Source organism: Callithrix jacchus, chromosome 2, assembly GCF_049354715.1.
Source record: "Callithrix jacchus isolate 240 chromosome 2, calJac240_pri, whole genome shotgun sequence".
Taxonomy (NCBI): domain Eukaryota; kingdom Metazoa; phylum Chordata; class Mammalia; order Primates; family Cebidae; genus Callithrix; species Callithrix jacchus.
Window position 1 is genome coordinate 64,996,233 of NC_133503.1, and position 70,975 is coordinate 65,067,207.

The 70,975-nt window shown below is 50.4% G+C and overlaps 1 protein-coding gene across 1 annotated transcript; it reads left to right on the forward strand.

Annotated features, from left to right (window-relative positions):
* Positions 1-6,029: 6,029 nt before the first annotated feature.
* On the forward strand, positions 6,030-48,506 carry NEURL1B (neuralized E3 ubiquitin protein ligase 1B). Its single transcript, XM_035290524.3, has 5 exons — positions 6,030-6,208; positions 27,498-28,043; positions 40,495-41,214; positions 43,190-43,315; positions 43,699-48,506. Exons 1-5 carry the CDS (start codon positions 6,178-6,180, stop codon positions 43,941-43,943), a joined length of 1,668 nt encoding a protein of 555 aa, XP_035146415.1. The 5' UTR covers positions 6,030-6,177; the 3' UTR covers positions 43,944-48,506.
* Positions 48,507-70,975: the final 22,469 nt, after the last annotated feature.

Here is a 70,975-nt window from a genome sequence, read left to right on the forward strand (position 1 = left end):
TGGGCTTCAGTTTCCCCATCTGTAAAATGGGCATGTTGACAGTACTACCTCCTAGGGTTGAGAGTACTACCTCCTAGGGTAATTATGAGGTTAATACATCTATTGTGAGGCTTAGAACATGCCTGGTACTCAATAAATGTTAGCTACTACGTGTAGTAATTATCATTGCAATCGCACAGTGAATGCTAGTTATTGGGATGATAGATTGATTTCAGTTCAATTCAGCCCTTGCTTCAGGCTTCTGTCTCATGCCCGTGACGTGCATTTCAGAGAATCTAGAGAATGAGAAACGTGAGTGTGGAGCACCCATGACCCCAGCCCCCAGCAGGGCTGCCTCCCGTGGATTTCAGGAAAATGTCAGCCCTTGGCCTTTTCAGATGTCTGGCATGGGACCATCCATCTAAATGTTGTTGATGTGTCTTTGGCCAAACTCAGGAAGAAGTTCTGTCTGCTCACTTCCTTCCTGTGTACCACAGACGAGTTCCCTGTGGAGCTGGTCCTGGGACCAAGCCTGTGTCTGCATGCACAGGACAAGGAAAACCAGGGGATGAACTTCTTTCTTTTTTCGCCTTGGCTGCCAGGTACGTGCTGCAAGACTCTACCACATAAAAGTAACTTGCTCACTGGGGATAGTGCAGTGGGACCACCAGATTTTTTTGTTTGCTTTTACATTTTTTTAAATTTAAGATTCAAGGGGTATGTGTGCAGGTTTGTTACATGGTTATATTGTCTAATGGTGAGGTTTGGGGTTCTAGGGTACCTATCACCCAAATTATGAACATTGTGCCCAATAGGTAATTTTCAGCTCTCACTCCTGTCTCACCCTCCCCACTTTGGGAGTCCCCACTGTCTGTTGCTTTCATCTTTATGTCCATGTATATCCATTGTTTAGCACCCACTTATAAAGTGAGAACATGTAGTATTTGATTTTCTGTTTGTTTGTTTTTGTTTGTATGTGTTTTTTTTTTGAGATGGAGTCTTGTTCGGTCTCCCAGCCTAGAGTGCAGCGGTACAGTCTCTGCTCCTGCAACCTCCGTTCCCTGGACTCAAGCAATTCTCCTGCCTCAGCCTCCTGAGTATCTGGGATTATAGGCGCCCGCCACCATGCCTGGCAATTTTTGTAGTTTTATTAGAGACAGGAATTCATCATGTTAGCCAGGTTGATCTCGAACTTTTGACCTCAAATGATCCACCCGCCTCGGCCTCCCAAAGTGCTGGGATTGTAGGCATGCGCCACTGTGCCTGGCCAGTATTTGATTTTCTGTTTCTGAGTTATTTCACTTAGAACAGTGGCCTCCAGCCCCAACCATGTTGCTGCAAAAGACATGCTTTCATTCTTTTTTATGGCTACATGGTATTCCATAGTGTATATGTATCGCACTTTCTCTATCAAATCAACTGCTGATGGACACTCAGTTTGGTTCAATGACTTTGCTATTGGAGTTCTGGTTTTGAAGCCTGAGGGATGTGGGCTCCTGGCTCCTCTGCTCACTGCTGTGCCATGTCAAGCAAGAGGACACATCACCTGAACCTGTTTCCCCTGTAGAGAGGACTGAGAACCCTGTGAGTCCTGCCTCCCTCTGTCTGTGTGACCTGGGCAGCTCCTTTCCATTTCTGAGCTTCAGCTTCCTCTCCTGCGAAATGGGAATTGACTTGTGTTCGTGACCATGCCACCAGGCTGTGACAAGGATCACTCAGAGGGTGCAGCATGAGGCCCGCTATGCGGTTGGCACTTTGTAACCAGCAACTGAAAAATGATACTTTTCTAGGTAAAGACCTGAATTTGGAAATCAAAGATTTCATCGTCAGAGCCTTCCTGCAGCCATTTTAGAAGGGAGCTTTGCAGTGTGACTCCAGACACTCAGCTCTTGAGTTGTGAGGAGGAGGCTGGGTAAACACCAGGAAGGGGTCGTTTGGCACAGGTGTCCACAGTAGGCATAGGGCCCAGCCCGGCCCCGAAGCTCAGTGTGCACCCTTTTTACAGCATGCACCTGACTGCCTGCTATTGCATGGGGCAGGGCCTGCCAAGACATGCCCCCAAGGAGCAATGCCAGGGAGCCCGGCCAAGGCACTCCCAATATCCACTGCCCTGGGAGGCTCTGCTGATGCTGCATAATCAAGAGAGACAGCCCCACCCAGAGGCCCCTACAACCCATGTGTGGGTACTGATGCCAAAGGAGGGTGGCACAGTCAGTGCAATTCTGGATGTGATTGGTGGAGATGTGTATGTGTGTGAAAGTCAAATCCAGGAGCTGCTGTGACTGGAGGCTGCTGCCTGGGCCTGAGGATGTCCCCACCCATGCTCTGTCCCACAGGCTCTGTGAAAGCCGTTAGTGTCTGCGGGTTCTGGTTCTGAGATCCCACCCATTCCTCTCCAACCCCAGTGTCCTGCTGCCCTGGCACCTGGGCAGAGCTGTCCTCTCTAACGTTAGGGCACACTGCTTAGATGATGAGGCTTGGTTATGGACACACCTAGGCTCACATTTCAATTCCTCTTACAGCTGCAGAGTCTTAGGCATGTAACTTTACCTCTCTGAGGCTTGGTGTCCTCGTTTGGAACATGGGGATGCTAGAACTTATCTTCTTTGATGTGGTATGACTGCAATATTTGGAGAAGGGAGAGATTCAGATTCCACCCCTGTGGTAATAAAGGCTCTCGTGCAGCAGGTGCTCAGAGTCCAACAGTCTCTTCCCTTCCCTTGTTGCTGTTAGATATGGTTCCTGGGTCCCAGGCCCCTAACACATGCAGATAGCAGTTTCACACTGTCCTGGTTGTCCCTGCTTGGAAGCTAGTGGGAAGGCATGAGGAAAGAGGCAACAAAAATGGGAGGACCACATCCCAGGAGATCAGCTTGGTACACAAGCTGCAAAGACAGGGAAGCGCCTTTGCAGGCTCAGTAGAGGCAGGACCAATCAAGCTCTTAAACCTCAAACCATAAATCCCTCCCATGGCCTCATGTGGGCTGTAGGACTCAATGGATCATTGCACCGGAAGGTATACTTTAGAAGACAGGACTCGGGAAGCCCCTCCTCAACTGCCTGACAGGGAATACATGGTTTCTATTTGCACACCTCCTGGGACAGGAATCTCTCTGTCTCCCAAAGCCACCTCTTCCACCTTCGTGGACTAGCTTTGTCTTCCTTCTCAAGTGTGGTGCTCAAGAAGAGCCAAAGCGACTTCTGGAATAGTCTAACCACCATGCACTAGAGCAGCAAGCCCCTCCTTTGTCCTAAAGACTATATTTCTATTAATGCATCCCTATTTTGCTCATTTGCTTATTTTCCCTGCACATATCACTATTCATCACTTGAGGGTCTAGGGCTACTAATGGCTAAAACTCATTCTCTCACAACTGTTTCTCTCCTCTTCCTTCTTCTCTCCCTCTCTTTTCTCTTTCTCCATTCCTTCTTTCTTCCCTCTCTCCTTCTTTCCTGTTTTTCTCTCAGCTCAGGGCAATGCATCTCTGCAGTCAATTTATGCAGATGTGTACTGAGCACCTGTACCTGCCAGCCCTGTTCTGGGCACTGGGGTTTCATAGATGACTACAGCCTGCTTCCTGCCTACAGGAGCCTCCTGTCTGGCAGTGGAGAGGTCAGAAAGGTAGCAGCTATAGCACCTGTCTTGAGGGTGTAACTGAGGGACAGAATAAAGTGCAGAGGGACCTCAAAGGGGTGAGCAACTACTGTACGTGCCCAAATATGAGGCGATCCAAATAAAGGTTAAGGGCACTTTATTGTTGAATAATGTAAATTATGGGGTGAAGATGAAATAGACATCTACTTGTAATATTTCATTTATTACTTTACTTAGACATACATATTTACTTTTTTTCATATAAAATACTAATTTTGGAAGGTTGCTTTTGTCAGTTTCAAATTTCAGGAAATGATTTGATTCTAATTCTTTTCCATGTGGCCTTGACACTAGTGTCACCATCGTGTTGGGGGGCAGCTTTTTACTAGAGCACATGCTACTCTCAGAGCTTCAGATGCTAACACATGGCCCTCTTGAATCCATGTGTCAGGCAACTGCTGGGTACTGTGTCTCCAGCACAGGTCCGATCAGCAGCACATTTTGACAGTGGGGATCCACCTGCTGCAGGTGAGCATTTGTGATCAGCACAACATGGCCGATGGTACTTACTGAGGTACTCTGAAAGTGGCCTTCAAAAGGCCTATTCACAACAACCCTTGCCATCATAAAGTCATGTTTGTTTGCATTGCCTTATCTGAGGAAAATTCCCTCCATTCCCTTTATGATATTGCTGACCCTCATATGCAACCCAATCTCACACAGAAGGAGGATTAGCCAGGCGTGATGGCTCACACCTGTAATCCCAGCACTCTGGGAGGCTGAGGTGGGTGGATCACTTGAGGTTAGGAGTTTGAGACCAGCCTGGCCAACATGGTGAAACCCCATCTCTACTAAAAGTACAAAAATTAGCTGGGCATGGTGGCAGACGCCTGTAATCCCAACTACTCAGCAGGCTGAGGCAGGAGAATGGCTTGAACTCAGGAGGCGGTGGTTGCAGTCAACCAAGATTGCAGCATTGCACTCCAGCCCGGGTGACAGAGTGAGACTCTATCTCTGACAAAAAAAAAAAAAAAGAGGATCACACTAACAGACCTTTCTCAAATAGAACTTTGGGGTTAAAATTGAGTCACTGAGAGAGCACCTGTAATATGAGAAACTAGTAAATCAAATACAAGGCAACCTTATGTTCAGACATATGACGTCAGGGCGGGGTGGGGAATCAAGGTTTCCGGGAAGTGGGAGCCTTAAAGGCCTGAGAACCTTCTGGGATGGGTCATGTACTATAAGAAAAGGCAGCGGAGATCCAGGAGGCTGTCTCCTGAATACCCCACTTTGATTCACATAGCTTCAGGCTAGCTTTGCCCTGCACTATTGGAAGATCTTGGGCACCTCTCTTCCATTCTCAGAGCCTCAATTTCCCTATCCATGAAATGGAAGTAATAATACATATTTCATAAGGTGTTCAAGGGATACAAGAGCATGGAAAATAAAACTGAAAAAAACAACTCATTTGGAATTGGGTCTTCTTGGGCAAGTAATTGCACTTCCTGGGCCTCAGTGTTCCAGTCTGTGAAATGGAGGCGGAGAAGGGCACCACGACTGCACGTCTCACTGAGTGTGGTCCAGGCGCCTGAATGAGGAATGCCTGCTACCACTCCTCATCTCTTCCATGTCCGATGCCTTCTAGTCCATCAGATGGAGCTACATGCCCCCACCCCAGATTCTCCCTCAGCCTCCAAACAATGTCATCCCATCACTCTGCTGGGATCTGTTTTATTTTCTTGCTGGCTTTGATTACTATATAATGTGATCTTAATTGCTTGTTATTTCTAGCTTCAGCATGCCATCTCCAGGGTAGTGGGGACCTTGTCTGTATCTGCCCACCCCAGCACAGTGCCTGGATGTGCTCAGTAAATATTTTAATGAACAAGCGAATAAATTAATGAATATGGTTTCCTCTTCCCCATCTTTGGACGCTAGGTGTCTTCTATTCCTCAGCACGTGGCCTAGGGGGTAGAAAAGACTCCACCCAAACCCAGAAACCCTGGTGTACTGTTTCCGAGCCCTTTACACGGTCACAGGAGCCCTTCCGCCTGCGTGTAAGGCCCCCCGAGGCCGAAGCACTCTCCAAAGAGATCTGCCGGGGCTAGGACTTGGCCGGCAGGGGCCCCACGCCTGGAAGAGGGCCTAGCACACAGTAGGCCTTCTCAGAGTGTTGGAACAAATGGGTGACAGGCCAGCAGACTGCCGATCCCGGCACCCGAGGGCACCCAGCTGCCCTGTGCGCCTTCCCGGCCCGGGCGCGGGAGCGGCGAGGGCGGGAGTCTTGGCTGTGCTTCTCCCGCCGCCTGGTGCAAACTTTCAAAAGATGCGGCGGCCGCGGCTCCGCCCCTGCACTGTTGGAGGCGGTGGGAGGCGGGGGCGGAGCCGGCGGGCCCGGGCCGGTGGCTCCTCCTCCTCCTCCTCCCGCAGGCGCCGCCGCCGCCTCCCTCCCGGCTCCCGCCCTAGCTGCTGTCCGCCGGCTCGCCCGTACAGCAGCGATGCCCCGGAGCGTCGACCCCGGTCCCGGTCCCTGACCCGCCGCATAATTAGCCTCCGCGCTCCCAGAGCGCGCCGCCGCTAACGCCGCGCCAGACGCAGCGATGGGCAACACGGTGCACCGGACCCTGCCAGGTAAGCCGGGGAGACCTGCCCGGGAGGCGGGCGCCGGGTTTCTCTTCTCCGGGAACCCGCTGGGTGACTCCTGGAGAGCCACCCCACGCCCCTAGAAGCCCTCGGCGTGCAGCGGGCTGGAGTCTCCGCTACCTCCCAGACCCCAGCTCGGCGCGCGCCCAGCGGCTGGGCTTTGCGATCCGGGAGGGCGGGTACCGCGTCCTGGTTACCCTGGGGACCCCAGTCCTCATTCTCCCGGCTTTGGCCAGTTGTGCAAAAAGGGCCGATTGGGCGATGCCGCGCGCCCCCTCGCCTTTGTTCCAGCCCGAGGGCGCTGATGAGCGAGCTCAAGGCGACCTGGGTGGGGGTGACAGGAGCCGGGCTCGCCCGGGCTTCCGACGGCCAGAAGCCACCCGTGGTGCCGAGACTGCAGATGCCGAGAGTGAGGGGTGCTCGCAGGGGCACCCCAGTTTCCCCCGCGGCGAATGCTTTGGCCACGTTCCCACGCGCACCCCGGGTGCGCCCCCCTCTGGTGTCCGCCCCACTGGGGACTCTTTCGCCCCCTCGGAGTCGCTGCTGTAGATTGCGTTAAAATCACCCCAGAATTTCTGGGACCGGAGTAGGCGATCCGGAGCGGGGTAACGGGATAGGAGAAGGCCTTATGGAAAATACCTGGTAATTGTGGGAACAGATTAGCTGTCCTGCGCCCGCGCGCGCCCGTGGAGGCTCAGCGCCCAACACTTTGCATACCCCAGCTCGGTGTGCAAAGAAGCTTCGCGATAAAGATGTGTATCCCAGTTTTACAAATAAAGAAATTGAGTGTCAGAAGAGGTGAAATGACTCACCCAAGGTCACACAGCCAGTTGTGGGAGAATCTGGAGTGGGACCTGTGTCTGTCTGCCTTCCCTCCCCTCATTCGCCCAGGTCTTTGGAAGTATTTTTGTCTTAAGGCTGGGCCTTTGTAGCATCCCTTGAGCAAAAGGTGAGAGGTGTGTGTGTGTGTGTGTGTGTGTTTAAAGCTAAAGACTCGGCTCAGTGGGAAAGCAAGTCAGCTGTGAGGTTAATTTAGTGTGAGGTTCTAGCAGAGACATCTCACCCCATCTCTGCTATAACACTCCCATATAGCTCTCCCTTCTAGGCATGACATGCAGTTAAAGAACAACTTCCCCTGGAGTGGGTTGAAATGGACAGTGCTGAGCCCAGGATTCCCAGGGTCAGCTTATGGAAGAGGAGCCAACTCCTACCTTTACAAGCCTCTGAGCAGCTGCACTCAAGCGTTCAAATTCTCAGAAAGGTGAAGTCACCAGTAGAGTCACCCGCTAGTCAGTGGCAGAGGTGGGATTAGAACGCAGGTCTGCTTACTAGAGGGTGGCCTCTGCCTCCTATGGACAGGGCTATTACTAGGTTTGGGGAGAACCCACCCTTGGGTCAGGAGATATTTGGGGATGTTGGCAAATAGGGCAGCAGATATTCTTGCCACAAAGACTCTGGGATGAGGCACCTCAGCTCAGGCCCCTTTGCTCAGTTTCTTAATTAAAAAAAAAAAATGTTTATACTATTCTAGTAAAAAGCTATTCTGCCACCTGTGGGTCAGCCTTGGGGTGCATAAAGGGACAGACACACCAGGCAGGCTAAATATAGCTGGAGATTTATGTATTCTCCATCCCTCTCAACCCTCTCTCTGTGGGCTGGGCCACCCTAGTCTGGGAGCCTGCAGTTAAGGTTGGTTACCCACTGCGGTGTTTAAGTATGGGGAATTCAGACTCTCCTCTGGTGCTTGAAGCTTGCATTGAGTTTGAGGAAGGGGTCAGAACTGAAATTCCTGAGTCACATCGGATGGCAGGTGCCAAGAATATGAAGGACCGTTTATTGTTTTCCAACCTACCAGTAGAGTTTCTTGCACACCCTATGCTATTTTTTATACCTCTGTGCTTGGCATGTGATGGTCCCCACGCCTGGACTGTCCTTTCTTGTCTAGTCTGTCTTTCCAAATTCAGTGTCGTCACTTCCTCCAGGAAGCCTTCCCTGACCACCCACAATCTCATCCTTTGCTCTGCTACCTGGATACCTTACGTCCCTGCCTGTTCATCGTTGAAATGCCTGCACTGTCATTGCCTGTCTCTGTGACTCTTTGGGGTTCCCTGAGGACAGAGCCCTTGTCTTGATCATCTTGTATCCCTGATTGCCCATCCCAGACACTGGTACCTGGCAAGGGTTCAAACACTGGTGGTGGAGCTCAAATGTTGCCTGAATCTTAGGCTGAAGGAACACTTGGCACAGTCTTGCCCTGTAGAATCTTTGTGCTTTCGTTCTCAGGAAAAGGACACATGCGTGGGGTTCTTTCTGCGGGACTTGAAATAGAGAGCTGGCATTTGCTGAGCACCTGGATTCCATGCCAGGCTTCCTGCATATGTGGCTTCATTTACACGCCAAGCATGCTTCTCCTCAAGGCTTCTGCACTTCCTGATCCCTCTCCCCAGCACATTCTCCTCCCCAGCTCCCGGTAGCTCCCACCAGGCTTCCTTGGGGTCTCTGCTTGAATGAGGGGCCTGCTGTTGCCCCAGCCCCGGCTCACTCCTTCCACCCTGCTTTAAGTTTCTCTTCAGCATGTATCACCATGTGACACGCTGTATGTGTAGTCAGCAGTTTCTTTTCTGTCTCCCCCAGGGAGATTTTGTCTGTTTTGTTCACAGCTATCCGTTCAGCACCTGGAGCAGTGGCTAGTAGATAGTAAATAAGTACAGTGAGTACATGTTGAATGCATGGAAGAACATCCCTGCGATGTAGGCACTCTCATCCCCAAATTACAGTGGAGAAACCAAGACTCAGAGAGGTAGAGTGGCTTGTCCCATCCCACACAGTTCACCCAGCCGGTAGACCTGGGATTGCCATCTAGGTTAATTTCTCTCCAAAGTCCTGCATTCTTATTCCGACATGCTGTGTTCTCCCAGCCCCTGATTTAGATAATATTTATTGGATTCCCCACCATGCACGTGGCAGGCTACACTGCACAATAAGGAAATGCCAAAGAAAGGGAAGGTTCTTTATGATGGATTGTGGAAGCCTTGCAGCAGCTCTTGCAGAGTGCATCAGCATATTCAGAGAAATGCCCTTTAAACAGAACTGTGCTGCACAGGCCTTCACATCTACTAAGCTCCTACTGTGTGCTCTATGTTCTCTTTCCAGCTGCAACTCACCCTTGCAAAGTAAGGTGCCACTTTCCTCCATTTTAAAGAGATTAAGACCCTTTGCCTACAGTTAGGCAGTGGCAAAGCTGGACATAGAAGACTGAGACCTGCCTGACTCCTAATGCCATGTATTCCTTCTCTCTCGACTTCCTTAGCCTTAATCTGGGTTTTTTGAAGAAGGAAAAAAAGTGTAAGCAGGTGGGGATAGAGAAGGGCAGCATTCCAGGATGAGGGTAAGCGGAGGTGGAGGGAGGGACTCAGCCCCTTCTCCTAATGGCACATTCCAATCCCTTCCCTCTCGCCTCTGGGGCTCACCCGCAGCTCTGGTTGGAGAACAGACTAAATTCAAACTACACATTGGGTTTAATCATTAAGTTGGCCCACGCTTGACCAAACCAACAGCTTTTTCATCTTAGCTCAATAACGGGGCCTCCCGAAGCTTTGGAGCGAGGAAAGTGTGTTCATCCCACTCTATACCAGGCCCTTTGTCAAGGGCTTTACCCACAGTACCTATATGAAATCCTCATAACAACCCTTTGGAGGGACTATATTTATCCCCATTTTACAGGGCAGCAAATGGAGGCTCAGGAAGGTCAAGCACACAGAGTAAGGGGAGAAGCAGTCTCCCCTCACCTATATGGACAGTCTGCAAGTGCTGCACCCAGACAAAGAAGCGCTCCCTACCCCAGACACTCTGACACCCTGCCTTGCAGAGCCCCTTTCTGTTTGGCGCAGATAAAGGGCCATGTGGATGCTGGGCCTACCCAGGACACATCTGCTGCTCCCTGGCTTCCTATCTGAGCCACGGGTAGTGAAGCTCCCGGGGCCTGGCAGCCACTGTTTTCCCTGGATCTGGACTTTCTCATCTCTTGGGAGGACAGTGACCCTTGTCACACTCCTTCCATCCATGGCAATACTGCATGGATGGCCCATGGAGTGATATTCCCTTTTCTCTTTCTCCCTCTCCTCCTCCTTTCTCAGTCACAGCTTCACGTTCAGTTGGGCTTTCCTTGCTTGTCTTGCTCCATCTTCCCCTCATCCCACCAGGTCCTTAAGAACCACCTGTATCAGTGATTTCATAGAATCAGAATCGCTTGCTACCCTCATAAGCTGGCCCTAGTGGAAGGGGCCAACATGCCCTAACAGAATGGGACACTTGGTTAGTTACATCACTAGAGAGCGCAAAGTACTGCTACCCTGTGACTCAGATGGAAGGTCAGCACCCAACACTGGCAAGGCCTGGCCACCAGACCATGTGGTCTCACCACTGTGGGCGGTGGCCAGCTGTAAAAATCACAGAGAATTTTAAAGTCTGGTGCATTTATATAGTAAGCGTATTTTTGATTCATAAACTTTTGCTTCAGTTGCACATGCAGGTGTGTTTGAGATGCATGTGTGTTGTGTGTGTCGCCATGTAAAATCCATTTCTTTTCCTCGGTGGCAGCGGGAGTCACTGAGAGTTGGAAGGGCCTGGCCTACAGCAGTGCAAGGTTGGTGTTAACGGTGTTAGATTCAGATCTTACAGTCAAGCTGCCTGGGTTCAAATTTCAGCTCAGCCAATTCCCAATGGCATGACCTCTCTGTGCCTGTTTCCTCCCCATGAAACAGGGAGACCAGAGGTAGCTCCTTCATGTGTGGTGGGGATGAGAATTACGTGGAATAGAGAAAGTGAGTGTTCAATGCATGCCCAGGATGGTAGCCATCATGGTTCTGGGAAGAGAGGCCTCAGGCCTGCTCCTGGGGTCCCTGCATGGGGCTGGCTGACAGATGCCCTTCACAGCTTGCCTTGAAAGCCCTGCGCCAGGGGACTGCAATCCTCCAACCAAGGGGCTGAAGATGAGGAGATGCCCCTTTCCTGTGCATTTACAGTTCTCCTGTGTTCACCAAACCTCCAGCCAGGGTCCATGTTGGGCAGGGGAACACAGCCTGGGTTTAGGGACTCAACTTCTAGCCGGAGAGACCCACAAGGATGCAGTAGTGAACAGTACAAGGTGGTAGGGGAGCTCAGGGAGTTGCGAGAGCCCAGAAGAAGATGCAGGGGAGGCTTCCTGGAGGAGGTGCTCTCTGTCTAGCTGAGACCAGAAAGAAGAGACATCATCTAGGAGAAGGGAGTGAGAAAGGCTGTCAGGGCACCATGTGCAAAGGCCTGAGGGAGGGAGAATAGCCAAGTGTGGGGAGCTGTGGAGTTCTGAGGACCTCAGTGCAAATGGGGATGGGATGTGAGGTCACAGCAGTGGGAAAGGCTGGAGAGGGGAAACTGGGGTAGGAGAAGGCTTCTTGCAGAGCAGGCTGCAGTCAGGAGGCTTCAATTTCTCAGCTGCCACACTCCCAACCGGGATAATTTGCTGTGTTTCCCAGCAGGGTATTGCATTTTCCCTGGGCTGGACCTCAAGGGCCACTCAGAACAGACTGTTTAATCTACCCCACGGAGAAGAGTCAGCTCTGCCCCTTTTTTGGACCAAAGGGCTTTCTGTACTTGTGGTGCTCTCTGAGGGCTTAAAATAGAAGCCCAGAAGCCAGGTGTGTGGTTAGAGCTTAAAGCAGAGGGAAGAGGGAGGGCACCAGGTCGCAACCTAGCAGTTAGCATGCGCTCACCTGGGCAGCATTGTGGGGTAGGTCCGAGCTTCTGCACACCTGCCCTGCGCCTGGCCCTTTATCTGTTCTGTCCCATTAAAACCATCATGAGAGCCTTACAAGGCAGTCTTCTCATGTCACAGAAGGGGAAACTGAGGCTCAGATGGGTAGTGAGACCTGCCTGGCTCACTTGGCCAGGAAGTAGCAGAGAGAATAGGATCCCAGGCACGCCGGGCTCCACAGCCCTTCCCCTCCATCCCATGGGCACTGCACCCTGGGGACTCCTGGGGCTCCTCTTGCCAACTTGCTGCTGCCCCTTGTCCTCATCCTGAGCACCTGAGCCCCACCCTTCTTGCAGATGCACCCCCTTTGCCCTCTGAAGATAAATTACTTCTGTCCATAGCATCCAAAATAAAGCCGCACCTGGAGAAGCCTCCTACCCCTGCCCACCTCACCCTAGGCCTGTAGACTCTGGAACTCAAAAGCTAGATGTTGCCTCTGGGAATCTTGCTCGAGAGGAGAAGGGGTGAGCTTGAGTTCTGTGCTCCTTTTTCCCACCCAACTAAGACTCAGGCCCCTGACTAGTCTGCCTGGTAAAAACTGGCCCATGCTGCCACCCCAAGACCCCTTGGCAAGCATCACAGTGCCCCCAACATCTTCCCTGGGCCCAGGGTGCTTGCAGATCCTTTCCCCATCCTGGACCTCCAGGCAGTCCCTACCAGTCAGTGAGTAAGGGCCCAAGCGAGGGCAAGAGCCCTGTCATCCAGGCCTGCAACTTTCCTGCAGGTGAGGAGCGTCCTGTCCCCATGCTGTGCCCCCAGCAGCAGAGTAACCGCACAGGCTGGGGTCCTTCCTTCTCAGGCCTGAGTCTGGGCCTCGCTCCTTGTTAGCCAGACAAGTGACCTAACCTCTCTAAGCCTTGGTTTCCTCTTCTGTGGAAAGGGGAGAGTGATGTTACCTCTCGGGAATGCCAAGTGTCTAGCAGATAGTAAGTGCTCATACGTAGCACCTGCTAGGATTATGTATTCACTGGGAGATGAGCCCCTGCTTCACACTGAGCTTAGGATTGGGTGCTCTCAAGGGAGACAGACACAAAAGCATAATAATAACCGCTAACTTGTATTACGTAGCCCGTCTGTGCCAGACAGCGTTCTCAGCAGGTGTGTGCCTGCCTATCAGGACAGGCCCTGTGAGAGGGCTCCTATTATTAGTGCCCCAACTCTTGGGAGACCATAGGCACAGAGGGGGAAGGTAACTTCCCCAAGGAACACAGCGCAAGCAGTCCAACTTGATTCTAACCAGAGGGAAGGAATGTCAGTGTGGAAGGGAATGGAGGGTCATGGGGACCCTCCACATTGGGGACATTTCCCTTTTGCACTGGAAGCCTTCATCATATTTAGCAGAAATCTGTAAGCGTTTAGAAATCTTGGCGGATTCATTTCTAATTGCTCACCTAGTTGTTTTAGTTTTGTTTGTCTCATTGCATCTCTAGGCATGGCAGGGTGGGGGCACTCTCCAGGCAGCTGTGGAGGATTCCCAGTCCCCAAGGTCTGGCATGTGGATCTCAACCCCCTGCCAAGGTAGGTCAGGGGAAAGCTGATGCCCTGAGGTCTTTCTGGGCAGCAAAACCAAGGCCATGCCATCCCCAGGGAAGCAGAGTCTCCAGCAACATAGCCTGGGGGACCGCGCTGGCCTGAGAGCTGCCTGCAGACCTGAAGGGGAAGGGGGGCACTGTGGACCCAATGCAGTCATGACCAGTGTGTAGACATCATAGGAGAGCAGATTCCAGTTCAGCCGAAGGAGGAACTTTCTAACTGTGGGAACTGTCTGGAACTGGAAAGCGGGGAGAGCGTGCCTGTCACTGGAGTGCACAGGTGTTTAGTCCAGCTGGGACTGACATGGTTCTTGCAGAGGCCCTGGAGCGTCCAATGCATCCCAGATGAATTATCCACGAAGACACCTTTTGATCCTGGGGTCTTCCAGGGAATGCTTCTCAGTGCCCATCTGCCGAATGCCTGCAGAGCCCTTCACATCTTTTTTTCTTTTTTTTTCATGTTTTTGAGACAGAGTCTTGCTCTGTTACCCAGGTTGGAGTGCAGCGGCACGATCTTAGCTCACTGCAACCTTCACCTCCTGGGTCCAAGTGATTCTTCTGCTTCAGCCTCCCGAGTAGCTGGGACTACAGGCGCCTGCTACCAGGCCCAGCTAACTTTTTGTATTTTTAGGAGAGACGGGGTTTCACCATGTTGGCCAGCCTGGCCTCGAACTCCTGACCTCAGGTGATCCACCTGCCTTGGCCTCCCAAAATGCTGGGATTACAGGCATGAGGCACCGTGCCCGGCGCCCTTCACATCTTTCACTTAGACAGTCCCCCTTCCAGTTCTGCATGGTGGAGGGTTTAGCCCCACTCTATCGATCAGAACATATAAGGCACAGAACAATGACGCCACCTGCCTCAGTCCAGGTCTCTTACCTCCCTGTGTCTGCCCAGCCTCAGAACTTTCAGACAGCAGCAGGTGTTTCTGACCAGAGTTTGGGACAGCCATCCCTGGACAGCAGGCCCAGCCCACTCATCCCTTCTTCTCCCTTCATCTTATTGCAAGAACCCAGGGCAGCCCAGAGCTGGCCTCTAGCCTCACCTCTGGGCAGGGGGTAAGTTCTTTAATGAGTAAGCTATTTGGGGAAATGGGTGGGGTGGAGGTGTCCTGGGCAGTATTGGCACTTGGCAGAATGCCCACAGCTATTAAACAGTGTATTTCGTTTACATCCTCAACATTACACATTGTTTATATCACAATTGCGTCCCTCAGGCACGTGTTTTCTTTCCTTTTGCCACAAGGATGATGGATTTATGAGATGGGTCAGCAGTATACTCAGTGTCTCCACGGCCAGGTCTGCTGGGTAACTTTCCAGTCTGAACAGTCAGATCTCCACACCTCAGAAAAGCTTCCCTTCCCTTAAGGTTTGGGACCATTCAAGGGCAGGATGTGGCAGAGTGGAATTTCCACATCTCTGCAGGAACTTCAGCCCTGCAGTTAGGTCACTCAGGGGTTTGTTCCCAGGACCAGTGGGTGCTCAGAATCCCCTGTCCCAGCTCCCATTTGGCAGATGGGGTTACTGAGGACCATAGCCTGGCACAAGGTCACAAGGTGATAACAAATGAGGTCTTTTGCTGGACTCTCAAGAGAGGTGGTGGAAAGAGGATTGGTTTGGAGGCAGTCCCAAGTGTGAATCTTAGTTCCACAGTATCTAAGCTGTATGATCCTGGGCAATTCTGTTCCTCCCTGAGCTGCCCTGTTCTCATCTTTAGGATGGGGATAATGACAGCCCCTCCCTCCCTCGTGGGGCTGCCATGAGGAATAAACAGGAGATGCTAGAAGTCCAAACCCAGCACAAGGTGGGAACTCTGTAAGTGGCCATTACAATTTTTCCTTGGAGGCAAGGAATCTGTGCTTCCAAAATTGATCTGTGGTAGGACCAAGTAGTCCTGCTCTAGACTATTGGAGTCTACCCCTCACGTCCCCGTGATAGGTGACTGGTTGTCTAGTGAACAGTTCTGCATGATGACCAACAGCATGCGTGGGCTTTGCATTCAGACCCGCGTCCGGTCCTCACCCTGCTGCTTATCTGCCTCATGAACTTGTGCCAGCCCCTTACCCTCTCTGGGCCTAATGTCCCCATTTGCGAAATGGGCTCATAGGGCTATAGAGAGGCCCAGTGAACCAAGGACTGTCTATCATCAGAACTTAGGATACATGAGATGGAGATTCTAATCAGGGCTCCAGAGTGTGCCTTTCCAAGAACGTAGCCCTTTACCTCTTGGGGAAGGGAGCAGAAGTCCGTGTGGGCTTCCTGTAGGCATCCTCAGTCCACACTCATCTGCTCTCATGGGCCCTTCAGGCATTTGGGGGAAGACCTGCGTGGTGGGTGAAGGGGAGAAAGAAGAGAAGGCTATATCTTTGGAGAAGGATGAGACATGAATCAGTGTTACTTCCTGGGGAGCCTCAGAGCCGAGCATGGCTGGGAAGGAGATGGCATTAGTTGACCTACCTTGTGTCAGGCACTGTGCTCTCCCCCTTCCCTGCAGGGATGACTTCCGCACTTTGCCAGCAGGAGTCACAGCATCTTCGTCCCAGCCTTGGGAGCCAGGCAGGTATGGGTCCAAACACCCACGCCACAATTCCTGGTTGTGAGCAGCTCTCCCAGCCTCTCTGAGCCACGCTGCTCCCTGGCAGGGGGTCTGGTAGCGGTCACCTCTTCCAGCACCATCAGGATTGTCTGCTGGGAGGTCTGCCTCTTCCATCAGGCCCTACCCCCAATTCTTTTGCAGGCCTCAGGGACACTCAGCCCTGGGGCTCCATCCCCCTGCTGTAATCAGTCACTTGCTTCCTTTTTTAGATCTTTTGCTTATTGTTCATCCCAAGTTCTGCCAAACTGTGGCCTTTGAGTAGCTCAAAACAAGCTGATTGATGACATCCACCACCACCCCTGCCCCACCCCCAGAGAAAACTTCCTTCCTCCGACCAAGCCAGGGTATTGCTCACCCTCTGTGCCAGAAGGTGGATTAAGCTACTTTTACATAGTCTAGCTTTTTTCTTGCGAGTTAGGACGTGAGAGACCCTGGGGCCAGCAAACATTTTGCCCAACTGTTGAGGTTGTGAAGAACATGTCCTCGGTCCAGGAGCAAGAACACCATTGCTCCAGGGGAGCTAGGGCCAGTGGGTCTGTTGCTCCAAAAATCCTGACTTTCGGGCCCTGCAGGTGCTCTCCTGGGGCTGAGGTTGGTCGCAGCCAGGCTTCTGGGCACCACCCAGGCTGGGGGTGTGGCTGTCCTCAAAGCAAAGAGAAGGAGAAACGGCAGGCCTGGCAACCTCAGCCAGCTTATCACTGGGCAGCTGCCAGAGGCTGCCAGGAGGAGAAGCAGGCGCCAAGGGGCAGGACTGTGTCAGCCGTTGGAAGAGACTTTCAAAACCTGGACTGTTTTGCTCACTCCTGCCACACTGGGTCACTTTGACTGGCAGGGAAGAAAGGAAGGCCCAGGGTTTAAATCTCATTCTTCAGAGAGGTGGATCCACAGGGGTTTCTTTCCTGCTCCAAACCCTTCAGTGGCCCTCAGAGCCTTCTGGAGGACTTTAACCTCCCCTGCATTGCCTTTAAGACCCTTTGTGATACCGCCCCGACTCCCACTACACCCTCCCCTATCCCTTCTGCCCCGTCCTCCTTGCAGTTCCCCAGTACTCTCAGCTCATTCTCATCTCCAGGCCTTTGCTGGTGCTGTTCCCTCTGCCTGAAACACACTTCCCCATCCTTACCATCCTCCCAGCCCTGCTTCCCTCAGTCTGCAGAGCAGCTCTCCTGAGAAGCAGTCACCACTGCCCTGGCCCTCCCTGGCCACCACCCTGTGCAGTCATGGGGTCTGCTTATATGTCCATCCTTGAGGCTGGTCTCTCAGCTCAAGGGGGCAGGAACAGTGTGTGACTCGTCAGTGCATGTACCCGGCAGCCAGTGCGGGCCCTGGCCGGGAGCAGATGCTTTGTAAATGTCAGATGAAGGAGGAAGTGATGTACTCGAGAAGGAATGAGGGCACATCCCCCCCACCTCTCAGTGCAGCAGGGCCCTAGCCCTCTCACTGGCCGGCGCCTCTGAAGTTGGAGTTTCCTGGATCCCTTTATCAAGAAGAGACCTCAGTCAAGGGGCCTGGCAGAGGGCTGGAGTCAGCTTGGGAATCCCAGCCCCAGCTGAGCATGCTTTGAGGGGGTGTCAGGATGACCTCACCCTCTGGGAACTCTCGCCTCAGAGCCCACTCAAGCTGAGAGGTCTGCCACTTAGGCCTGGATGGAGTGGGCTTTTCTCCCCACACGCAGCATCATGACCTCTGGCCTCTCTCTGGGATGTCCTTGCAGCTGTCGTCGGGATTGTGTTTGCAAAGCAAAGAGGGCAGGGTGGCAGTTTCCAGCGTGGGCTGGCGCCCTTCCCTTGGGGGTGCTGGCTGACCAAGGCCTCTGAAACAGGGAACAAAGTCCCAGTAAAGCTACTGTCTCCTGAGTGCCTGTCACTGCCCCATTTGGCAGAGGTGAGGAAAGGTTGGTTATTTTTTTTTTTCTTTTCTTTTTCCCCCTTTTTGAGATGGAAGTCTCTCTCTGTTGCCCAGGCTGGAGTGCAGTGGCACCATCTCAGCTCACTGGAACCTCCGCCTCCTCGGTTCAAGTGATTTTCCTACCTCAGGCTCTCGAGTAGCCGGGATTACAAGTGCCTCCCACTATGCCCAGCTAATGTTTATATTTTTTCACAGTTTCACCATATTGGCCAGGCTGGTCTCGAACTCCTGACCTCAGGTGATCTGTCAGCCTCCGCCTCCCAAAGTGCTGGGATTACAGGCATGAGCCACCATGCTCGGCCTGGTTATATATTTTTTTTAGCCCACTTTTTTTCTTGAGACCCTGTCTTAAGAAAGAGATGGAGGTGAGGGGCTTACCCAGTGGTTGGACTTGTTATTTCCCATGGGGAAGAGAAGGTAAGCATCAACCTCAAGATCACACAGTTAATAAATAAATAACCAATGGAAAATGGAACTCTGTTGGCAAAGGTGACCGATATCTTGGCCCCTCTGGATATGGCTGGAAGCCTTGCTAAATACCAGCCTTGCCTTTTCCTCTCTCTAAAGCACAGCCTGCTCCCCTCAGCCCACACATGAGCACCGTGTACCTTCTTACTGCCAACAGTGCTGGTTTGCGTTTTGCACTTGGGTAAATGTCGTTTGAACCAGACATTTCTCACTCAAGGTCTACAATCCAAAGATGCGTGTCGTAAAGGTCCAGGTCCAGGAAGCCCCTGAAGTTGAACATGAGATTGTGCATGGAGTTTGGGTATGTTTCTGGGGAGAAAGCATCTATAGCTTTTATTGCTTCTCAAGGTCCATGAACCATTCCCCACGCCCCACCAACCTAAAGGTTATGGCAGCTGCCCTGAAGAAGGGATGGGATGGAAGAAAGGGCATGAGCCTGGTCCTCTCAGACCCTCGGTTTCCTCATCTGGGAAATCAAGTTGGTAAAACCCACTCTGCAGGGTTTTCCTGAAGATTAAACTCAATAAACCAAGACATATACCCAGTACATAGCAGAGGCTCAATGAAACGCCAGTGTAATCCTCATGTTCAAAGGAAGAGGCAGAATAGACCATTCTCCCATTTGGCAATTCCCTTTCCTGGTGGAGAGGAATCTGCTGAAAACCTCAGCCAGCATGCCATCTGCGGAACGCCAGCAGGCTGGAAGCCGGCATCTCAGGGCCAGAGTATCAGGAGCTGTTGCTTCCTGCCATCCTCCTGACAGTGACTGCCATTTCCTTGGGCTCTTTTTAGATCAAAGGAAGGGCCGGGATGGGGAGATGAGTGAGGATCATTCAGGGGGTGGCACAAGGCGCATTTGGGACGCCTGCTGGGATGGCTTAAAAATAGGCCTCTGTCCTTGGACAGCAAGGGGAAGCAACCCCAGGGTTTTCAAGAGGCCTCTGCTGGCCAAGGTTATGAGCCCTCCACGGCAGAAATGTTTCAGAATGTGTTTTCCCAGCTGCCACAGGTAGGCATCTCTGACCCAGGAATAAACCTTTCCCAGTCAAAGGAACTAAATAAGGCGGTTAAAAGAGAAGATGAACTGTTCAATGAGCACCTACTACATGCCACACGCTGTGTGTCTGATGAGTTTTCTCTGTGTCATCCTCACAACAACATTGCAGGGTAGAGATGACACTTCCTACTTTTCTAGGTTGTTGGGGGTTGGGGGAAGGGGATAGAGAAGTTAAGTATCGACCTCAAGATCACACAGCTAATAAATAAGCAAAACCAGAATTTAAAGTCAGGTCTGACTCCAAGCCTGTGCTCTTTTTAACCACCTCTCAAACTGTGATGTAGACATAGGAAGCATGAAAGAGATGGAGGTGAGGGGCTTACCCAGTGGTTGGACTTGTTATTTCCCATGGGGAAGAGAAGGGAATAGCTATTTATTGAACATCTACTATGTGCTGGGACTTCTGCTTCGATTTTTCTGTGTTCTCACTGGCCCTGGCAGCAGCCTCAGACTGGGGTTTAAGGTCACATGCCATTTACAGATGACAAAACTGCAGCTCTGAGAGGTACGGTGACTTGCTCAAAGGCTCTGAGACAAATCAGTAGCAAAGCACAGGCTTTAGACAAGAGCGCATGATGTAAACCTCAGAGCCACCCAGGGAGCAGTTCTTATGTTTACCTGCCTTCCAGAAAGACTTGCCCAAGACTGGGCAGTGGTGACCCTGACAGCCAAAGCAGAGTTCCCTCCTCCCTAACCACCCACAGCCACTCATCGCCCACCCTCCAAATCTCTGCCCATGCCTTTGGAGTCCGGACACTGTTTCCTTGGCTAACTGCTGGAAAGACTCTCCGCTCTGGTCTTGGTGGGGCTGGAGCAGCCTGTGATTAATCATGGAGGTTAGGCCAGGTGTGGTGGCTCATGCCTGTAATCCCAGCACTTTGGGAAGCTTAGGTGGGTGGATTGCTTGAGCCCAGGCGTTCAGCACCAGCCCCAGCAACCCTGTCTCTACAAAAAAAATAAAAGAAATTAGCCAGGTGTGGAGGCACACACCTGTAGTCCTAGTTACTTGGGAGGCTGAGGCAGGAGAATCACTTGAGTTCAAGAGTTTGAGGGTGCAGTGAGCTGTGATCATGGAACTGTACTCAGCCTGGGAGACAGAGTGAGACCCTGTCTCAAGAAAAAATAAAAGAAGCCATGGGATCAGCCGGGCGCAGTGTTCACGCCTGCAATCCCAGCACTTTGGGAGGCTGAGGCAGGTGGATCACAAGGTCAGGAGTTCGAGACCAGCCTGGCCAACATGGTGAAACCCCGTCTCTACTAAAAATACAAAAATTAGCTGGGTATGATGGTGTGCGCCTATAGTCCCAGCTACTCCAGAGGCGGAGGCAGAAGAATCGCTTGAACCCAGGAGTTGAAGGTTGAAGTGAACCAAGATTGTGCCACTGCACTCCAGCCTGGCTGACAGTAAGACTCAGAGTCAAAAAAAAAAAAAAAGGCCACGGGATTTGGCCAGAGCTGTCCCTTCTCCCTTCTGTGAACCAGAAGGACAATTGCAGAGGTCTCCACTGAGTTCCCACCTCACAGAAACCACCACACCTCTCCCACTTCTTAGAGTCCCTGAGAAGTGGGGGGTGTGGCTCACTGGCTGGGGCCAGCATCCACCCAAAGCCATCAGGGCCTTGGTCTTTCATGGAAGGATGGGCCATGGAGTTTAGTCCCTGGTGTGGTTTGGGGACCTCCTCCTGACAGAAGAGGTTTTATTTGTTTATTATTATTATTAGTTTTACCACTGACAGGGTGTCTGTTTGAGTCTGGTCCTGGCGCCAGAAGCTAAGGATCTCTGCGCCCACAGAGTTGGCCACTGGGGGAATGGCTGTAGTGATTGCCAGGAGGTAAATGGTGGAGGACATTTGGCCCTTGATGGAATATTCTGCAGCTTTTAAACAAACACAGAGAAGGCTTGGGAACAATGCGGGGAAATGCTTTTGATATAATATTGAGTTAGAAAAAGCAGGATGCAAAATCGGCTGTACACTCTGATGGCAAGAAAGTTAGACTACTAATTATACTACTGAGTACTTCAACGGCACTTATGAAGAAAGTTAGGACGGGGGGCGGGGGGAAGCGCTGGCCTGGGCTCAGATAGGCTGGGGTCACACAGTTCAGCCCTTCCCCCGGCAGCTGCAGGGAAGCATCTTTGCTGCCCGGAGCCTTGTTTTCTCCTGGAAAAATGGAGACACCAATCCTGTAGCTGAAGATTTGTTTTAAGAAGTAGCTACAATCGTGTGTCAAAAAAATCCAGCACAGGCATGGTACATCATGAGGGCACAACCCACGGTTCTCATATGAGATCAGAACTGGGACAATGAAAAATGTCGAGACAGGGTGCAAAAGTGGGAAGATGAAGCAGGGGGTAGATTTTTCTCCTCTTTTCCAAACTTTCTGTAATACGGTGGTTGTGTTTGTTGCAGCAATTTAAGTCATAAAGTTTGGGTTTGCCCAAGACATCTCCAGACTAGGATGATCTGTAGGGCCCCTGGAGTCCAACCTCCACATTTTCCTGTTTTTTTATAGAAACCACTTTTCCTGAACCTAGCTAAAAGCAGATGCTGGTGTACGATTTGAGATTGCTTATTATTTTTCTTTTGTCTTAAGCATCTTCAATTTGTGTAAATAACACATCCTCTTAGGAACTTTTTAACTCTAATTTTCTTTATCTCACGTCAGCGCTCTGGTCTCGGGGGAAAAAAATAAGAGTGTTTATCTCTCATTCCCTGAAGGAAGTCAGATCATATAATCAAGATTAAACAAATCCGTAAACTTCGCTAGTTACTTGGCCGCATTTTATCCTAACATATAGTTGGTTTTGCAGGCAACTTCCCCTATGGTAACAAGGCAGTTCTTTTCTCCACCCCAGTGTTCATTTAAATCGCCAGGCCACTCTTAAAGAATATCTGCTTGGGATTCCCAAGCCCTTTTGTAATGTTTCCTGGAGGATCTGCCATCTAGAGGGGGCCTTGGCCTGCTGGGCGCTGGGGGAAGCTGCACCAGGAGCTGAGTGCGTTGCGCAAGGCCATAAAGAGCATAGAGAGCACAGGCCTCTGCTGTCCCTGAGCTGCCTCTGCCGATGGTCTATACCACATGCTGTTTCTTCGCTCATTTGGGATTTGTCCCTTCCTCTTATCCTCGTGGTTCCAGAGGTGGCCCACAGCCTGACTCTGTGTCCACCCTCCTTGCTGCCCTGGAGGCCCCTCCCTGACAGGCAGTGCGGACATGGCCGTGGTCCTGCTTTGCCGAAAGCCCTGTAGTAGCTCCCTCTTGCCTGTGCAGTGTGGTCTGAGCCTCTTGGGCTGGCTTTCAGGGCCTTCCCATCTGGTTCCTGTGATGTCTGCAGCACCCTCGCTCTGACATCTGCAAGGCAGTGACTGCAGAGGTGGCACACCCTCTGCTACACCTACCGTATCACTTTACTGTCCCCCCAAATTCCAGCCTCCCCTGCTTCTGCCCCTACCATTCCCCTCTGCTCCCTCTCCTCCCTCCAGACCTGGCTCTGTGGGCTTTCCACTATTCTAGCCTCCTCCGGGCCCCTCATCCACCCTAGTTCCATCACCTGAGATGGTCTTTATCATACCTGTTGCCATTGGTCATTCAGCTGTGTGTCTGCTTGACCTGGAGAGACTCAGATCTCCATGAGGGCAGGAAGTGTGTGATCTGCAGAAAGGATGACTGGATGAAGAAATGAATGAGCAGTGGAATGAACATTTTTGTCTGCTGTCTGTGCCAGTCCAGTGCTGGCAAGTCTGCCCAGGGGTAAAGGAAGTCAACAGACAGCCCCTTGCCTCCCTCTCTGACCTTAGGGGTTTATGGCCCAGCCCTTCTATCCATCTTGTGTTGGTTTCTAAAAGGCAGAGAAACTATGGTAAATGGTTAAAAAAAAAAAAAAAAAAGAGCAGAGCTAGGATCACACATACCTGGCTTCAATCCCTGGTTTCATCCCTACCCTTAACTAAACCAGCCGTGTGACTTTGGGCAAGTGACTCAAACTCTCTGAAACTCCATTTCTTCATCCATGCTGAGGATGGATAACAGTAATCCTGGCCAGGCATAATCCCAGCACTTTGGGAGTCCGAGACAGGTGGATCATGAAGTTAGGAGTTCAAGACCAGCCTGGCCAACATGGTGAAACCCCGTCTCTACTAAAAATACAAAAAATTAGTCAGTCACGGTGGCGCGTGCCTGTAATTCCAGCTCCTCTGGAGGCTGAGGCAGGAGAATCACTTGTGGTGAGCAGAGATCATGCCATTGCATTCTAGCCTGGGTGAGAGAGTAAGACTCCATCTCAAAAAAAAAAAAAAAAAAAACCAGTAATCCTTACCTCATAGAGACACTATGAGGATTAAATGATGAAATGCATGGCACATGACCAGCCCAGAGTAAGTGTGTGAATGTGTGGTGATTCTATCAGTCAGGACATTTTTGGTTGCTGGTATCAGAAACCCAGTTCAACCTGGCTTAGAAGCAAAAGAGGGTGCCCCAGCCAAAAAGTCTGCAGTCATCTGATTGGCCACCCCAGTCTCTAGAGTTGGAGTGAGGTCGACCCACTAGCTGGCAGAAAGCGGGATCTCCCAGGGAAAATTGGAGCATAGTAGCCAGAAAAAGAAGGATGGATACTGGGCAGGCAGAGCAGCAGGTGCCCCCATGACTAACTGTGGTGGGAGGTGTAGAAAGGCAGAGGCCTTCACCATGGCCCAACGCTGAGAGAGGTGGTGTTCAGCCACCTCCCCTGGGCCTTCCCCTTCTTGCATGAAAGTGATCTCCAGGGGGTGGGGGGTGGGGGAAGGAATAGCATTAGGAGAAATACCTAATGTAGATGACGGGTTGATGGATGCGGCAAACCAACATGGAACATGTATACCTGTATAACAAACCTTCACATTCTGCACATGTACCCCAGAACTTAAAGTATAATAAAAAATACAATTAAAGTTAAAAAATAGTAAGAAAAAAGAAAGTGACCTGCATATTCTGCCTCCATGCATCAGGGGTGGCCTGGCCAGAAGAGCCCAAGAAAGGGGTTTCTGCCCTGACTCTGACCTTGAACTTGGGCAGACCCCTCTCCCTCTGTTGCCTGTTTTCCCATCTGTAAAATGGGCTTGCTGGAGGAGATAATCCCTGAGTTCTGCTTAAGCTCTAACGATGACACAGGCAGCAACTGGTGTTTATCAAGTGCCTGGTGTGTGCTCTGACTTTGCTCAGGGAAACCAAAGATGGCACGGACAAGCCCCTGCCCTCCAGAATCTACTACCGGCATCTCCCTACCCCGTCCTTACCAACACTCTGCTTCCCATTCAAGTGTCTGTTATAGAACCAAAAGGCCAGCTGGGCATGGTGGCTCACGCCTGTAATCCCAACACTTTGGGAAGCTGAGGTGGGCAGATCACTTGAGGTCAGGATCAAGACCAGTCTGGCCAACATGGCGAAATCTTGTCTCTACTAAAAATACAACAAATTAGCTGGGTGCAATGGTGCACACCTGTAATCCCAGCTACTCAGAGGCTGAGGCAGAAGAAGTGCTTAAACCCGGGAGGTGGACGTTGCAGTGAGCTGAGATCATGGCATTGCACTCCAGCCTGGGCAACAGAGCAAGACTCCATCTCAAAAAAAAAAAAGAACCAAAAGGCCTTTTCAATTTGTTTTATATATTGAATATAGGTGAAATGTCCAAAACAAGTAGACCGAATGTTTCTATTTTCCTCTATAAAAATGAATGAAAACCTTCAAATTTCTACTACCTTCAAGACAGATCCAGAATCTGACCCCTTCCCACCACCTTTACTGGTACCCACCCCCAGCAGGAGCCATCATGATCTCTGCCCTGGAATAATCCGGCAGCTTTGCTGGCCCCAGCATCGTTGCCCACCCCCTCCCAGCAGTCCACTTTGCACACAGTGTCCTAAGCACTCCTACCATGTCTCTGCTCTAAACCTTCAATAAGGTGTCATCGAATTCAGAGTAAAATGGGTGAAGAAAAATCGAACAATAGGCTCTCCCTACTCCCCACCCCAGCTCTGATCTCATTTCTACCCACTTCCCTCCTTGCTCACACCATTCTAGCTACACTGGCCTCCTTGCCATTTCTCAGCCACACCTCAGGGCCTTTGCACTTGCTGTCCCTCCTACCTGGAATGATCTTCCCCCCAACCACCCTCCCAGCTCATTCCCTTACCTCCTTCAGGCCTCTGCTCCAAAGTCACTCATCAGGAAGGCCCTTCCTAAAAGTCCTGAGAAAACACCTCTCTCTGCCCCGCCTCGTCAGCTGAATGTTACTCTGTAATGCATCCCACCAGGAAGAGTATGTTTCTTACTGTCTGACTTTGCCCACCGGAATGTCAGCTCCATCACAGCAGCAACCTCGTCTGTCTTGGTGATTGCCGTATACCCAGGCCCTGGCATGGTGCCTGGCACATACTGGACATTCAATTCATATTTGTTAAGTGAATGAATGACTAAAGTCCCTGAAGTTCCTTTCTAATGAGGGACCTTGGCTTTTTTATTCCATATATTTTGGCTTCCGTGGGCCAGTGGCTTTTGTGTGAAGAGGGGCCTCCCAGCTTCCGGCCATGATTTTCTCCCCCGCCCCTGCCACCCGTGACTGGGCCTTCCTTCTCCCAGGGCCTGGGAAGGGGAGCCACAGCTTGTTTGCCCCACCATTGCCTCTCCACCTTCGTTTTCTCCAGCCCTAGCTCCCATCAAGCTCAGCATTCATTGAAACGCCCCTCACCTCCACCCTGTGGTGTGCCCAGAGCACAGTGTACCCCATGGCTGGCCGTGGGAGGAGTGGTCTTTCATTCCTGGGGTCACCATTCTTCTCATTGTGTGCCTTGGGTGGCCTGTGATTTGTGAGAATTTGCCATGAAAATTGTGCTCAGCTGCATTGTGAAGAGCAGCAGAGACTCATGTAGTAATCTCCCACCCTGCCACCTCCCAGTCTCCCAGAGCCTCCCAAGAATCACCACTAGGATGGGAGGAGGAAAGGTAAGGGGAGAGGAAGACTCCCATTTGATATTGAGCCACCTGGCTTTGTGACCACATCCTTTCAAAGACCACCCAAGGATTCCCCATGTCCTTCAGAGCAGAACGTCTTTAGAAATGAAGCCCAAAGGTGTGAGTTCCAGGAAAGCCAACGTTGCATCATGAGGAATGCTTTCATTTTCTGTGCTGAGGTAGGGGGAAGTCCCTGAATCCTGGCTTGGATGTGCTTTGGAACCTCAGTAATATATATCATCAGTAATAATATCATATTATTAATGACTTGTTACACACACACGTTGTGCCAGGTAGTACTCTAGGGAGTTCATCCACACTGTTTCAGCAGCTTTGTGAGAGGAGTCATGTCCCTGTTTTCCAGGCAAAAAGACAAGCTAGAGAAGTGACAGAAAATGCCAGAGCTGGGATTCAGGCTGCCTTGGCTGTTTCTATTGCCTGACCTGTCTTAGCTTTTGAATAAAAGCAGGGAAGGTATTTGGATACTTTGCACAGAGAAAAGCAGCCCATTACCTCCGCTACTAACCCCAAGAATACAGGGCTCTGTTGCCTTTGGAGGGACTCTGTAGCCCAGAGGTGGCCCTCGGAGGTCCTTGTAGATTTAGAGGGATTTGATGGGGATGGAGAAGTCATTTGACCCCTGGCTGGCTGTCGTGACAAGCTCTTGGTGTTGGTCCCTCTGACAGTGAAACAGCTCTAGTGCTTCAGGACACACACACACTAAACCTTGGTTTGCTTATCTGTGGAATGGGTATGGTGACTGCTGTGGCAAAGAGATTAGGGCCGGTCTCCTTTTGGTCTAGCCTGGAACCTTCTTAAGTTTATCAATAACCAGTCAAATTAAGACGGTATTTCAAATGAAAATGACTGTTAAATAAAGACCAGTGGGGGCCCGCAGGAGTTCGGAGGGGGCCTAACCGTGCTGCCTTTCTCTTTCCGCAGACCCGAGCCCACCGGCGCGCCTCCTGGCCACCCGGCCGTGCTGCGGCCCCGGCCCCGAGCGGCGCCCGGTCCTGGGCGAGGCGCCGCGCTTCCACGCGCAGGCCAAAGGCAAGAACGTGCGGCTGGACGGCCACTCGCGCCGGGCCACGCGGCGCAACAGCTTCTGCAACGGCGTCACGTTCACGCAGCGGCCCATCCGGCTGTACGAGCAGGTGCGGCTGCGCCTGGTGGCCGTGCGCCCCGGCTGGAGCGGCGCGCTGCGCTTCGGCTTCACTGCGCACGATCCGTCGCTCATGAGCGCCCAGGACATCCCCAAGTACGCCTGCCCCGACCTGGTCACGCGGCCCGGCTACTGGGCTAAGGCGCTGCCCGAAAACCTGGCGCTCCGCGACACGGTGCTGGCCTACTGGGCGGACCGCCACGGCCGCGTGTTCTACAGCGTGAACGACGGCGAGCCGGTGCTTTTCCACTGTGGCGTGGCGGTGGGCGGCCCACTCTGGGCTCTCATTGACGTCTACGGCATCACCGACGAGGTGCAGCTCCTGGGTAGGTCTCGGGGCGTGGCGCCCTCTGGGGACCCGGCAGCGGTGGATGTGTGTTTCTTTAGTAGCCACAGTCACTTATGGAGGGCTCCTTTTGCCAGGTGGGGCGCTAAGCGCTTCATGCATTTTATCTCATTTATTTCTCAAGACAGCCCACCCTCCCATTTTACAGATGCGAAAACTGAGGCATGGAGAGGTTAAATCACGTGTGCTACAAAGCCAGGATTGGAATTCACATGGCTTGAACCCATCCTCTGGCCCAGGTTCATTCACTCACTCATTTCTTCACTTGCTGGTTTATTTGCTCATTCATTCATTCACTCATTCTCACATGTATTCATTTGCTCACTACTTCACTCATTCATTCACACACTTCCATTTGCTCATTTAGTCGTTCATTCACCCACTCAGCAGTCAGACTTAGTCTCTGATCATAGCATCCCTGGTGTACCTCCATGGGACATGCAGAGAGGAATTAGGTGTGGCAAACCCCGGCTCACATTAAGGGGCTCGGGGTGCTGGGGAGGCTGACAGGTGTGAGCCTGATTCTCACATAGGAGGCAGCTGCAAATGCTGAAATCCCGATACCAATTCATGGGAGTAAAAAGTTTGCCGCCTGTATCTCAAGACCTTTTTAAAAGAAAAAAATGGGGTAAAATTCACATAATAGAAGAGCAACCATTTTAAAGTGTACAACTGAGTGGCATATAGTTGGCAACCATCACCTCTATCCAGCTCTAAAACATGCCATCACCCCAGAGGAAACCCTACCCATTAAGCAGCCACTCCCTATTCTCCCCTCGCTCCTGCCCAGGCAACCACTCATCTGCTTTCTGAGACCTTAGCTCTTGAACCTACAGATTGCACTGCAACCAGCCCCGCCTCGATCTCTAGGGGAGTAAAAAGACAATAGGTTTGTCAGGGAGTCTGGACACAGCTCTTGGTGTAGCTTACATGCACTGAAATGCATGGACCTAAAGGTTCATAGGTGTTGACAGATTGATACACCTGTCCATAACCCCGGAGTTGACCCTTCTGAGTCAAGCCTTCTCTTGAAGTAGCCACTGTTCTGATTTTTCACCATAAGTTAGTTTTGCCTGTTTTTGAGCTTCATGTGGAATTGCACAGTATTTATGCATTGGCATCTGGCTTCTTTATCTCAGCATCATATTTTTCAGATTCATCCACATCGTTGCTGTATCAGTAGTTTGTTCCTTTTTATTGCTAAGTAGTATCTCATGAGCTGGATTACCAGAGTTTGTATATCTGAAGGTTTGGGCTGTTTCTGTTTTTTCAGCCCTGCAACTTGTGGGAAACAGTAACCTGGGCTTCTTGCTCCTCTGCCCCATCCCCTTCATCACCCCACCATTGGACAAGTAGGAAAGATTCATGCATCCGAGCTATGCCCCAACCCACAGAAGGAGGGAGGCAGTGGAACTTCTCAGTGGTCAAGAGCAGGGGGCTGGATCACAGAGACCTCTGTTCTAGAACTGACTCTCCACATGCCAGCTGTGTGGCCTTGGCCAGGTGACTGAATCTTTCTGTGCCTCATTTTTTTTCATCTGCAAAATGGGCTCATGATAGCACCCACATCATGGGATTATTGGCAAGGTTACATGAGATGATGTGTGAAAGGGATGCAGCACAGTTCCTGGCACAGAGAAGGCACTCAAGAAATCACAGCTAAGAAATAAGAAGCTCTGTCCATTTGTAAGTGAGCCGGAGCACATGTCCAAATTCCAGGCTTAGACCAGATTGTGAAGAGCTACGCACCCTCCAAGCTGGAAACCTTACTTGGGCATTTTAATTGTGTCGCCTCATGCTCTTTTCCATGAAAGGCTTTGATGTTCACCTCCAGGAGATGCAGGTTTCTAAAACCTCCTAGATTTCCCATCATCTTTTTTGGAGCTCTTTGTTCCTATCCAGGGAAGCAATCTCACCTCATTCACCTGCTCATTTGCACCCCATGTCTCTAAGTAGCAGCCCAGAAATCACAGCCACTCCATAATCATCTCAAGTGGATTCAGATTTTTAAAAAATACAAATTGGAGGCAGCCTTTGATGACTTAATGAGACTGCATAAATCTGTGAGGACACATGAACTCTCCCCCAACTCCATTTACTTATTCAGCAAACCCTTATTGAACTCTGACAACATTCTAGGGAATGGTAGAGCCTGTTGGAACATCAGTGTGGCATGGCAAACATAAGCCTCAGCTTCCCTTATCTGCAGCTCGCCCCTGAGGTGTGCTCATTGATGGAAAGTACCTGGCACAGGTGCCACAAGACAGTGATCATAAAATTATTCTGTCCTTTTTTTTTTCTCTGCCTCATGATCTGCAGGAAACACAAACATATATAAAGGGGAAATGGCATTAGAAGGAATTTCATCCTTGCATGATGAGATCTTGGGTGAATTTTATTTCCTTATATCTCTGAGTCACCTTTTAAAAATGCATATATGTAAAGAGCTTGTATTGCTTTTACAGTCAGAAAGAGCAATAAGGATATTGTCCTCTGAAGGTTATATGAGATAATGGAGGGGAAGTTTCTGACACGTAATTGAGGCTCAATGAATGTTTACTTTTCTTCCCAGAGGAAAAGCAAGTTGTCATTGGCTACTCTGGGTAAAGGGATTATGAGTGACTTTTTTTCCTTTCCAAGATAACAGTGATTTAGAATCAGAAAAATGTTAAACTAAAAATAAGAAGCTAAGCAGTCATGATTTTGTATGGTTTAAGTACAGGCAACAAATACCCTGCTATTTTCAGGACAGGATGCGACACCACGAGAACATCAAAAATCCCACCCGAAATCTCCCAATACCTGGGAGAATTTGGCTTCCTGGAGGTGGTGTCCAAGGTACCCAATGGATACTTAAAGAGACAGCCAGTTTCTGTGCTATCCTGAACACTCTGAACAACTTTCCATCACGAGGAACAAGGGACTGACATGGTTCCTTTAGAGCTTCTCAGTTGTAAATTCTAGAATTGAAACCCCCTGAGACTCCTTCATTCCTCCCTCACCACAGTCAGGTCCCACTGAATAAAGCCTGAAAACCAGTGAACAAAAGAGGCACCTGGGATAGAGTTGTCCAATCAAGCAAATAAAAATATAGGACACCCAGTAACTTTTGAATTTCAGATAAACAAGGGAAAAAAATTTTTAACACAGGGTTTCACTCTTGTTGCTCAGGCTGGAGTGCAGTGGTGTGAACACAGCTCACTGAAGCCTCGACCTCGTGGGCCTAAGAAATCCTCCTGCCTCAGCTTCCTGAGTAGCCAGGACCACAAGCTCATGCCTGGCTAATTAGGAAAAATTTATAGTAGGAGCATGTCCCATGCAATATTTGGGACATACTTATGCAAAAAAAAAATGTGTTTATCAGAAATTCAAATGAGACCAGCACATTACACCTGTAATCCCAGCACTTTGGGAGGCTGAGGCAGGCAGATCACCTGAGGTCAGGAGTTCAAGACCAGCCTGGCCAACATGGTGAAACCCTGTATCAAATAAAAATACAAAAATTAGCCAGGTGCGGTGGTGGGCACCTACAATCTCCATTACTCGATAGGCTGAGGCAGGAGAATCAATTGAAACTGGGAGGCTGAGTTTGCAGTGAGCCGAGATCACACCATTATACTTCAGTCTGGGCAACAGAGCAAAACGTCCTCTCAACATAAATAAATAAAACAAAATAAAATAAAAACAGGTAACTGAGCATCCTGCATTTCATCTGGCAATCCTTGTCTAGGTAGCATCCATCCTCTCTTGTGGGGCTGGGGTGTGTTTTATTTGCCCTAGATCTTGAGCCAAAGTCTCAGAAATAAAAAAGGTTCATAGTTCTCACATATTTTTGCCTGGTGGAACTGTGGGCCCAGCCCAGTATCCTCCTGCACAGAGTCCAGCTGCAGCAGAGAGTGCTGCATCTGTGGTGCCAGACCCTGGGGTGCCCTTTCTGGATACAAAATTCAGGGTTCCGAGAAGGAGAGCGAATAGCCTAGAGCCACCAAGACTGTCAGTGGCAGAGCCAGGACTGGAAGACCGCTGCGGCAGTATTTAGTTCACATTGTGCTCACCTGGGGAGCTTCGACAGTCCCACTTCCCAGGCTGCACCCAGACCAATTAAATCAGAACCTTGGGGGGTGGCACCCAGGTTAGGCTTTCTTAAGGGCCCCCACATACTGCCAGGGTTGTGCTCATGATCCCCTTTGCATAGGTGTATACCATACTCGCCCTCTCTTCCTCCCTCCCTACTTGGGAACCTTGGGTGTCAAGTTCAGTTCTTCAGATTCTACTGTCGAGGGGATGGAATCATTGGACCATGCACACCCTGTGTCTTGCTCTTTTTCGCTTCATCCCCAATGCCCACTCCTTTTTATGCCTTCCCCTGCTCAGATAGACACTACTCTGATTAGTAATCCCATGAATGCATCTTTTAAAAATAGGTAGATTTGTTTTATATGTATATGTGGATGGTATTGTGCTAAGGATCTTACCCTGTTTTTCTTTTTCCGCTCACCCTTTTTTTGGATCTCTCTGAACTGCTGTATGCCTGTCTGGTTCTTTGCTCCTTCACGGCCCCTGCCCACTGATGGACACCTGGGTTACTACCAGTTCCCCAAGCTACACACACAGACAATATTGTAGGGTGCATTGTCTCAGAGAGCTGCTCTACGACTGCCTGTTGAATGGTCTCTGGGGTACAGATCAGGATGGGCTTGCTGGATCCTGGAGTGGGTCTATTCTGAGAGACTTGGATTTCTTGAGATGCTCCTCAGGGCTGAAGAGAAGGGACTGAGCCCAGGAAAATTACTTTCCACTAAATTTGGCAGTTCCTGGAGCCAGGAGAGGAAGCTTCTACCAGGCCATACACTTTTTCCCTCTCCTCGCCCTGGCTCCAGGAAGCATTTATTACAGGTGGAGTGTCCCCTATCAGAAATGCTTATGACCAGAAGCACTTCAGAGTTTAGACATTTTTGGATTTTGGAATATTTGTATTACACTTGCCATTTTGGCATCCCTAATATGATATCCAAAAATCACTGTTGGTGATTCTAGAGTTAGTGTTTTTTCATGTGTTGTGCTCAAAAAGCTTCAGAGCTTGTAGCATTTCACATTTCAGATTTTCAGATCGGGGATACTCAACTTATTATGTCTCTTTCCTGTGGAAGCTCTTTCTAGAGGTCCTTGAGCTCAGTACTTTGAGGAAGTCCTGCCCTTCTTCCCAGGCAGCTCCAGGGTGGTGTCAGCCCTGCCGTCCTTCCTTTGCCCAGTGATGGAAAGCTGGTCAGATTGAACAAGCAATGCTAGTCAAGGGCCATGGCATAGCAGACCATATTGTCAGAAATCTTTGGTTGCAAGGGATGGAAACTCAGTTCAATCTCACTTAAGGAAAAAAAAAAAGGAGGGATTAATGTCTCATGTGGCCAAAAATTCCTAGGAATGGTTGCCTTTAAGCCTGGCGTGATGAAAGGTCCCAAAGAACAGTACCTGGAATACCTGTCTGTTTTCATTTCTCATTTTGCCATCTTCTTTGGTGGCCTCATCCTCTGTTGGACTGTCCCTTTGGGGTGGAGGAAAGGCCACCAGCATTTCCAGTCTTGTGTCCACTTCACAAATCCAACAGAAGAGCTGCTTTCCCAGAAGGTCACCCAGCCTCTCTAGATGTAGCCTAATGGATCTGGCCTGGGTCACACGCTTGTCTCTGAACCCATCTCCATGGCCAGGGGGACGGGATGAAGTGACTGGCCAGGTTAAGGCCCTTCTCCCTACTCCTGAGGCAATGGGAGCTCTGGGTGGGGCAGTTCTCTCCAGAGAAAAGCTGGGTGCTGTTACCAGAGAAGGGGAGTGGATGCCAGGCAGCCAGAAACAACAGCCCTGCATGACCTTGGAAAGGAGTCCTTTGCCCAACTTGGAAGTGCTGAGATCCCTTGTTAATGATAGTTACTAGGCACCTACTCTGTGCCAGGCACAATGCTGAGAGTTTGACATGGGTCATGTCTTCTCTTCCTTACAAGAATCCTGTGAGGCAGGAAACTCATTTGCAGACTCCAGGTGGATGGAGAACTTGGTCAAGGTTACATACTGTTGGTGGTCCTAAAGTCAGAGTTGGTTCATTATTGTTCTAAACAAAGTGTTTGATAAAGACTTGAATTTATGGAGCTAAATGCAGGGTTCAGAGGTCTTAGCACACCATTCCAGGCTGCAGGAGAGGAAACTGAGGCTCAGAGAAGGGCAGGAACTTGCCCAAGGTCTCCCAGCTAGTCAGTGGCCCTGGTGGGGGAGGGAGGTGTGGACCCAGGGGCTACCTCAGTGAGGGGCCTATGAGCACACATGAGGTGGGGAGGAACGCCGCTGCTCCTGGCTTCAGACAGAGCCCCAGTGGGAGCTATGCGGAGTCATTAGCTTTGCACTTAATGTTCTTTTTCCAAACAGACCAGGCCAGCACCTACCACCTCACCCCAACACAAATCATTTGCATGGCAAGGTGTCCTGAAGGCTTTTTCTTTCCCAGTCTGGAACAAGACCACCACTGTGTGGCCACCAGCCTGCCCTACCAAGGGCTTCGGAAGGCCTGTTCTGCACAGGCAAGGAGCTGGGCACATCGTGATCCCACTCTTCTGCCCTCTTTAATCTTCCCACAGTCCAATAAGATGGGGTGAGGGTCTCCACTTACTAAGAAGGGGACCTGTGCTGTTTTGAGGCAGCCCAGTTTCCCACTTGCAAAGTGGGGAAACTGAGGTCACAGCCAGGTCTGGCCAGGTTCCAACCAAGGCCTGTGTCTGCAGTTCAGCCTTCTCCAGTTGGCAGAATGGCATCTGGAAAAACACAAGGTCAGTGGCCCACAGACCCGGGTCCTGCCCCCGAACACCCAGGCCAATGTTTGCCATCTTCTCTCCTAGAGCCCTCTCCCTTGGTGCCAACCTCCTTGGCCTGCCCCCTGTGGCCATGGATAAGGAGCTCTGCTCCTGTCCCCCCCTGCCTGCTCATGGACATGATTCCTGTCATTTGTCCACTTCCTCCCCCTCCACTGAATCATCCCCCTGAGCACACAAAAGAGCCCCAGTGGCGTCCATCTTTTTAAAACATCCTCGATCAGCCCCTTACCAGCCACAGTCCCATCTCCCTGCTCTCTCTCCCATGGAGTAGGTTTTTCTCAAGGGCTGGCTATGCCACTCTCTCCTTTTCCTTTTCAGCTGTACCCTGAGACATGGGTCCCCACCCATGACTGACTTTCAGCCTGTCAGACCCTGAGCCTACTACTGGGCTCACTACTGGGCCTCTCGCTTTCACCCCACTGCTTGAATGTTGCTGCCTGTGGCTCCTGGGCTTTCCCGAGCTCCCGCCGTTGCTCCTGCTTTCCTGGCTGCCCCTGGCCCTGCCTGTCCTCCATATGTTGAGAGCCCCAGGGTTCTATCCTGGACTCACTCTTTCATTTTTACTTTCTTAAATTGTGTAATGCAACATGCATATAGGAAGGCATCTAAAAACAACTGTAGTGTTCAACAGTCATAAAGCAAGGCTGTTTCTGTCTATCTGCCCTCTTTCTCCATGTGATCTGAGCCCATCATTGGGCTCGACATCTAGACTGTTTGCTCCCAAATGCATCTCCCCAGCCCTGATGCCTCCCCTGAACCCCAGGCCTCCCACCACCTAGCCAGCCTCTCCTGCATCTGAGGGGCATCCCACACTGAAAATGCTCAGACTCAGCTCTCGAATCCCTCACCCCTGCTCCTCAGCCAGCCCCACTGGCAGTAAGTGGCTACACCCAAAGTAACCCGGGTGTCATCTTTGATTCCTCTTTTCCTTGCCTTGGATCCATTCTGTCAGCAAGTCCTGTCATTTCTGCCTCTAGTACATGACCCAAGTCAGTCCCACAGAGACAGAGTGGTGGTTACTGATGGATGGGTTCCTTTGTCTCCCGTTGTCCCTGTCTTCATTTTCATGTCTACACAAAGATGGTTTCTCTTGAGACATACATTCTGCTTTACTTCCAGTCCAGCCCAGATATATTGGACTTAAGAGAGAAAATGGGTGCGGGGGGGTGGGGAGCACAGAGAAAGGGAAGAGCTAGGTCCTAGAAGTGACTCAGGGAGAGTGGGAGGCCAGGGGCCTATCCAGTCTCCTTGTACCTGCCTGGGGACTGCTGCTGTGTGTTGGTGCTCAGTGGGTATTCATGGCGGGGAGGCAGGGAAATTAGGCCCATGGAGACTGAAACTCCAACTCTGGCCCAAGGGTGAGTCCCGGTGCTGGACAGCTCTGAGTCAAATGACAACAGCAGCATTGGGAGGCAGTATTGCTAGCCAGGGGCCTGGCTCTGGAGTCACAGTCTGGGCTGGAATCCCATCTGTCACCCCCCAGGTTATGTGTCCCTCAGTAACTCACTCCACCTCTCAGAGCCTCAGTGTTCTCCCACTGTGCAATTTTTACAGAGCCACACGGCATAGTGGTGAGGACTGAAGGGGATCATCAGTGTATGGAGCTGCATCTAGTAGGTTCTCGAGAACATGGTTACGTATGTACTTATTTCAGCCACAGGTAAAAACGGCAGTCTCAACGTGCTCCCTTGGTGCCTCTAGATGTTGCTGGATTTCTGCCTGTAGCCAACTGGTTCTCCTTAGAAGAAATGCCCCTTTAAGCATTGGATTGTGAAGTGTCTGGCCTAGGCCAGCACTGCGCTGTCTTGGGGCTGTCTCAGGCAGGGCCCATGCCCAAGAGGGACAAAATTCCTTGAACAGAGAATAACTGAGGCCATGCAACCTTTTCTGAGGGGCTGCCATGTGCCAGGCACCCAGCACAATGTCACATTCATTGTAGCCCAGCCTGCAAACACACCAAGCCTCCAGCACCTCAGAGCCCTCACATGTCCTGTTCTCTGTGCCTGGAGAACCTGCCCAGCCACCACTCCCTTGTCTCCAGGTCACAGCCGTTTGATCAATCAGGGAGGCCTTTTCTGGCCTGCTTAGTCCCCCTTTGTACACTCTCACAGAATCCCAGCTTTGTCACTCCCTGGCTGTGTGACCTCTTAGAGCCTCAGAATTCCCCCCACTGACACATCCCCACATAGGACAGCGGCTCTTGGTTGCACTCAGCAGTTTTCTGTAAGATAGCTTCAGAGAGTCTTTCTCCCCCACTGGAACAGGAGCGCCATAAGCACAGGAACCATGCCTGTGTGTTCACCTCTGTTCACCCAGCACACAACAGCGCTGGACCCACAAGTGCTCTATACATTTTTGTGACCGTAATTAATGTTTTCAGCACTTAGTGCCATGCTCTGTATTACTCTTCATAAAAGTAATATGGGGGAGTTTACCACTATCACTCTATGTTATGCTGAGGGAGCTGAGGCTCTGGGGGGTAAAATGGCATACCTAAGGTCACATAGCCAGGAAGAGCCAAAGCCAGGACTTGAACATAAGTATGCCTGTCTCCATAGACCATGGTCTCCTGTGTGAAGCCACTTGGAGGCAGGAGGAGGAGCATTAGGGGTGGCAGCAGAGGCAAAGCATGTTGACAGGAGCAGGAGAATGAGGCCAGCACCTTTAGGGACGGGCAACTGTGGGTAGGGCAGGGAGCCTAGGAAAAGTGCATTGCACTGAGACTTCCAGAAACAGTACTTATCTAAAATGCCTTTTCAAAAAGTGCTTGTTTTAGTCTACCTTTATTTATGTGCCTTTTTTCTGATAATAAACATCAACTTATGTTCATTAGAGAAAAAGGGAAAACTAGAAAAGTATAAGAAGCAAATTTCTACCCAGAGATAACCACTCTCACATTTTAATGTATTTCTATATTCTTCCTATGCATCCTACATACACATTTTCCACAAAAGTAGAATCAAACCATGTGTTCAGTTTTGAATCCTTTTGTTCATTTAATGTTATAGATATTTTCCCATTAGTAAATATTAATTGAAAACTCGATTTTTAAACATTTTTTTCTGATAAAAATTTATAGCTCTATTAGTCTATTCTTGCATTGCTATAAAGAACTACTTTAGACTGGGTAATCTGTAAAGAGGTTTCATTGGCTTATAGTTCCCCAGGCTGTATAGGAAGCAATGGCTTGGGAAGCCTTAGGAAACTTACAATCATGGCAGAAGGTGAAGGGGAAGCAGGCACAGCTTACCTGGCCAGAGAGGAAAGAAGATTGCGAAGGGGGAGGTGCTACACACTTTTCACCAGATCTCATGAGAACTTATTATCAAGAGAACAGCAAGGGAGAGGTCCACCCCTATGATCCAATCACCTCCCACCAGGCCCCTCCTCCAACACTGGGGATTATAATTTGACATGAGATTTGGGTGGAGACACAAATCCAAACCATATCAGTAGCATACAAGTTTACTGTAGGAAAACTAGATAATACAGAAAAATCTAAAATCCTTCATAATCTCACCCCGAGATAATTACTATTAACATTTTCTTACTTCTCATCAGCACTTGATTTCCTATGCGCATAAATTGATACAGACAGACATAGACAAATGCACACATACATACTTTTTTAAAGAAACAAATTGAAACCCCACTTCTTCCCACAGGCTATGGGAAGGAAGCATCCTCGCTAAGGCAAAGCACACACACTCAGAAGCCCATAGACACCAAACAAGTAGCTGACAACTTTTGTTAAGACCTTGAAGAGGGCCACCTCAGAGGCATCAAGAGAGACCAAACCACTTCAAAACAAGAACAAGCTTTAGCCCATTGTGGCCAGGCCAGAATTCAGGTCCTGCAGCAGATCTACTGGTTTCCCAAGTGCTATAAATCCAGTTTAAGTGAAAGGTACCTGAGGAAGTACATTTGGACCCACTGGGGCCTGGGGCATACAGTTTGAAAAAACATGTGCATTCTTATGACATCGTTTCATATTTGGAAAACTAAAGAGGAAACATTTTTTAAGATACTATAGAATGGTGACATTTAACAAAATCCTGGCTCAAGGTGGTCTGTTTAAAAAGTCTAAGAAACACTTATTATTATGGTAAACAAGAATGTTTGTATCACTGAAAAAAAAAACCTTCAAAATATTTTAATGACTCTTTCCTGTTGTTATTCAGCATAGCAGTCTCTGCTAGAGACCTTAGTCGTTCACTCATCCAATAAACTAATAATAGTGAAGGCCATTTGCCAAGCCCTGAGAACATGGTGGTGACCAGACACAGACCCTGCTCTCCATACTCATATTCCAGGTAGGGAGGCAGAAAATAAACAGGTAATCTATTAAAATACGAAGAACTGTATTACCCAAATGATAAAGACTATTTTTGCTTTTTTATCTAACTATAGCATATGAAGAACATTTTTTCAAATTACTAAATGTTACTTAAAATATTTTCATAACTGTAACTTTTAAAGAGCTTGCCCTTCAGCCAGGCGAGGTGGCTCACACCTGTAACCACAGCACTTTGAGGCCGAGGTGGGCAGATCACTTCAGGCGTTCCAAATACTCTGTCTCTACTAAAAATACAAAAATTACCCGGGCGTGGTGGTGGATGCCTGTAATCCCACTACTTGGGAGGCTGAGGCAGGAGAATCGCTTGAACCCAGGAGGCGGAAGTTGCAGTGAGCCGAGATTGCACCATTGCAGTCCAGCCTGGGTGACAAGAGCGAAACTCCGTCTCAAAAAATAAACAAACTTTCCCTTCATTTTGTTTTATCAACTGAGTCAATCTCCTGTAGCCTTTTTTCTTTCCATGTAGGCACTGTACTCTTGTGCTGTGAACACAGCAGTGAGGACAGGTCCAGGTCCTCCCTTCTTTCAGAGGCAGCATATGTTGAAGAGGCCAGACTCTAGAGCCAGACAGCCTGGGTTCAAGTCATGGGTTCATCTCGTGGCTTGGTCACTTAGTAGCCGTGTGCCCTTGGTCGTGTTCCCCAACCCCTCTGTGCCTCAGTTTCCATGTAAGCTCAATGGCAGGTAGTACCAGCACATGCCTCACCAGGGTACTTGAGTAAGTTAAATGAGATGGCGTGTGAAAGCTTAGAAGTGCCTGTTGCATGATAAGGCCACGAGCACAGGTTTGCTCTTTTTATTGGAGCTTATGTTCTAGTTGGGGAGACGGACAATAAACAATTTTTAGATGCCCTTTTAATGATCAAAATATGGAAACCTCGGAAAGAGGGAGAAGAACAAAGGGAAGAGGGGAAAGGGTAGGGAGAAAAGGAGGGATGGAAGAAGAGGAGGAGGCATGAGGAAAAGGGCCTTATCTGCCCATCCCAAAGGTAAGACCCTGTCAAGAAAACCAAGATTGTGCTTAACGCAATTCTGTGCACCTGTGGCTCACTAAATAACACAGACGGGCAAAAGGAGAGTTTAGGGCCAGGATGGGATGTGGTTGCTCTAGGGCGGGTAGGTGGCCGAGGCCTGCAGGGGGCAGCGGGTGGGGAGGGGCTCGCGCCCAGCCTCACGCACCTCCCCGCCCCGCCACGTCCCTCCCTGTGTCCACGCAGAGAGCGCCTTCGCCGACACGCTGACGCCCGCGCGCCTCAGCCAGGCCCGCTTCAGCGCCTGCCTGCCACCCAGCAGCCACGACGCGGCCAACTTCGACAACAATGAGCTGGAGAACAACCAGGTGGTGGCCAAGCTGGGCCACCTGGCCCTGGGCCGCGCCCCTGGTCCCCCACCCGCCGACGCCGCGGCTGCCGCCATCCCGTGCGGGCCCCGTGAGCGCCCGCGGCCCGCGTCGTCGCCGGCGCTGTTGGAGGCCGACCTGCGCTTCCACGCGACACGCGGGCCCGACGTGAGCCTGTCGGCCGACCGCAAAATCGCCTGCGCGCCGCGGCCCGACGGCGGCCGCACGCTAGTCTTCTCCGAGCGCCCGCTGCGGCCCGGCGAGAGCCTCTTCGTGGAGGTGGGCCGCCCGGGGCTGGCGGCGCCCGGAGCGCTGGCCTTCGGCATCACGTCGTGCGACCCGGGCGGGCTGCGGCCCACCGAGCTTCCCGCCGATCCAGACGCGCTGCTCGACCGCAAGGAGTACTGGGTGGTGGCGCGCGCCGGGCCTGTGCCGAGCGGCGGCGACGCGCTCAGTTTCACGCTGCGGCCCGGCGGCGACGTGCTCTTGGGCGTCAACGGGCGTCCGCGCGGCCGGCTGCTGTGTGTCGACACCACGCAGGCGCTCTGGGCCTTCTTCGCCGTGCGCGGCGGCGTCGCGGGACAGCTGCGTCTCCTCGGTAAGTCTCGGGCCTCGCCTTCGCGAGGCCCCGCCCCCGCCCCGCCCCGCCCCGCTCACTAGACGCTGCACCGCTCAAGGCCAGCCCGGCGGTTCTCGACTTTGAGCGCCCTGCACGATCCACCCCGTCCAAAATTGCCGGGCTCCACCCAGAGTTCCCGATTCAGTGGGTCCAGGGTGCGCCTCCAGAACGTGCATTTCCGACAAGTGCCGGGGGATGTTGATGTTATGGCTCTCGAGACCACATTTTTTAAACCACCGACCTAGATAGGTAACTGGCTGGTCTCGGGGTTTGGCAGGCTGTATACCCTCGGTAAATGGTCGGTGCGATTTTTAGCTCCGTTGTTATTATTGTTATATTAGGGTGTTTTTAACATGTAATGCACAATAAGTGTAGGGAAAAAATAAAATCGACTACACATGAGAGAGGAAATAAGAATGGTATCGTCCACAGAAAGTGGAATGGAGGCTTAAACCATCCTGTTTTGAGATAATTTTTGCCTTCATTCATGCCAAATAGGCAGAGAGCAGCCACCAGCTGTGAGCTGGGCCCTGGGCATCAGGATAGGGCAAGCAGAGGACATGACATATACCATCCCGGTTAGGAGTTCACAGACACCCTAATGGAGCGCTGCACAGTGTAACATTTGCTACAGCCGGAGCTCCTGTCCCACCTTGGTGGAGTGAAGGAGATGTGCAGAGAAGGCTTTCCAGAGAGCCTGGCTTCAATTTCATGGCTCAAAAAGTAGAGTCTAGGCAATAAGAACCAGTCAACGTCTCATGTGTTACCTCATTGAATTTTATCCTCCCGATGAACCTATGAAATCAGTGTCATTATCCTCCACCTACAGATAAGAAAATGAAGCACAGAGAGATTAAATGACTGTCTCAGGGTCACATCGTCGGTCAGCTTTGAGGCTGTTGGGCAAATCACAGATTCTTCCGAGCCTTTGTGTAGAAAGAGTGTTACCTGCTTCATGAGGTTATCATGAGGATGAAATCATGTGCATATGATATCTTGAGCGGGGCCTGACCCAGTCCTGGGTTTCATCAGTGGTAATAGTTAACAGCAGCTGCTATTGTCTTAATAAGGGCAGAGGTGGAGCTGGGTGGCAGTGACAGTTCTTTGGTCGGTGTTTTTTGGGGAGGGGGAAAGTTGTTTTGTGTTTTTGAGGAACCATCAGACATATTCATCATTTCAGCCCGGGATGAAGTGCCCATTATCTGCTCATTCATCCTCAGGTAGGGCAAGGGAAGAGGCATCTTTTCATCCTAAGAAATAAGCTGTTATTACCTGAACCAACAGCAAGCTTGAGAAAGAACACTCATCCATGTTGAGCACTAGTAGTCAGCAGTCTTCTTGCAAGTGGCAGAACCCCACTCAAAGTGCCCTAAGCCAAAAAAGGAAATGTCTGGGAGTATATTGGGTGAGTTCAGGAATAGCTGGATCTCAGTACTGGAAGGATGTCATCAGGATCCCACCTCTCTTTCCATCTCAGAGCTCTGCTTGCCTCTCAGGCAGGCCTTTGCCACAGGTTGGCTCTTCTAGCTCCAGGCTTCCCTCCCAATGAATAGAATGAGTTCCTTCTTTCCTAGTAGTTCCAGTAAAAGTTGCAGAATTGGGTCTCAGGGGCCTTGCGTGGGTTATATGCCCTTTCCTAAACTACCACCATTGAGACCAGGGACTGGAAGTTCCTATTGACCTCCCCCTTATCCAATGAGGGCGGGCATATGAGTATCCCAAAAGACCATCCCAGGGCTGTTTCTGAAATAAATTAGAATACAGGCTGGGGTAGACAAAGAACGGAGGCACCACACTTAGATGAGCTCTTCAGTCCTCAGCAGAACCCTGGCAGATAGCTCTGATTCTCTCATTAGACAGACGGGGAAGCTAAGGTGCAAACAGTGAAGAACCACGGCCTAGCAGGGCAGGTCCGACCTCCCACTGCCCCTGATGGAATCTCTTTGGGTCTCAGGTACCCTGCAGTCCAGTCCTGCAACCACGACTCCATCAGGGTCCCTCAGCGGCTCCCAGGACGATAGTGATTCAGATATGACCTTCAGTGTCAACCAGTCCTCCTCAGCATCTGAGTCATCCCTGGGTAAGGAAATGTGAACCCTGGCAGGGGCAGGGGCTGGCGGCTGGCCTGGCTCCTGCAGCTGTGCCAGTGGCCTTCTAGGGGCTGAGCAGGGTGGCCACTTTTCCCCCGTATCCTCTCCTTCCCTCAGCTGTATGCTCAGCTAGAGAGAAGAGAAGTGTCTAGATAGGGCATTCTAAAGGGTGACTCGGTGGTGTTTTATCTTGGTGCTTGGGAGCAGAAGAGTAAAGAAAGATGCAAAACCCAGAAGGTAAACTAAAATTAGTATCTCCCGAAAGTGTTTTCCCACCAGTCCCACCAAGAAGCCCTGCGTTCTTTGGGTTGCCCCAACAGAGCCCACCACAGAGAGACATCATTAACATATGTCTTATTCTCCCTTTCCGCAGTGACGGCCCCCAGCTCCCCACTGAGTCCCCCGGTGTCTCCTGCATTCTCTCCACCGGAGCCGGCAGGTATCAAGAATGGCGAGTGCACAGTGTGCTTCGATGGCGAGGTGGACACAGTCATCTACACATGCGGACACATGTGCCTGTGCCACAGCTGCGGCCTGAGGCTCAAGCGGCAGGCCCGGGCCTGCTGCCCCATCTGCCGGCGGCCCATCAAGGACGTCATTAAGATCTACCGGCCATAGCCTAACCCGCCCACAGGCCTTGGCCAGAGCAAGGTCACCTTTCTGAAGCCCCCCTGGGCTGGGCAACCACATGGCTGCCAGGGAGTCCAAGGGCAGCGGCCGTTTCTCCAGTGGTGGGCAAGGTGTGACAGTCGTGGAACAAGGTCCCTGGGGCCTGAGCCCAGGCAGGGGTTGCTTCTGGCTCCAAAGTGCTTTGCCCCCAAAAGGCCGTCCCAAGAGCAAGCTCAGGAACTGCCTGGCAGATCACCCTGTCCCTTGGTGACCTTTCAACTGGGAAACAGCGTCCTCTGTCTGTGCAATGCTTCTTGCTGGGGTTGGGTTGAGTGTGAGAGAGGGGGAGGGGAGGGAGGGAGGGAGAACAGAGAGAATGTGTGTGTGAGAGAGAGAAAGAATGAATGCATAGCGATTTTACCAGGGATCGTGGCTCCAGGAGTTTACTGACTACCATGAAATGTGCAATCTGGAGCCCTGAGGTTAGCCTGACTAGAAGTTATTCACTTTCTGAGGATGGGACATAGGCTGGTTTTGAATGTATGAAGCCTGACTCTAACAGAACTTCCTGGGGTGGTATGGAAAAGAGATGCTCAGATTCTCTAAAGGGAGGCAGAAATAACTCATTGTTTACAGCTCCAAAGTGGCAACTCCTTGAGGGGAAGGTGGACAGAGAGCAGAACATTCACTTCTTCATTTCTTACTGGGTCTTAGAGCTGGGTGTGATGGGTGCTGAGGCCGAGCCCTCTGGGCTGGGTCATCTTTTCACCCCTTCACCCCTAGATGGTCTAACAATACACCATCACACTTTGTCTCTGTCTCTGGAGGCTTTTCATCTCTGTAATGCCCCTCCCCATCTCCAAGGAGAAGACCAGCAGCAGGTTCTGTTCTTCTGTGGGAGAGAAAGAATCCTAGAGGTAGGTGACCCACCTGGAGCTGGAATGCAGACAGCTCTCCACCTTCCTGCGGTGGCATTCCCAGGGGACCTGCTGGGAGGAACCAGGGCTTTATAACTGGTTCTTGTTCTAATTCTCAGTTTATCTTCCTCCGCTGTTTACTGAAGTGTTCACTGATAAGTATGTTAACTAATGATTGAGACAATAACTAAAAAATGCTGTTGGGATTCTTCCCCTTCCCAGACCTACCTGCTGGTATTTCTAGGACCCTGGCCCTGCTCCACCCCCTCACCCCTTCCCATCTCTGCAGACTCCTAGATCACACCTGGGCTGATGGGCTGTCCCAGGCCTGTCCCTCCCTTCCTGCTCCCAATTCTGGGCTCCACTTCTGCCCTCTTCTGTGCTGTACCATTAGGGAAGTCCCTTGGCCTGTCTATTTTTCATTTCCCAATTAGAAGTCTAGAACCTGACAACTCCAAGAGTTCTTGGGAGGACCAGCACAATGTTCTAAAAAGCCTGAGACGCCTTGCAAAAAGCAAGTAGCATTTGTATTACAATTCCTAATCTGTTCATATCCTGCTGAAGGAGGGAAGGAGGGAGAGGAGACAGGGGAGTTTATGTATTCATATAACAAACACTTGCTGGATGTCTGGGTGTCCAGAGCAAAGCTTGGCCAGGCCCTCATTAGATCAAGTCCCCTAGACCAGCTGGTGCCAATGCGATGCGGGCAGTTTGGGGCCTCCTGTTCCTCTTCTAGCTGGGAATAGTCACGGTTGTCTGACCTGATTCCAACTTAAGGCCCCCACTCTCTTGCCCCATCAAGAACCCTTGATTATTTACTTTTCCCTAGAAAACTTGAGGGAAATGCCCCCATTTTAATTTTGCAGCAGAATCTTTTGAGCAGCTTTGGAACCACAGTCTTTGCCAAGATAAGATAAGAGTTTGACAATCCAGGCAGCCTTGGGTGCCCGACTGAATTTGGTTTCCTGCAGGTGCTGGGTGTGGGTGGGGCCATGCACAGGCCCTGCATGGGAGGACTCCTCAGCCCAGGCCTGTGATGCTCCAGGCAACCGTCCTCTGACTACACTGAGACCCAGCCACAAGCTGTGGATCTCAGTGGCCTGGGAGAAAGCAGCTCCACTCTCCTGCCCTTCCTAGCTGACTGCTTGGGTTCCAGCCAGGTCATATCCAGCCTCCACTGGGAAACCAGTGACTGAGGCCTGGACCCAGGGGTGGACCAGGCAGCTCCTGGTGACCTGTGACCTGGGAAGAAGGGAGTCAATGGCCCGTTGAACCTGCTCTGCAGCTGCTATAAATAGCCTCCCTGTTTCCAAGAGGAGGCAAGGTGGGTGTTTATCTTCTAAAAACCAGACATTTCCTGGTTTCCTGATGCTCTAAGCATTATTCAGTGCTACAGAGGAGATGCACACATTCCCATTATGTTCTGTCTTGAGAAGGGGACAAGAGAAAGAGGAAAAAGAGCCACTATTTTTTATTTTGCACCTACAGTGTGCCTTGGCACTGGGCTAGACAGGCGCCTTCATGTGTGAATCTTGTGAGGCAGGTCTTATTGCCATAACAAGTCACATCTAAGACACTGTCCTCATAAAACACGCTGGTTTATGAACCGTAAGAAAAAAACGCTGCCAATCTTAACCATAAGATGCTACAACTATACAGTTCCTCCAATCAGAGATGTTCAAGTGTGAAAAAAAAAAAACTCTGCTACTTATTATCTATGGAAACTAGGATTATCCCACTTGGCAGGTAAGGAAACTGGGGTCCTGTGAGTGAAGTGACCCCATGATCACACAATGGGAGGTGAAGGGCTGGGATTCAAATCCAGGAGTGTCTGGTGCCACATCCCACACTCCCGCTGCCTGGCCCTGAGTTCCAGGAAACTCGAGACAGTGAGTTTTCTCTCTTGAAACTCATCTGGAGAGAGTCCGGGCATTGGTGCCTGTGTAGAGGGTTCCATCCCCAGCCAGGGACGCTCTGCTGCCCACACCCTGGGAGGAGAAGAGCCTCCCTTCCAGGCTCATCTGCTCATTGCCCACCTTCTCCCAGCAGAGCCAAGCTCTGAGATCTGGGCTCCAACCCAAGGGTCCTCTGTTGTTATGCAGGGGTGTCCACAGGCGGCAACTTTGGGGAAGGACCCAGGGCCTTGTCCCTCAGGGTCGCTTCTTGGGCCCCACGATCACCACCCCCTCAATCAGGGCCCCTGAGCCCCCCCTCATGTGACCCAGCCCTCAGATGTCCCAGGCTCACTGCCCATCGTGTGCTCTTCTGGGCCACAGCAGCCAGGGCTCCAGGGCTAGGACAGGGGAGACCAAAAAATGCCCCACAGTTGTGGTCTTGTGCCTGTTCATTCGGAGCCTCCTGAAAAACTGGGCTGTTTCCAAGGCAAATCCAGCTCCTTGTCCTAGCAGGTTCTCAGAATGGGGAGTCCCCTGGGATTGAGCTGCTCCCCTCACAGCAGCATGGTTTCCAGTCCCGTGATGCCCACTACTCAGCATGGACTGTGTTCTGGACACAGAGTGAACTTTTCTCTGATCCCCTGGTGCTGGTCCTGTGCTAACACGTAGTAGGTACTCAGTTAAGGTTTGCTGAGTAAACCAGAAATCAGATTATGAGTGTTTAGGAGTTTGGTAAAACAGCACCACGTACTCACACAAAGACCCTCAACAAACATTTGCGGAGTACCTAATAGTGGTGAGGTGCTGTGAAGATAGAGCAGAGAGGACTGTGCCCCAGCAGGGGTGACACTAAGGAATGAGATATTCGGGGCAGGCTCCACTGGGCTCTCTTGGCCATCTGTTGCCTTGCTTCCATTGAGGTTGGTGCCTAAAGGCTGCCTTCTTGACCAGAACCCCCTGCGTGCTTCACAGAACCTCCTCTGCATTAGAAATGCTAGGCACATTGCCAAAACAGCCTTAGGCAGAACCCCGGAGGCCCCACGGGTTGGTGATCCCCATCAGGTCCTGCCAGGGAGACACAGCGGGGAAGTTGGCTACCTGCTGCTTTCAGGCCCTGGAAATCAGTCACCAAGGCCCAGGAGAGCCCCCGTGAGTCCGTCCAGTTGAGGCAGAGAGGTAATAACCTCCCATTGCTCGGCCTTGCTCCCGTCCCTGTCCTGGGAGGGGCATCGGCTCAGGAGCACGCAGCCCCCTGGCATTTCTTGGTATTTAACTGTCTCGCTGTCTTATCCAAGTCCCTAATGAAATGACTTGTGCGACAATCTGTCTGTGCCTTACGAAAGTGTCTGTGCACTTTTTATCCTTTTTAAAGCAACTTTTAAAAGTGGATGGGGAGGAGGCTAGCATACATGATAGGGTTCTAGAAATCTATGATAATCACTGAAATCCTTTCTGCATCATGTTTTTGATGTTGGAGTAATAAAGTGTACATCCCCCACCCCAAACACCACTACCTGTGTACAGACCTTTTCAAATACGTCTTCTTTTTCTGATTCAATACTGTGACCTCTCCAATGCAGTCTCATCCTTGGGGATCTGTAATCAAGGTTTTAAAACCTGGGGGAGTGGGTTGGGAAGGGTTTGCACTGGTCTTGTGTGTTGTGCTTTTCTGTGTTGTGTGTTTTGATTTTTGTCTGTTTTTATCTGTTTTATATTGACATAATTTTCCTGTTTAAAATACAACTTTGGCTTGTTAAAAAGGCTTCAGAACTCAATTTTTTAAATCCCTCTACATACACTGATGGGGAGTGAAGGTGAGGATCCAAATTATCGCCAGCCTTGGGGAAATAAATTGCAAAATGTCTGTAAAGCCCTGACAATGTTTGATACCTTTGCCAAATAACTCGCTTCTGTGAAAATCACAAGGAAATCATTCTAATCAAGGATGAAATCTATGTGTAAAGATATTCATTGCAGCATTTTCTATAGTGGTAAAAAGCTGTGAGCAACCCTAATTGTCCAATGACCAAGGTGTATTCACCAAGACTTGGTCACAGGTGACAGAAACCCAACCCAGATAGGTTTTGGGGGAATAAAAACTAGGGAACTGAAACAGTAACAGAACCCACTCTACATGCAACTGGAACCAGTGTCTGAAATGCTGCATCAGGACTAACCTCTCCCCTCGCTCAGCCCTGTGATCTGGCCCCGTTCCCAGGCAGGTTCTCAAGATGCCTCCTGCAGGGCCGCCAGCATCCTGCGTGGACCAGCTCGGATCACATGTCTGCTCCTGAACTAGTCAAAGGATGGAGATACAGGGCTCTGATTGGTCAGACCCAGGATGTGCACTCATCTGCACCCAATAGCTGTCCTGTGTGAACTCTCTGGGCTGAAAGTGGGGAATCATAATCCAAAGAGGAAATGAGTCCTAAAGAATGCATGCAGGGTGGGCCAAAGCAACAGACCTCTGTGTAGGGAAAGGTTGAGTAAACCATGATACCGATCCATATGGGGCTACCGGCATGGGCATGAAGCCAGACTGCCAGTTCCTCACCAAGACATTGGGGAAGACACTTAACCTCCTTCTGCTTCAGTTTCCTCATCCTCAAAGCAAGAACAATAATAGTTCCTGATTTTAGGATGAGTGTAAGTGTTACTGAGATCATACCAATGATGTGTTAGGCACAGCGTCTGGTACCCAGCACCAAGCAACAATTGTTAGTTTATAACACAGGAAAATAATTATGTTAAAATATGGTTTAAAAAAAACACAAGATACAATATTGCACATACATTCTGATCTCATAGATGTGAAAACAATAACAACAACAAAAAACCAGCAGCCCAAAAAGCTACCCATGCATTGGAAAGATCAGAAAAAAAAGGGAAATGCCCGTGAGGGCTGTGTCTGAGTGTTGACCTTATTGGTGCCTTTTTCTCATACTTGCTCATTATAGAAAATTTCCCAAATTTCCCAGATTTTCTATAATGAGCATGTATGACTTTTCATTTAAACTTGTTACTTGGAAAAAATGATCTCCCTACTCTGCAAAAGCCAAAGAGAACAGCTGGCCCTTGCTGGAATTTGTCAGGAATTCCCAGGCTGATTGTCTGTGAGTTTAACGTCCAAATTTAGTCATGGTGGAGATAAGGGCCTGTAAATTTCTAGCGGAGGCCAGGCCAGGCTGACCAGTTTGGCTGGGCTTCCTCCAGGCCAGGCTTTGGGGCCCAAATTTCTGGGGTGGGCCATTGCAGTGGTAGCAGGAGAGGGGAGTAGGGGAATGGGGTGGACAAGGTGGATGAGCTGCTCGGGCCTGCTGCTGCTGGCTGGTTAGAACAGCCCAGCTTGGTGACACTGAGTTTTAGGAAGCAGTGGAATAAGAGAAACCAGCATTTATCAAGCAGTAGAAACCATTGTTCTCACACATTCTCACAATGAATCTTTACAACAGTGGTCTCATTTTACAGGCAAGGAGGCCAGCGTGAAAGTAGGATTGGCCCCCAGGTAGGCCAACTCCAGAGTCAAGGCGAAATCTTTCAGAGACACATTTCACACCCCTTACCAAAGTCTTAGCGAGAGGCTGAGTCAGCCCAGAACCCAGGGTCCTTTCCCCCTTTTAGATTTCCTTCCCACAATACGTTGTCCTTCCACTGGACCAGGCAACATTTTCACAGATGCTATCTGATATTCAAGATTTTTTTTTGAATAAAGGAAAAAAAGTAGGGCCGGGGGCAGTGGCTCAGGCCTGTAATCCCAGCACTTTGGGAGGCCAAGGCAGTTAGATCACCTGAGGTCAGGAGTTCAATATCAGCCTGACCAACATGGAGAAACCCCATCTCTACTAAAAATACAAAAAATTAGCCACACGTGGTAGTGTGCGCTTATAATCCCAGTTACTAGGAAGGGCAAGGCAGAAGAATCGCTTGAACCTGGGAGGCAGAGGTTGCAGTAAGCCGAGATCATGCCACTGCACTCCAGCCTGGTCAACAAGAGTCAAACTCCATCTCAAAAAGAAAAAGGAGAAAAAGAAATAAAGCAAAAGAAAAAGAGGTCATATTAATCTAGGCCCATTGCATTGGAAGAGACTGAAACCCAACTTTAAAAAAAAAAAAAACAGGAGAGGAAGCAGAATGTACTGACCATACCCAGAATGCATCAGTCTAGCTTCAGGAATAGCTAGATCTGGGAATTCACATGATGTCTTCAGGCATCTGCCTCTGTCTCAGTTCTGCCTTCCTCTGAGCTGAGGGCACTCTCAGGCAGGCTCGCCCTTTGTGGCAACCAGAACAACCTCCAGTGACTCATATCACGCCAGTTTAGTGACCCTTTAAAGAAGATTCAGGAAAAGTCCCAGTGCTGTCTCTCCTTTGACTCATTGAATCTAAAGTTCAATCCCTGAACCTGTCACATGCCCACGCCTGATACAAAACTACGAATAGCCTGGCCCTTAAGAACCAACCAGTCCGGAGGGGAAGGCAGACCCCTAAACAGATGTGTTCAGACCAGTGCACTTCTGAGGCTGTGGGACCGATCCAATTCAGGCCATGAAGACTTGAAATCATTTAGTGATGTAATTTAGGCATCCTTCTTTCTCCTAGCCTTGTGCATTCTTACCAACTTGTGGGCCAGCTCCCCAGCACATTGGATTCCTCCTCCAATGCTGCACCTCACACAGCCGGTGCCCTGACTCTCACCAGCGTATTCAGCATTGTGCATACAAATCACTTTCCCTCATTCCCTGGGCTCCTGCAGGACAAACAATCCTCCAGAAAGATGATAATACCAGATCATTTAATGAGCACTTACTGTGTGCAAAGGACATCCCTGACATCAGTAAATCCTCACCACAGTTCTCTGAAGTAGGCCCCATCATTACTTTTATTTTACAGGTGAGAAGCCAAGACTCAGAAGCAATCAGTAACTTTCTCCTACTTTGGCCTCAAAGACAAAAGGTTTCTTCTCTTTCTGTTTGTAATTTTGTCCTCAGATCTAGACCCCCTGGGTGTCAAGGGCAACTGGGCCTAGAACATTTGCACCTGTGGTTTCATTGACTCCCACCAACTACCATTGTATTACATCCCATTTTACAGGGAAGGGAAGGGGCTGCCCCAAATCACACTGCTTATGAGCTGTGGGGCCAGGAGCTGAACCAGGCCTGGCTCTTCCCACCCTGTCACAGCATGTCTGTGGGTACATTGTCAGGAGGAGGGGGAGGGAGAGGACGAAGGAGAACAAGAAGAAAAAGAGAGGGAAAATGCAGCCAGATTCAGCACCTAGAATGGCTTTTTCTAGAAGGACATCAGCTGTGTCCTGACTCACACAATGCCTGTCTGCTCAATTCCAGGGACAGGGAACCTTTGCTTTTCCCTTCAGACTCAGACCTCCTGGCTCTTGGAAGCTCTCACACAGGGATGTGGAAAAAACGAATATGCCGGGCATCCAGCTATGGGAAGAGAACCCCATCTTGACTGTTAAATACACCCAGGGAGAACCTTCCGGAAACCCAGGACCTTGGTGTGTTGAGGGGGAACTCCATGAAAACGAAGTACCTCAGGCAGCCTGGTCCCCTTTTCTCAGCCTCCTCCCCTCTCAGCTCAGGCCTGTCCAGATCTAAACCCTTCTCCCCAGACAGAGAGCCTGACCCTTGGCCATCCTTTCAGGAGTACAAGGGCCTGCTTAGGCGGGCTGGGCAGGTCTGACTGAATTCATATTCATGCTCCACCCCAGCCAGCGGGGGACCTGCCCCTCCCCAACTGGCCTCCTGAGGGTGCCTCACATACCAAACTTTACCAGAATGTGCCCCCTGGAGCAACAAGGATGCCCCCTTCTGATCCTCCCCATCCTGGCCCCTACGTGGGGCCTGTAAGACCACACCCTCCCTCAGCCCTAAGGAGGCTGTATCTGGCATCTCAGCACGGAGCTGGGGTTCCAGTGTGATGGGGGCCAGTAAGAGGGGTGTCAGTCAAATTGTGTCAGGAATTGGCTGGCATTTAGCAGGTGCCAAATGTTCTTAGGAGTATTCTAGACCCTGCTACAGCAGCTTGCCCCCACCCCACCCTCCCCTGTCCCATCTGGGCCAAGGGCTGCCTCCATCCTCCTACAACCTCTGGGCTTCCTGTGCCACCCCAGTGAGCCTGCCCCATGACACTGGCAACAGCATCTGCAGGTGATGCTATGCGCATCCCAGCACAGGAGCCAGCAAACAGTAGAGCCCTAGTGTTTACCCCCCCTCACCCACACCCAGTGTGAAATTCCTGGCATTAGCACACCTCCCTCCCACAAAGAATGAACCGAAGCAGTGATCTGCTGGTGGGGTCATGCCAGGCCTCAGGGCTGGCCCAGGCCCCTGCCCCTTGCTTGTCTTGGCTCTCAGTCAAGAGTGCTGGCCCCAGGCCTGGGAGGCTGACCGACCTCAGGCTCCAGAGGGAAAGCCATGCTTTTGCTCAACTCCCGGGAGCAGCCCTGCATTCCAGGAGGGGCGTGGGAAGCGCCAGGCCTTCCCCAACTGAGCTGAATAGGGAGGTGCCTGCAGCCACACAGGCCCCCACAGCCTCAACACTGGCCCAAGCCCACTTTGGGCTTCCCAGGGACAACCACCCCACCTCAGAGGGATGGAGATGGGGCTCTGAGAGATTGCTACCGCCACCCCAGGAGAGAAACACCAGGATGTCCACAGGGAGCCCTCTGTAGCTTCCCCATCTGCCCGCAGTTTCCCATGCTGACTCCGGCTCCTTTTTCTGGTCACCCACCCCTGATCTGACAAAAGGAGGCCTCTACATGACTCTAAGCAATGGCAGACTCCCTTCCAGCTCTGTCCTCTCTGACAGATGGTCCCAGGGCTGTCTAAACAGAAGCCACTCAAGGGCCATCCTTCCTGGCTGAACTTGCTATCTTTCCACGCTGGACTTATTTCAGCTGGAGTTGTTATGAACACGGGCTCGGGGAGCCTCCCACAAGGTAGCCCCAGAGCTAGGCCTTGGAGGCTGGACGGCTCTTGCTGGTAGAAGCTCCACCTGAGGAGTCCCTGCAGAAAGGAGCTGCCCAAACCCATAGCTGATGGGCCCCGTGCTGGAGGAGCCCTCCAGGGTGGGGGCAAAGGTCCCAAGAGACATTTGTCTTCTGCAACAAACCAGGCTTTCTCCAAAAGGTTCCCACAACCCTGCTGGCTGGTGCTCCTGAGCAGGCTTCCTCCCACAGGCCAGACTCCCCTCAGCCCCCCCCCAGGAAAGGATGGACAGACAGGCAAAGAGCAATGGAACAGCCTGGGCCAGGAATGACCCTGGGTGAGGGCCCGTCCCCTCTGGCGTCCCTTCCACACCCTCACCATAAGGCAGTGAACCTGGAAGTCCTAACTTCAGGGAGGCGGCTCTCCAGGCTCCTCCGTGGATTGCTCAGGGATTGGATGGTTTCTTTCTAGAACATGGAGCATTGTCTCTCTCTAGTGGCCGTGGTGAGAAGTGGCGAAGACCTGGGCAGAAAGACATTGCTGCACACTGCTCAAGGTCCAGGTGCTGGACCCCTCAGCACATCCCGCTGAAGCCACGACGACCAGGAAGCCAGACTCCTGCAAATGGCCTTGTGGATCTGGGGATCCTTGAGGAGGCAAGCCAGGGTGACATTGGGTCTGTGTCTGGGGTCAAGTCTGCGTTTGGGGTGGACTGGAGCTGAGGCTGGGAAAGGATCTCCCTGCCCCTGCAATGCTGGGAGGATGGCGCCTGGGCTCAATGCTTCTTTACTCCGGTCCTGGTCTGACCCACTGGGTTTAACCACCATGTCTGACCCTGTGCCAGGCACATTAGAATAAAACAAGTAGGAGAGGAAAATGCAATATTTTTTAAACCCTCAAATATAGACAGAAATGATCATGCAGATAAAACTGCACCTTTGGCCATCCAAAAAAAAAAAAAAAATGTGCCTCCCCAGTGCTTGAGATATTTATGCTCCACCTGGTTAAAGAAGTTTGCTCTGGGGGTGGGCGCGGTGGCTCATGTCTGCACTTTGGGAGGCCAAGGCATGAGGATCACTTGAAGTCAGGGGTTCAAGACCAGCCTGACCAACATGGTGAAGCCCTGTCTCTACTAAAAATACAAAAACTAGCCGAGTGTAGTGGTGGGCGCCCTATAATTCCAGCTACTTGGGAGGCTGAGGCAGGAGAATCGCTTGAATCCAGGAGGCGAAAGTTGCAATGAGCTGAGATCTCACCACTGCACTCCAGACTTGGCAACACAGCCAGACTCTGTCTCAAAAAAAAAAAAAAAAGAACTTTGCTCTGGGTTTGTGACAAGCTCTGTAGATGGGAAACCTCTGTAGGTTCCACCTTTCAAGCAGGAGTAGCAGCAACCCAGCACAACTGGCTATGTGGCGCTGAAAGGGGCTGGACTGGATGGGTTTGGAAGGACAGCACCAGCGTCTCTGACTCCCTCTTCACACGGTGGCCCTGATGTGCCCAGGGTCATATCCTCCCATCTTCAGGTCCAGCCTGACAGCAAGATCCGGGATTGTATCTCCCTGGACTGATTTCAGTATGAGAGGAATATTAATGATATGTTGTTAAGTAAAAAAATTTAAAAGCTACAAAATCATATGTACCATATGATACCATTAAAGTATACGTGAATGATTAGTCATGGAAAAAAGGCTTAAGAAATGTAGCAAAATGTTAACAAAAGCCATCTTGATGGAAGTAGGTGGTGGTGAAATAAGAGTAATTCACTTTTCTTCTTTTGCTTCCCCATATGTAAGAAAAAAATTTTAATTCTATAAGGAACGTTTGTTGTTATAATAAGAAAAAAAATTGTTATTATTGTTTAATGCAACAAGCATCTGGATAAGGACAAAAGAAAAGAGCTGACAAGAAGAGACAATTTTCTAAAGACAGTGGTCAGGCCGGGCATGGGGCTCACGCCTGTAATCCCAGCACTTTGGGAAGCCGAGGTGGGTGGATCACCTGAGGTCAAGAGTTTAAGACCAGCCTGGTCAACACGGCAAAACTCCGCCTCTCCTAAAAATACAAAAATTAGCCAGGTGTGGTGGTGAGCACCTGTAATCCCAGCTACTCGAGAGGCTGAGGCAGGAGAATCACTTGAACCTGGGAGACAGATGTTGCAGTGAGCTGAGATTGTGCCATTGCACTCCAACCTGGATGACAAGAGTGAAACTCCCTCTCAAAAAATAAAAAATAAATAAAGACAGTGGTCAAAGTGGAGCCCAGTGAATTAGCAAATTAATCAAACACGATTAATCTCTGCTCTCACCATCCTCGTGGCCAGGGACCAGGGTCAGAAATGGAAGCAGATGTTACAGCAGGGTAGGGTAAAACCAGGAGACTGTGGGAGTCCTGACCTAATGTGAGGGGTCTGGGGAAGTGTCCAGGAAGTTGGAGGGGCATTTTGAAGGGGGAAGTGATAGCCTCCAGGTGGAGAAAAGGAAGAAAGGATTGCCTGGCAGATGGGAGACCACACGAAAAGGCCCCGGGGCAGAGGATTCCAGCCAAAGCTATAAGAAGCAGCAGCTGGTTTGGAGAAGATGCTGAAATCTACCTTGAGGATTGCTTTTGAATATTTCTTTTTAAATAGTTCTTTTTGCTTTCCTTTCTTCCCTTACATAAAATAGAAAACACGCTCTGATTCATCTGCTAAACCTCTCCTCAGGGGTGTGGTTTGCCTAATAAATTGCAAAATTGACCTATTAATGCTAAGAAGTTAAGTCAAATTAAAATCACAAGAGAGTTTCCAAGGGCTGCTTACCATTTCCTACATTTCTGCCAGGGAAGAAGGAGGCATGCACTGGGTGTGGATAAGACATGAGCCCTGCAAGCTCTGACCCCAGCACAGCCATTGGCACTTGCTACCCTCAGACCTCAAGAAACCAGTAGAGAATAACCCCAAAGCACCAAGAGTGCCTCTCTCGGCATGATCTGGCTCCAGTGAAGTTATGAGACTCCCAGGTGGCCTTAAAGAACCCACCTGTGCTATAGAGAGCAGTGACAGCTGCCAGGCTCAGCCCACCCCTCCTTCATGGATAAATGAGGGTGTGACAGGCCCACCCCTTCTCTACGAAACAGAATGCCAGGGCTGCTTTGGGATGTGTAGCTCGGTGTTCATAGTCACTTTAGGAGGCAGAACCAGGTTCAGGCTCCATGGCAGGACACCCAAGCTCTGTCACCTCTGGTCCTTTGGCTCCTCCTGCCTCCCGCCTTGCTCCTCACAGCCCCCATAGCCACCCTGCGCTTTGCAGTGCCCTAGCCAGTGCAGGCCGCCTCTGCAGATGCGGATGGCTCCTGGTTCTAAATATTAACTGAGTCCTCTTGACCCCTGGCATTTCCCCCACTTACCTGGAATCTTTCCCTCCCTCCCTACTCGATGGAAAGATGCCTCAGGGCAGAAAGCAAACAGGAAGGACTCTGAACTTACTGCAGAATTGATGCTCTCACAGCAGGCACAGTAATGTTCTGCTTTTACTCTCCATCAGTGCCTTGGCACTATACCTCTGGAACTTGGCCATGACCTTGAGGGAAAGGGAGGGAACCCCAGTGAAATGCAGTCTCAAAATAGAAATTAAGTTGTTGGGAAAGCAAGCTCATTTCATGCATACCTGAGTTTATGGGTTGAGACTCACCTGTGGCACACAGGTGTTTGTCTTGGTCCCACCACAGAAGGTTCCCACACACACCCCAAGTATACACACACACACACACACACACACATACTCACACACAGCTTGGATCATGCCTACATACTTGCTCACCATCCAAACCTCAGCTTCCATCTGACCTCCTCCAGAAAGCCTTCCCGACGGAACTCGTCCCATCCCCGCATCACCGTGCTGGATTTATCTGGAAGCATTTCCTTACTTCTCCGTCTCCCTCAGTAACCATCAGCTCCTCAAGAACAGGGATGAGATTTCATTCATTGTGGCATCCCTCACGCTCAGAACAGTGCCTGGCACTTAGGAGGCACCCCACAAATATTTCTTCACTTAAACAAATGACCACATGGCAGGTGAGGAAGACAGGTCTTGGGGAAGGTATCCTGAGGGAGTTCTTTCTGACAGCAGCAGACATCGGGTCAGGCCACAAGCTGGGACATTTCTTCCACCTGGCACATGTGAGCCCTTCTTGCCTCTGTCCTGCTGGCTTAGTTTGTTCCACTTCTCCTCTCTCCACTTTTTGGGAGGGTTCTGGGGAGGAAAGACAGAAGGGGAGAAGTGCAAGAGGCATGCTGGCTGGGGCTTCAGGGAGGATTTCGCAGCATTTGGAATAGACAGTAGGTGGGAGACGAAGCTAGGGATCAGTCACCTGGATGGTGACTGAGAATTATAGCAGAGAAATGGTGCTCTATGGGCACTGCTGGGTTTGTGTTCACAGGACTTTTCTCAAACGGGCACGTGGACCACAGCTTTACAAATGCCACATCCTCTAGAAACCACAGCAGACAGTTCCTGACTCTTCCTCCCCCTCCTCCTGAATTAGAGGGAATAGAGATTTCTATTTGCCTGGAGTTCACAGCCCTCCCTGGTTTATACCTGGGTCAGCTCTTCAGTCAATAAACATTTACTGAGCCCACGCATCCCAGGTGTACAAGGTCCTTTATTTTCTAACACTCTTCATTTGCATAATGTTTCCTTTTAGATATATCACCTGGTCCCTGAAGTGGACAGCTATTATTTTTCTCCTGCTTAGCCTTTTGGAAACAGCACCTCAGTATTCCTCAGGGGTACCACCCTACCCCACCCTGCCTCACCCCACCCCGTCCCTGTGGATCGCACAGCTGACTTCATTCCCTTTGCCAAGAGCTGTGCACGTGGCCCTGCCCATCAGCGCCCGCCACCTTCACTGGACCCAACCACGCAACTGCAAGAGGGATTTCCTTTCTTTCTTTCCTTCCTTCCTTCCTTCCTTCCTTCCTTCCTTCCTTCCTTCCTTCCTTCCTTCCTTCCTTCCTTCCTTCCTTCCTTCTTTCTTTCTTTCTTTCTCCCTTCCTTCCTTCTTTCCTTTCTTCCTTTCTTCCTTTCTTTTTTGAGACGGAGTCTCTCTCTGTCACCCAGGCTGGAGTGAAGTAGGCATGATCTCGGCTCACTGCTCACTACAACCTCTGCCTCCCGGGCTCAAGCAATTCTCCTGCCTCAGCCTCCCGAGTAGCTGGGACTACAGGTGCCCGCCACCATGCCCAGCTAATTTCTGTGTTTTTGGTAGAGAAGGGGTTTTCCCATGTTGGCCAGGCTGGTCTCAAACTCCTGATCTCAGATGATCTGCCTGCCTCAGCCTCCCAAAGTGCTGGGATTATAGGCGTGAGCCACTGCGCCCAGTCAGGATTTTCTTAAAACATAAAACCAGATTCCATTCGTCCTCTGCTTAAAATCTCTCAAAGGTTCTCATATCAAACATAAGCCCTTTTCCAGGGCCTTCAGGGCCTTGGGTGATCTGCATAAAAGTCTCCACTGAAATGTGACTTGCTCAGGAGGACCCTTTGTAACCACGCTGTGAGACCTTTGTCTGTCTCAGCATCTGCTTCTTTTGTTTGATTGCTTTGTTTTATTTTTGAGGTAAGATCTTGCTCTGTTGTCCAGGCTAAAGTGAAGTGGCACGAACAGGGCTTGTTGCAGCCTTGACATCCTGGTCTCAAGTGGGCCTCCCACTTCAGCCTCCCAAAGGGCTGGGATTACAGGCTTGAGCCACTGCACCCAGCCACTCTGACTCTATTCTTGGGAGCATTTACCACATTTTGTCAGTTTAGTTTCCTCCTCACTATGGAGAGAGTGCTGGAGGGGAGGGAGAGAGTGATGGAGCACTCCCTCTCGCTTCTTTTTTTTTTTTCTTTTTTTTTTGAGACAGCGTCTCTCTCTGTTGCCCAGGCTGGAGCACAGTGGCACAATCTCGGCTCACTACAATCTCTGCCTCCCAGAGTCCAGCAATTCTTCTGCCTCAGCCTCCCAAGTAGCTGGGACTATAGGCTCGTGCCACTAAGCCTGGCTAATTTTTACATTTTTTAGAAGAGACGGGGTTTCACCATATTGGCCAGGCTGGTCTCAAACTTCTGACCTTGTGATCCACCTGCCTCAGCTTCCCAAAGTGGTGGGATTACAAGCATGAGCCACGGTGCCAGCCTCACTTGTTATTCCCAGCAAGTGGATATGGTAGGTGCTCAATCCATCTTTGAAGAAGCCTGGGATAATGACCTTGGGATAGGGGAGGCCAAGCAGAGAGATGTGCTGGGCGAGTGCAGTGGCCCAGGATGGAGATGGCGGTGGCCTGCACTCCTGAGTGGCTGTGAAGCCAATAGGTATACCTGGATGGAGGTTCATCTTACCCTTCCGGGCTGCTATGATGGAATACCATAGGCTGGAGAGCTTATCCACAGCAGGCACTGATTTCTCACAGGTCTGGAGGCTGGGAAGTCCAAGATCAAGGTGCAGGCAGATTCTGTGTCTGGGGAGTACCACTTTCTCATAGACGGTGACTTCTTGCTGTGTTCACACCTGGTAGAAGGGGCAAGGAATCTCTCTGGGGACTCTTTTTAAAGGCACTAATCATATTCACAAGGGCTTCTTGCTCATGACCTAATCACCTCTCAAATATCTCATCTCCTAGCACCATTGCATGCTGGGCAGTGTGGTAGAATTTAAACATGAATTTGGGGTTGATACAAACATTCAGACCATAGCAGTGAGGATGTATTTTGGGGGCAGAGAAAACAGAATTAACACTGCCTGTGCAAAAATCGTAACTGAGAAAAATATGACAGTGAAAGATATCAGACCTCACTGACCCCATCCCCATCGTGCTTCTGTCCTTGTTCATTCCTGGGCATATGCTGAACTCGCTTTGAGAAGGAATTTAATGTACAATTTACATAACAGGCCTTCCCCAAAGGCTAAACTATTCTTGTAAAACAAACGAAAGGCCTCCGGCCACCAAGTCAAGATGAGAGGGGCTGGAATTTTAGTATTACCAGCCATTATTCCAGATGTCATAAGATTTGTAACTTCCCCAATTACTCTTGAAGGTAACATCACTATTGTGAACCTAAGATCAGCCTTTGGAGATGTCTTTTCAGGATTTTGCATATCTAACAATGAGATGGCCCCATCTGGACCTGCCAACCAGTTTTGTGGCCTTCGTCCAGGAACTGACTCGGCAGAAGAGAACAGCTTCGACTGCCTATGAGTTCATCCCCAAGCCAACCAATCAGCACTCCCAATTCACTGGCCCCCTACCCACCAATTTATCCTTAAAAATTCTGACCCCCAAGTTTTCACAGAGACTGGTTTGAGTAATAATAAAACTCCAGTCTCCCACATAGCCAGCTCTGTGTGAATTACTCTTTCTCTATTGCAATTCCTCTGTCTTGATAAATTGGCTCTGTCGAGGCAGTGGGCAAGGCGAATCCCTTGGGCGGTTACAGAATGTGCTGGCAGGTTGAATGGTGGTGGTGGGGCAGGGAAGAAGGATGAACCCTACATTTCCCACTTGAGCACCTGTGTGGATGGTAGTGCCAGGGGACTTGGGACGGTGGGAGGGTAAGCTTTACAGGAAAACCCACATGTTGTGTTTGGGATATATTCATGGTGGGATGCCTGTGAGACATTTAAGGGAAGGTTTGTGTACGCAGCTAGACTATGAGTGTAGAGCTGGAGGGAAGGTCTAGATTCAAGACCTAAATATGGGGGTCAATAGCACATTGATGGTGCTGAAAAATCACAAATGGTATGAGATCCATTGGAGAGAGCATGTGTAGAGAGAAGACGGGGAGCTCAGGACTGCACTTGAGGATCCCCAAGATTCTGAGCTCAATAGAGAAAGAGCAGCTAGCAAAGGATACCAAACTGTGCAGGGGACAGGAAAACCAGGCCAGTGTGGTGGCACTGAGCAGAGGGAAGAGTTTCTCAAGGAGAGAGAAGTCAACAGTGAAGACACTGCTGAAAGCTGTGCTGTGATGGGAACAGAGAAGTGGCCTTTGGATTCACAACAGGACAAGAGCTTTGCAGGGCCAGGCTCAGTGGCTCACACTTGTAATCCCAGTACTGTGGGAGGCCAAGGTGAGATCACTTGAGGCCAGGAGTTTGAGGCCAACCTGGGCAATATAGTGAGACCTCATTTCTGGAAAAAAAAAAAAATAGGCCAGCCACAGTGGCTCATGCCTGTAATCCCAGCACTTTGGGAGGCCAAGGCAGCTGGATCACCTGAGCTCACAAGTTTGAGACCAGCCTCACCAACATGGCAAAACCCTGTCTCTACTAAAAAATGCAAAAAATTAGTCAGGCGTCGTGGTGCACACCTATAATCCCAGCTTCTGGGAGGCTAAAACAGGAGAATCTCTTGAACCTGGGAGATGGAGGTTGCAGTGAGCCAAGATTGCACCACTGTACTCCGGCCTGGGAGACAGAGTGAGATTCTGCCTCAAAAAATAAAATAAAATAAAAATTACCTGGGCATGGTGGTGCACTCCTGTGGTCCCAGCACCCAGGAGGCTGAGGTGTGAGGATTGCTTGAGCCTGGGAGGTTGAGGCTGCGGTGAGCTGTGATCACACCACTGCACTCCAGCCTGTGTGACCAAGTGAGATCCTGTCTCAAAAAAAAAAAAAAAAAGAGTAAAATAAAATAATAAATAAATAAAAGCCACCCCCCATTTTCCAAAGCCCCCCTGATGAGCAATGCTGAATCACAACTAAGAACCATTGCTCTAGCACAAAAGTTAACAAACTTGTTTTGTAAGAGACAGATGGTAAAGTTTTTCAGCTTTGCAAGCCATATGATTACCGGCACACTATGCAATTCCATCATTGTAGTTTGATAGCAGCCACAAACAATTCCTAAGCAAATGGGTGGGACTGTGTTCCCATAAAACTTTATTTAAAAACACAATTGGTGGGCTAGATTTGGCCCATGAGCTATAGTTTGCCCTTGCCCTAGCATGTGTGCTGAGGAGGATCACCTAAAGAAGGCATTGCTGATGTGGAAGGGAGGAAAAAACAAACAAGGGAGGCTTCCAAGAAAGCAAGAGGGGATCCAGGGCCCAAAAGCTGTGGTGGCTGTTGTGGGGAGAAGAACATTTGCTGCTGTATGGCAGGCAGAGAGAAGATGCAGGAAGGAGGTAGGTTTGGTGGTGGGCATGTGTGACTTGCCCCGGGAGACCTTCTGTCAGTCCATGATAAATGAGTAGAAGCCTCATCTGAGAGTGGAAGAGAAGAAGGGCTTCTGAGAGTACAGACAAGGGAACACCATCCTCTCAAGAATGGGGCAGGAAACCTAGAAAACCATGGTAGGACTGCAGGGCAATGAGACCATTTGAGAATCATAAAACTGAATTGAAAGTGAACTCAGTCAACTTGGCAGTGGTATTTGTGTCTCCTTCCCTCCCAAATTCATGTGTTGAAGCCCAAACTCCCAATGTGATGGTACTGAGCCTTGGGGCCTTTGTGGTTGGCAGACCCCAGGATCTGAGCTAGGGAATCCAGGAAATGAAGGCCGCCAGGCAGGATGGATGGTAAGAAGAGGGTAAGGCCAGTTGACTGGAGGGCGAGGACCAGGGAGGGGACATTGAGGAATCCTGAGCAAGTGGCCTGAGGGGTGGAAAGTGGTGGCCAAGAGCTGGGACCTAGACTTGAGACATCAAAGGTGAGTTCTCTTCTGAGAATGGCAGAGAATGGTGCAATGGGGGCCGGTGGCTGAGTGGAGGAGCAGGTCACTGGAGGTGGGGAAAGTGTGAAACTGTGAGGCTTGGGGACTTGGGTGGGTCACTGCCATGTGGGTTAAAGTCCTCCCACCTTCCCAGTGAGATCAAGTCTTCTGTAACTAGGGGGGCTGGGCAGGGGCACAATGCTGGCAGATGGCACCAGTGACTCAGGAGACAGCAGCACAGCCAGCCGTCTATGGCTCCCACAGGAGAGGAAGGAACCAGAGATCTGCACATCCGCTCCAGCTCCCAGGGCCCCAGCATGGGAAACACCTTCCACCTGAGACATCCAGGGCACCCGTCCTGGGGCCAGCCCATTCCAGGTGGGGTAGGGGATGGAGATGCTGCTGCTCAGAGGAGTGAAACATGAGGGCCTGCTGAGCTCAGAGGGCAAGGGAGGCATAGGCAGGAAAGTATGAGCTGGGTGTGGGCTGAGGGTGAATGTGCGTGAGCATGGGGATAAGGATGTGGCGGTATGTGTGAGTGTGAGCTGAGGGTGTGGGAATGTGTGTGAGTGTGCAAGCAACTGTGAATGTGTCTGTGAGTGTGGGGGTGTGGACGTGTGAGTAACAGTGTTGGTGCATGAATGTACACGTGTGAGAGTGTGAGGGTGAATGTGTGTGTGAATGTGTGGGTGGGTTTCAGTGTGGATGAGTGAGTGTGGATGCGAGCGTGTGGTGTGGGTGTGAATGCAAGAGAAAGAGACAGCAGAGAGAGAGGGAGGAAGATGGATAGGACGGGTTGGCTGACGGGTCAGTGAGGGGGGAAGTCCTAAAGCTGCTGGAAGGCCTTGAAGACTGACAGGTGGGCTGGGGTGGTCCAAGGTCTCAGGGAGTCCCGTCCCCTCCTCAACTCCTGTGTACTCCTGAGGCCTCCCCAGCTGAGCGGCTGCTCTGGGACAGCTGCTTCTCTGGGTTTCTTTCACCTGAGGTGTTGGCATTTTCTGGATTGCAGCTGTAGGTTTTCATCATTAATTCTAAGAATTGCAGCCAGGTGCAATAGCTCATGTCTGTAGTCCAAGCCACTCAGAAGGCTGAGGTGGGAGGATCCGCTAAGGACACAGTGAGACGTGATCACTCCAAGCTGGGCAACAAAAAGACCCTGTCTCAAAAAAAAAAAAAAAAAAATGGCTGGGCGTGGTGGCTTATACTTGTAATCCCAGCACTTTGGGAGGCTGAGGCGGGTGGATCACCTGAGGTCAGAAGTTCTAGACCAGCTTGAGCAAAATGGAGAAACCCTATCTCTACTAAAAATACAAAAATCAGCAGGGCATAGTGGTGCATGCCTGTAATTCCAGCTACTCAGGAGGCTGCGCCAGGAGAATCGCTTGAATCTGGGAGGCGGAGATTACGGCTGAAATCACGCCATTGCACTCTAGCCTGGGCAACAAGAGCAAAAGTGTGTCTCGGGAAAAAAAAAAAGACTCACACAATATTCCATTGATTGGGTGCTGCATTATTAATTCAGCATTCCCCTATTAATATAATACACATTTTCACCGTATGCAGAAATGTTCAGTCACCAACAGCACCATCACACAGGTCTCGAAGCTATCTTTTGGCTCATCCCACAATGGCTTCCACGGGATAAATTCCTTGAATAGGAATTGTTACGTAACAGCTAGGCAAAAGTCTAAGACAATAAACCTATGCTGCCAAAATGCTCCCCGAAAGGACTGAGGCAATTTACAAGTAAAGCAGCAATGTGAGAAGAGCCACTTCTCTTCAATCTCACCAATTCTGGGAATTATTTATTGTTCATCTCTGATTAGTTAGATACTTTAGATCTAACTAAAGTATGGCATCTCATCGCTCTTGCAAAATACTGTTATTTGATTATTGGCAAGCATATACATTTCATTATTTGAGTATTGGCTATGTTCCTGTGACTTGCTTTTCCTTGTCTTCTGCTGATTTTGAAGAAGAGTGTTATTGGTTGGTAAGAGTGCTGGTAGAAACGAAAATCCTTCGTTGCGTTGGCCATATATGTTAAAGATATTCCTCCAAGTTTATTCTTTGACTGTCTATTCCAATGGGGAAATTGTGCATCTTCCTATTCCCCAAATCCTATTATTCTTTATATTTAAATCACATAAACATCCTAAGGTAATTATTGAGAATTTATATCTTTCAATTATGAAATTCTCCCAACCCGATACATAATAGCTATCTCCATTATTTTTTCAAGTTTTCTTTTTGATTCCTTGTAAATGTTTATTGTTTTCTATATTAGCTACTTTCCATGTTACAGGAAGTTTACTACAGAAAGATTTCCACGTCATGGTGGGTGGTGCAGTAACTCATTTCAGATCAGCCCTCCCACTTAGAACAACTAGAGAACCTGGACAAAATATTTTTAAAAAAAATTTTTGAGACAGCATCTCATTCTGTCGCCAGGCTGGAGTGCAGTGGTGCTATCTCGGCTCACTGCAACCTCCACCTCCCGGGTTCAAGCAATTCTGTCTCAGCCTCCCGAGTAGCTAGGATTACAGGCACCTGCCACCACATCTGGCTGGATTTTGTATTTTTAGTAGAGACAGGGTTTCACCATGGTGGTCAGGCTGTTCTCAAACTCCTGACCTCAAGTGATCTGTCTGCCTTGGCCTCCCAAAGTGCTGGGATTACAGGTGTGAGCCACCGTTCCCTTGGATGAAATATTTTTTAATCTGTATAAAAACATCAGTGAAGCACCCAGCCAGACAGGCCTTGCGGGGCCAGTGTGTGGGGCTGCCTTTCCCTGAGAGCAGCTGCCTGTTCAGAAACAGCAGCCCAGCAGCAAGTAGCAGTGGCAAGGCTAAGACAAGCAGAGCTTCTATGAGTCTCATAAGCACAGAGGGACAAAAAGTGATTTCAGGGCTGGCCACAGGCTGAGGGGAACACGTGAACACTCTGGGTTTTCAGTTGAGATCCCTCCCTAAAGGAAATTCCCTAGAAATAAGATAAAATCAGAAATAGGTCATATTGGCCGGGCACAGTGGCTCATGCTTGTAATCCCTACACTTTGGGAGGACAAGGAGGGTGGATCACTTGAGGTCAGGAGTTTGAGACCAGCCTGGCCAACAGCGTAAAACCCAGTCTCTACAAAAAAAATTACCCAGGCATGGTGGCACACGCCTGTAATCCCAGCTACTCAGGAAGCTGAGGCAGGAGAATCGCTTGAACCCAGGAGGTGGAGGTTGCAGTGAGCCGAGATAGCACCACTGCACTCCAGCCTGGGCAACAGAGCAAGACTCTGTCTCAAACAAAAAAAAAAAAAGAAAGAAAGAAATAGGTCAGTCTTTAAAAGGATGAAAGCCCACCCTGGTGTCATCTCAATCCCTCTTTAGATTAAGGAGATTAAGGTGGTCTGCCCTCTGTGGAGAAAAATAAGATCTTACAGATATTCAATAACTTTGTTTCAATCTGCCTTCCTTTCTGACCTGTGATCTAATCTGTAATCTAATACGTCTATGTTGTATTTCAATTTTTATTTAGTTCCGAATATTAATATTTCCTCTTTTCCATTGAGTTCTTCTTTGACCCAGATTATTAAAATTGTATTGCTTAATCTGTAAGTAGTTGGAGATTTTCTAATTATCTTTTGGCTGTTGGCTTCTAACATAATCCTACTATGCTTGGATAACATACTCTGGATGAGTTTGATCTTTCTAAGTTTGTTTATGCCAGGGCACATGGTAAATCTTCACAAACGCTCTGCGTGCACTTGAGAACAATGGGCATTCTGACATTGTGGAGTGTGGTGTTTGAAATATGTGAATTAGGTCAAGTTTGTTTATCATGTGTTTGAAATCGATTTTCTCTATTTGTTGTCTGCTTCAGTTGTGTTAAAAGTCTTTCCCTGTAACTGAGGATGGAATATGTCTTCCTTTAGTTCTGTCGACTTTTCCTTGATATATTTTGCGGTTATGGCATTAAGAACATTAATGCTTAGAATTGTTATAGCTTCATAGTACACTACAATGTTTATCCTTATGAAATGTCTCTATCCTTAGTAATGCTTGTCTTAAAATCTACTTTTTGGGGTCCTTTCTGGCCCATGCATGGCAGGTGGGATCAGGATCAGCCCTTGCCTCCTCCACTTCCATACACTTTCTCACGGTGGCATCCTCCCCTGCAGCGTTTTTTGTTTGTTTGTTTGTTTTTTGAGTTCGAGTCTTGCTCTGTCACCCAGGCTGGAGTGCGGTGGTGCGATTTCAGCTCACTACAACCTCCGCCTCTCTGGTTCAAGCAGTTCTCTGCCTCAGTCTCCCAAGTAGCTGGGATTACAGGTGCCCGCCACCATGCCCAGCTAATTTTTGTATTTTTAGTAGAGACAGAGTTTCACCGTATTGGCCAGGCTGGTCTTGAACTCCTGACCTTGTGATCCACCCGCCTCAGCCTCCCAAAGTGCTGGGATTACAGAATTGAGTCACCATGCCCGGCCTCCCCTGCACCTTTAATAACCCAGGTGACTCCATAATCCCTTTTTCCTTTGGGCCACTCTGCAGAGCACTGTACCCTGCAGCCACTGGACAGCTCCTCCAAGCCACCACCTAGGAACTGCAAACCAACCCTCCATCCCAGCACCTTCCCCATCAATCAATGACTCAATCTGTCAATCAGTCAAATAACAACATCCTGGTCCTCATCTTATGTTCTGTTCAGCTGAGACTTCCTGGTTTGTGGAGTCGTGTTGGACCCTGTCTCTCCCTAAACCTCCCTTCCCCACATCCAATCAATTAGCTGAGTGCCTCCTAATTATATCTGGTTTTACCTCCTAATTATATCTGGAATGTGCTCTCTACTGCCCACCAGAATCCTCGTCCACAAGGCCTCCATCTCCCCTCAGGAGGCTGCAGCAACCCTGTCACAGATCTCCCTGCTCCCATACCACTTTAAGCTGTCTCATGCAGAGGCTGGAGTCCTCCTGCCACTAGGATTCTCACTGTCACCCCCAGCAAAGACCCCTACAATAAAAATAACAGCAACAAAAACAAATGGCCAGGCGTGGGGGCTCACACCTGCTATCCTAGCACTTTTGGATGCTGAGGCAGGTGCATCACCTGAGGTCAGGAGTTTGAAACCCCCTAGCCAACATTGTGAAACCCTGTCTCCACTAAAAATACAAAATTAGCCCTTCGTGGTGGTGCACACCTGTAGTCCCAGCTACTCGGGAAGCTGAGGCAGGAAAATCACTTGAACCCGGGAGGTGAAGGTTGCAGTGAGCCTAGATCACACCACTGCACTCCAGCCTGGACAACAGAGCGAGACTTCATCTCAAAAAATAAAAATAAAAAAATAATACTAACAAATCTTCCAACCCTCACTGAGCACTGCCAAGAGCCCTGCCGCATTCCAGGCATGTTACTTGTACAGACCCATGCAATCATAAGAGAAGCCCTATGAAGGGACCCCTGTTAACACCCACATATTCAAGCAAGAAAGCAGGCATAGAGAGCTTAAGCAATTTGCCCAAAATCCCCCAGCTGACCAAGGCAAAAACAAGACTAAAAACCCAAGCAGGCTGGAGCCAGAGACCAATCCCTTAAACACACACCACCCAATGCGCCAAGGAGATAAATGAATCTCCTCACTGAGGCTGAGAAGGGCCTGTGAAATCGGGCCAGTCCGCCTCCCAGCCCTTCTCCCACAGCTGCCCCTCCCATCTGACTTTGGCTTCCACACTCACCAGACTTCCTCCCTGCCCAGCGCCTTTGCACATGCTGCGTGCTCTAGGAAAACTTGCCCCCTGACTTCACCCCCACTCCCTGCTCATAACTTCCAATCAAGCCTCTCCCACAGGGGTCTTGGCTGCCTGGGTCATGGGCAGTCCCTCGGACATACGCTCTCGTGCACCCTGAATTTTTCCTCCTCCACGCATTTCTAACACAGAATGTGATTTTTTTTTTGAGACGGAGTTTCGCTCTTGTTACCCAGGCTGGAGTGCAATGGCGCGATCTCGGCTCACCACAACCTCCGCCTCCTGGGTTCAGGCAGTTCTCCTGCCTCAGCCTCCCGAGTAGCTGGGATTACAGGCATGCGCCACCATGCCTAGCTAATTTTTTGTATTTTTAGTAGAGACGGGGTTTCATCATGTTGACCAGGATGGTCTCAATCTCTTGACCTCGTGATCCACCCGCCTCAGCCTCCCAAAGTGCTGGGATTACAGGCTTGAGCCACCGCGCCCGGCTCTAACACAGAATGTGTTAATACATCTGTGCAGACGCGTGAATATGTTCCCTGATGGACTGTGAATGTGGGCAGAGCACCCATCGTGTCTAGCTTCATCCAATGTGCCCCCGATGCCTATTCCAGTGGCAAGGACTCCGTGGGCACTCAAAAAATGTTTGTGGACTGGATGGATGAATAAAGAAATGAATGCATCCCCGCAGATGGGGTGCTGCCAAGTCCTGGGGTCAGACTCTCTGCCTTCCAAGCCTTTGTTCCTTTATTTGATGACCGCCAGAGGGCGCCAAAGCCCGGGAAATCGCCAGCCCGATGCTCGGGACAGCCACGTGGACTCCAGGGAGGGGTCCCCCACCGAGGGAAGGGGGCCGGGCGCCCATCGGGTGGACGCCGTGGCCTCCCTGTAAAGCACTGTGGGTGAATAGAGACTAAGGCCTGGTTTGACGCCTTCCCCGGCAGCTTCTCAGTTGTGACCAGCAGACACTCTGTCCTCAGGGTAATGGCAGAAATCCTTGCTGCCCCCATAGGAACTGAGCCCAAGAGCCTGGGGGAGGAACATATGTGTTTGTACAGCAAACATTCGTGGATGGAGCCAGCCTGAAAGGGGACTTCTAAGTGGGAAAGAAAAACAAATACTGGCCCCTTACTCTCACATGCCTTCAATCCTGGCAACTCCAGGCTGGTAGGCATTGCTGTTCTCCATATCTTCAGACAGGGAAACTAAGGCACAGCTGTACCCAGTGGAGCTTGGTGACGCCTTCCCACCCCTTGCCTGCCTACTAGCTGCCCCTGCATCTGGCTGCCTCCTCATCAGTGGTTCTCACAGTGCAGTCCCTGAGCAGCAGCGGCAGCTGTCCACCCAGACCTCTGGGTTTTGAGCCCAGCAACCTGTGACTGAAAGTGCTCCAGAACATTCTGATGTGCATGCAGTCAAGTGTGAGAGCCTCTGGTCTACACCAGCCCTTTCTCAGGCCTGGGCGACACACCTGGAGGACCCTGAGGGAGGGGAGTGACAGGTCGGGCTGCTCCATGGGAGGTGAGGCCAGTGTCCCAGGCTGACAAGAGCCCCCTGGGTGGGCAAAGTCCACCAGGTGGAAAAGCCCCAGGAGATATCTTGCAGCTTCTGTGCCCACTCAAAGCCCAACAGACAGCCCGAGGGCCGCAGAGGGTTGGCGAGCACTGGCCATGCGGGTTCCCAGCACCCTCCCCTGCCTCCCCGGAAGTGGGCCTGCACAGCTGCCATCCAAACCATTCCCCTGTAGACTAACACTGGAGAACTGCAGGCTCTGGAAGTTCAGCCAGACCCAGGTGTGGATTCCAACACATCTGCGACCAGGTACAAACCCTGTCCCTTTGATCCTTGGACTGCTCCCAAATAGAAGATGATCATT

Coding starts and splice junctions, on each gene's coding strand:
- NEURL1B (XM_035290524.3), top strand. CDS start 6,178: ATGGGCAACACGGTGCACCGGACCCTGCCAG. Junction 28,044..40,494: donor CGACGAGGTGCAGCTCCTGG/GTAGGTCTCGGG, acceptor GTGTCCACGCAG/AGAGCGCCTTCGCCGACACG. Junction 41,215..43,189: donor GGGACAGCTGCGTCTCCTCG/GTAAGTCTCGGG, acceptor TTTGGGTCTCAG/GTACCCTGCAGTCCAGTCCT.